We start from the raw sequence: 72,089 nt of genomic DNA on the forward strand, positions 1-72,089 counted from the left end.
TTTCATTAAAGTAAATAGATAAGGGTTACAATAGTCGCTGTGCCTAAAATGTGCAATTTAATTTTTGGGACTCTAGAGACTCCAACTTGTATAGGAAATCGCACGATCTCGAGTACAATTTGGAAATTAATAGACACGAATAATGTTTTGAAAGTTCTTGTAATTGCACGAGCCTCTGTACGAGAAGATCGTGCAATTTTTTGTTTATAGTTCACTCAAGAAAATTTCAGTAAAAAATGCGAAGCGACGCCGCTCATCTTTGTCTATTTGGCGGCCGATTTTCATTCTATCGCGCAACTGAAATGCATAAAAACGATTAGTTCTTATTAGTTTTTACGGCTTTTTTTTCTTTTTTTCTTTTTTTTCTTCTTTTTGCTGCTGTTGACATTGTTTTGGCCGTGTTTCCATAGCGACTTAATTCACTACTCCTACGGAGTACAATTAACGCTATAATTGTACTCCTCTCGACCAATCAGAGTCGAGTAATTTTGTTGAGTGTACTATAAGTACTCTTTATCAATCAGAATCGAGTAATCGTTTCGAGTGTATTATAAGCAAATGAAAAAACAGCAGTACTTTCCACAACAACATTTTTGCATAATAAATAAGTTAGTCTTGAAGACCACATTCAAAAATACTGCAACCATACTACTACACTGTTCACATGTAAGTGATTTTGAAAATATATAAAGAATTTTCCTTGACATACGCTTTAAGACTAAAATTCATGCGCTCAGGCGTATTCTTATGCTTTATTAGTAACATCAATAAACCCATAGTACAGCTTTTTCGGGAATGGCATTTAAAATGTTCTACTTAAATGAAAAATATTCTAGGTCCTAAAATAGAATGTGGGAAAACTATTTCGAGACTAAAGTGCTTGATATATAGCATTTACGTTGCTGCGAGCGATCCATTAAATACGTGTCAAGTAGTGGTCCCATAAGAAGTAGGCATAAAATGCCTCCCAAACCATTACGCATGCGCCGATAATTGAATTATATATGTATTCACTGTTTTAATTGCGTTGTACCTTTTATTACATTAAGCAAACGATTTGCTACGATATACAAATAACAAGAAAATAAGTCAATAAAGTTAAACTAAGCAAACAAGAAATAATACGGTACGGAAAAACTAAAGGAAAAAATGAAAACGATAAACTTACAAGATCTGTGTTCCACTGTGCTTACAACTTGACTGGAGGTGAAAAACTAAACTTGAATACTAATGTACAGGCTATATATACTGACGCTTATGCAAAGAAATAAATTTAATAAACAAAGGATGCTCACTTGAAAATGTAGAACGGAACAATAAACAAAGGCATGCGCACGCAAAGACGAACATAGCAGTTAAAAAACAATATAACTAAACAAAAACCAAAAACTTGCTTATTCGTGACTACAATATACCACGTGATTAAATGTGAAAACCGGTGGAAACTTTCATTTATACAAGGAAAAAGAGGAAAAAGAAGTAAGTTTCAAAATTTAATCTGATCTTTTCCTTTAAATGCCGGGAGTGTTCCCCAGTTTTTCAGGTTCAATCTTGTGGTACCCAAGACTTGCAACTAACTTGAGCATTGCGACTAACGACATTTACTCCTAAGAGGTACGGATTATTTGTTATCTAAGTGGCAGAAATCGAATGATGAACCAAAAAAAGATCCTGATTTAGAACTGCAATTATTGTTTTCATTAACATAATCTCAGATTAGAAGTGAGAAGCAATCGTTTTACTAGCGCTCCATGCTGCCTATATACGGCGCACAATATGAAAAGGGTGCAAGTATGGTTTTACTACATCTATTACATTCTATTGGGTTTCAGGGTAGGTAACCAGTGGCAGATGCTGGGACAAAATTATCACTAGGACAATAATGAAACAAGTCCATTTCATGGGACAATGGTGCGATGCGCTTATCATGAGTTACCTTGACAATGGTGGCACTGGGCAACTGCTTGGGACAATGGTACGATGGGCCAATGGTGTTACTAGGACAGTGGTAGCACGGGGCGACTGCATGGGACTATAGTGCGAAATGACTAATGGTATTACTTGAACAAACGTGGCACTGGGCCACTGCTTGGGACAATGATACGATGGGCTAATGGTGTTACCTTGACAATGGTGAACACGTGGCCACTGCTTGAGATAATGATACGATGGGCTAATGGTGTTACCTTGACAATGGTGAACACGTGGCCACTGCTTGAGATAATGATACGATGGGCTAATGGTGTTACCTTGACAATGGTGGCACTGGGCAACTGCTTGGGACAATGATACGATGGGCTAATGGTGTTACATTTTCAATGGTGAACACGTGGCCACTGCTTGAGATAATGATACGATGGGCTAATGGTGTTACCTTTTCAATGGTAAACACTTGACCACTGCTTGAGATAATGGTGCGATGTGCTATGGTGTTACTTTTTCAATGGTGGCACTTGACCACTGCTTGAGATAGTGGTGCGATGTGCTAATGGTGTTACTTTTTCAATGGTGGCACTTGACCACTGCTTGAGATAATGGTGCGATGGGCTAATGGTGTTACTTTTTCAATGGTGGCACTTGACCACTGCTTGGGACAATGATGCGATGGGCTTATAGTGTTACCTGAACAAGGGTGTCACTGTGGCAATGCTAACACTTTGCAGGATATGTAACAATTCATTTAAATTAGAGCTTCATGACTAAAGAGGATGTTCCTTTTTTGCTAAAATGTCTCTCCAATTTTCTTATCTGAACAGTTTCTAGCTGGCAAAAAAAGTTTGATTTAAATACTCAACAAGTAAGACGTTTATTTCGAATAAAGTCGAACACAATTTTCCTTAGTCATTTCGAGTTTCACAGCTTCCCATGATATCTCAAACAATATAGTAATCTTAAACTTTTGATTTTTTTTCCGGACAGCCCCAATTATGCATGTAGTTTCCAAACATTGATTATTCAACTAACTAAGCGTCTATTCTATGCTGTGGTCTCGAGCGTAGCACAAATAGGCGCTAACTTCGTCTTCTCGCCGTCTGTTTCTGGACTGCCTCCATTGCCGGCTTCAATGATCCCGCTGTCCTGGCTGATCATATCGACCTGTTTGATGGTGTCAGTCATGGCCTTGTCCTTGGTTTCTGGCAAAGTCATGCATAGTGTTCCATGGATGGATGGACTCTTTGCTGCGGAGGGCCCTACCTCAGGCCTCACCTCAGTCGTCACCAATGTGAAATATTTGAAATTGATTTTGTTGTTTTGGGAGTGAAACCCAGGAGGTGACGTAAGGTTTTCAAATACCTAATTTTATCGATCGATACGCGAAACTTTCTCTGCGTGGCTAAACAAAGTCATAACATAACATAACATAACTTAACTGGCTTATCAAAGTCATAACAAACCTATCTCACAGATACATCGACTTGGAATTTAGTATTTTAGGAGGAAATCCGGAGAAATTGGAGAAAAAAATTCTTGAATCAAGGAAGATTTCCTAACAAACTTTACTCACATGTAATGCTGGGTCTAAGAAACCAGCTCGAAACGTATCCTATTGGTTGAGAGGCAAAAGCACTACCGCTACACCGGTTTTGATTCCAGGTTTTGGCTATACTTACCGAGAAGACGATGTATGGAGCACAAGCTGATCCGATGCGAGCAGCTGATGATGAAGTACCCATCGCTGTATTCCTGAATAAAAAGACACTTCTGCGTTGTGAGGAAAGAGAAGGAAACAGAGGGGAGGGGAGGGAATTTTTGTTTTACAATTGTAGCTGGGTATGGTGTTATATCAAAGGACAGATACTTGCTAGCAAAAAATAGCTCAAAAATAATTTATAAAAACGATATAAAAATTTATACTTCTGAACGTACAGGAGTCAAAAAGAAAGAGGAACACTCGGGTACGCCCCGTGTTCCTAAGCAAACTATTCTCGTTGTTAATGTGTTTTAACTTTTCTTCGTTCAACGAGAGTTTAAAAGAATTTAATACCTGATACATTATAAGTAGATAAAAAACTGTCTTGTCTGTTTGAGTGTGTGTTATACCAAACACCTCGACTAGTCTTATTTATCACAGAAAAAGGCTGCAGCTCATTTTCCTGTGTCAACCAGATATGTTATCAAATATTACCTCACAACAGTAGGGAAAAGTTCTGCAGAGTACACGTACACGATGTTATAGGCGATGGTGATGAAAATCTTGCCCAAAACCATGGCCATAATGATCTTCCCAGCTTCATAACCTGAAAAAAATAAGACAATTACCTCTATGGGTGGAGTAGACTTTTCAATGGAAAAAATAAAGTGCTGGGACTTTAATTCTGCAGTATTCTTGAAGCATGCATGCAGTTAGGAGTCTAATAAAGTTAAGCCGGACGGCTCTTGGCTTTCATTAGGTCTCTCTAAATTAACAGACCGTAAACGCTTGGCGCTTTAAGTTGCATTCAAATAGCATGAACTCGTCCAATATTGCAGTGATCTGGGCAAAAAAACGTATTTTTTAAATATTAATTGTGCTTTTTAAAGCGTGAGGGGAAGGACACCACAACAGCTTTTGACAATTGCTGTGGACCCTGTAGTGTTAGCACGCTTCTTCAGTGGGCTTTTATATATTGACTTTTACAGGGTTACAAATTGAAGACAGATGGAGCCTACAGTCTTAAGTCATCCTTAAGACTTTAAGGTCTAACCATTTGCAGTGGTTATAACATTGAAAGGCAGCACCTTCTCGGTTTCTCCTCGGTTCATTTTTTATATAGTTTAACTGTTATTTGGTATTCTGCACTTTTACTGCCGTTTTCATAGTAGCTCAAGAGCGCTGAAACTATGCCAGCGAAACCTGCCATCCAGAGACTGAAAGCAATTGCCTTCTTTCTGCCTACCCTGAAAAATATTATGGAGATTGGTCATTAAGGAAGTGTAAGAGTCGCGCGAGGTGTAGACAAGTAAGACCATCTAGCTTCTTGAGTGCTTAAGCATCCGACCGTGCACCCAAAAACTCGATGGATGAACGCTAATCGATGACCAATGATTTTATAACATAGCAAAAGCGTAAAAACATCTACGATAATGCAGAAAAATTGAAAAAAATGTCAAACAAAATCTTCATTACACAGTGCGGGCTACTCAATCATGTAATTTTCAACACTTCTCTCGTGTTCTGCCAACCCCCGCGTGCTTTATAGCTGCACACAAAACGTGCGCTTTTTCTATTTCTTCAACAGATAAGTGTATAAAACAAAAAACAATATAGAGGTCTGGAACGTTGTCGTACGTAGGTACCATGAATACTATGTAGAATTTGTTTCTTCCACATCTTTTTATTTTTACTGAGCTTTCGCACTACTAGGGTATCATCAGGGCTAAAGTAATTCGTAAAAAATGATTCATATAAAAAAGAAAAATATAGATTGCATTACAGTCCAACTCTCGTCTTGCGGACACCGTGATATTAGGGACACGTTGCTTTTACGGACAGGAGAAAAATCTCCGACAAAAATATTGACAAAGAAATGACCGTAAATTATTTCCGCTTTTGCGGACGCTCGCAAGTGACGACACCACGTGATGGTCCCGACGGTGTCCGCTGTAACGAGAGTTGACTGTATATGCGGATCAATTGTACCTACCACATCAGAATTGGAATGCCTATAAACCCAAACAAGTCAACCAAACTGGTTATCAAAAAGTTCAGATACATATTACCACAAATGGAAACAGAATTGAGAGTAATGACATAAAGAAACATGGCGCAAACAATCCTGGAGAAAAAAACAACAACAAAGAAACAAAAACTAAATTGAAATTTTGATATAAGTGTCAAGATGACTGCCCACTACTGAAAAAAAGATCCCTTGAAATTTTTTTTGGATCATAATATTCCCCTTCACAGTTCCCTGCGCCATAAAAGGTAGCCGTGCATTTGCATCAAAGCGAGATAAAATGTGAGCTGGTAATGATGAAGACTTTTTTTAACACCTTAGACAATTACTCACATGTCTCTGTCATTGCAAGCTCAATAATTGACAATATGTTGTCAATTTTGAGAAATATAGTGACACTTTTTCTTAACTTGAGGTTGAACATTTTGGTGAAAATTCGAGTGTGCAAAACATTTTAAGAAAAAGCATGATAAATTTATAAATTTCAAGAATCCGGGAAGGATTTCAAGGACGACGAAACGCACAATAAATTATTTTAAAGGTTTAGAGCTTCATATCAAGAAAAGAAAAAAAAAAAGTAAATTTACGGCTTCTTGTACGAGCAAAACTAAGTCATTCTTTTTATCTTTGTCAAAGGTTTCTTTTTCATAAACATTTTCGAAAATGAATTCTAAATAAATATACAGTCTCGCGCAAAAATTGAAGGCTTTGCACTGTTGAAGTCCAACACGTGTATGGGTTTTCAATCAAATCAGTGTGTGTCACAGAATAATAAGCAAAAAGATCCCTGATCATGTCTACAAGTATACTTACCAACAGTACCAGGAGACCAATGCCTTGTGTGTCACAGAACGATTAGCAAAAAGATCCCTGATCCCGTCTACAAGTATACTTACCAACAGTACCAGGAGACCAATGTCCTGCGTGTCACAGAACGATTAGCAAAAAGATCCCTGATCCCGTCTACAAGTATACTTACCAACAGTACCAGGAGACCAATGTCATGTGTGTCACAGAACGATTAGCAAAAAGATCCCTGATCACGTCTACAAGTATACTTACCAACAGTACCAGGAGACCAATGTCATGTGTGTCACAGAACGATTAGCAAAAAGATCCCTGATCACGTCTACAAGTATACTTACCAACAGTACCAGGAGACCAATGTCATGTGTGTCACAGAACGATTAGCAAAAAGGTCCCTGACATCTCCAAATCTCTCCGTTGACACCTTGTTTTCGTCAATTAATAATCTCAGTTCTTCATCTGAAATTCGGCAGCGCTGTTGTACGACTAAGTTCAATGTCACTTTCTGATCACGCCGTATGTGTGTTTGAAGGCTGCTTGTCAATCATATATATAGAAAGGAAGTAATCGTGCTGGTCTGTCTAGATACCAGTCTCTGCTCGAAAAAAAGACAAGAAAGCAACTTATATTCTGTTATTGGGCCTGATAATTTGCTAGAACTCGAGGAAAACTACAAACAAGAGTAATATTTGCTCAATATTAAAAAACGTTGTTCATATGGAAAAAAAGTTTCCCGTAATTGAAAAAGTTTTTCCTGTTATGAGGGCCAATCAGCCCATATTATCATTGTATTAGTTGCTTAGTTGTTAATTAGAACTGAGTAGAACATTCGAGAACATTCTGTAACCTTCCACTTGAGTTATGTTAAAGAAAACGTCCAGAACCCTCTAGAAGCTTCAATGCTTAGTCATTGAGATTCAGTACATTTATAAGAACATTCTGGAATGATGTAATAATTATATTTAGAAATATTGTAATGTCTATATTTAGAAATAATTTAGGTATATAAGGAGAACAGCCAGAGCTGTGAGTTTAGCCTTAGTTAAGTACAAGCCTTCATTTAGTATATTTTCTACAGTCTTGATAGCTGGTCAAGAGAGAGCTCTACTATAGAACAAGAAGAAGAAGAAGTGGAAGAAGAACAAGGGACAAGAACTAAAAAGCTCTGGAGGAAAGCCATTGAACTGTTTGTAACAGTTAAGGTCAAGTTAGTTAGACTAGGTTAGATTTTGTCTAGTTAAGTCGTATTTTTGTATCTAACCTTAGTTTTGGTGTTATCAAAACACATTTGACGACAATTCACTGGGTCCTACGTGTTTCCTCGCAACTCGTGCGTAACATTCCAAATCGTTAAAGTTGCTCCAAAGTTGCCGAACAACTTGTGGACAGCCCTAATAATCTCGATTTGCTCGTTTCCTCATCACGGCCTCTCGAGGGAGGAGTAATCATAGACTTCCTTGTGATATTCTTTATTGAAGCCTCAAAAGACTTTGTAACAATAGTCCTAATATAAACTAGTGAATTCTTACTTTCTTAATATTATTGTCTTATACGCACAAGACAATAAAATAAAGAAAGTGAGAATTCATAGTGAGTTTTCAAAGCATTAGAAATAGGGTAATTCGATTTATATAGAGTGAAGGCATTTAACCCGTGAAATAAAAAGTATTCGCCAAAAGCGTGTAGTAGTCAAATAGACATAAAAGAAAACAATGGAATTAGGGTCTATTAAAGTGTGTAAGGCCTAGGGCAAACGTCGAACTTTCCATGCACCGAACTTAATTACATCAAAGAATGCCGCCTCATTATCACCTGATATCCATTGTTTTTAATGAGTTCGGTGCATGGAAAGTTCGACGTTTGTCCTAGGCCTTAGTCTAATATTTATTTTACGGGTTTAATGACTTCACTCTAACACGTTTTTATTTTAGTAGATGATTGTTAACTTTATTTCAATGATTATTACTATTAAAATATTGAAGTGGGTGCATTAGAAACCTGAATTTCAACTTTCGTGATTTGGCCGCCATCTTTGTGCCCCTCAAATAGGACACAAAGATGGCGGATCCATAAATTTCAACTAAATTATGGGTATAATCAATCACTTGTATCTCCGTGTCTAAAACTTCTTTTAGCTAGAATTTTGGCTGAGATATAAGGTTTCAGTTGCTCTTTCGGTCTGTGGAGGTTTTGTTGTATATAAGTCTTTGGAAAATTTTCGATGACGTAGATGAAAGCTAAGAATAGTACGTTTGTCTTCTTTAAGCCGAATCTACACGAGCAAGTTTTCCTTGACAAGTATGCTTGACCATTTTCATTGCTCGTGTAGACGATCAGCAAGTTTTCTTTGACAATTTTTAATTGACAAGGTTTCCTTGCTCGTGTAGATGATGAACAAGTTTTACTTGACAAGTTTTAATCAGCAGAGTATTTTTAAAAAAATGTTTCCAGTCTCTTGTGGATCAAAAATCAAAAACAGCTTTATCACTCCAACTTATTTTCGCTTTGGCTGCCATTTCCTATTTTGACAGGAGCGCGCGGAAAGACTGAGAACAAAAACTGATTAGTATTGCCACATTTTCCTTGTTGTCCATCTACACAAGCAAATTTCAGCCTTGACATTTTTCCTTGACAAGGAAAAGCTAGCATGCCAGCTTTTCCTTGTCAAGGAAAAATTGTTCATTTTACTCCATCTACACGAGCAAGTTTTCCTTGTTAAGGAAAACTTGTCAAGGAAAACTTGCTCGTGTAGATTCGGCTTTACATAGCCGGCCGGCATCAGCCAAGTTTTCAATTACCAACGACCGTAAAAAAGAATCGATGGGAGGGGGAGATTTTAATTTGTTTCAAACTCGTTAAAAATTATTTAAACTTATTTAAACTGACGTTGTTGCTTTAGACCCCTTGCATGTGACGTCATGAGCTGCACTCCAACGTGCAGCAAGGGGTCTATATTCGAAATTAGTTTATTTGCAAAGTTTCCTCTTTATAAATTAACAAATGCCTTAAATTTCTGAATCAGCAGACTTGCTGAAGATGAAGGTTATTTTCCGATAAGTAATATATACAGTATGAGTGGCCGTGTTGTATCAGATATACATAACTCATATACATAACTAGATTTACTCAGTAAAAACGTTTTAAATAAACTCTCGTTCGTTCACTGTACGCAAGCAATCACGATGAAAAAAAATTGTACCTACTAAATAACTAGCACAAATCTGCTATGAATAGCACTGATGAAGCAAAAAAATAAAAGAAAGAAAAAAAAGAAAGATAAACATAAAAAACACAAAAAAAAAACCACACACACAAAGGAAAAAACAACAACAAAAACAAACAAACAAAAACGAACAAAAAAAGCAAACAAAAAACAAAACAAAAAAAAAACAAAACAAAACAAAACAAAAACAAAAAACACAAAACAAAACAAAAAACAAACAAAAACACAAAACACACACAAAAAACAACAAAAACAACAACAACAACAACAACAACAACAAAAAACACATTATTTTGTATTATTTTGTGCCAAATAAACGTAGTACTTTTTAAAGGATTATAATCTTAAAAGAGATTGCACTCAGATTCATTGCCAGATGAGTATTGATTAATGATAACCATGCCATATACCGTTCTTATAATGGCTGACGAGCGCACGAGAACGGTGTATTGCAGTCCCGTTTCAAAACCACTAGGAAACCAGGGTGGTCATGCCCACAAGGGTTGCCCAGAAGCAATACCCACATTTGTGGGTTCTGGCACGGGCGCGCAAAGTTTTCCCATTTCAGACTACGTGTCATTCCCTTGAGGATAAGAATCTCTGTTTGAGTTATATCCATATTCATGTGTCCTTCATGTGCAACCGCAAAGAAATAATACTCTTTCAAATGGCACGTGGTCTGAAATGGGAAAACATTACGCCCGAACCGAGGAGGTTTATTATTTCGGCCCACCGTTTGGCATCCTGACGTAAGGTTTTCGACATCCAAGCGCGTTATGGGGAAACGGATTGTTCGACACATTCTTGGCTTGGATGACCACCGACGTTAATGGCGGTCCCGTCCCTAATTGACTAGAGATGTTAAAAGAGGACCACTGAGTTGACTTTCAAGTGTGATCCTCTGTAAACAAAGTTGATTTATATATTTTGAAATTTAAATTAGGTACGGTTCATATGAAGAGTCTACATTTGAACTTAGTCGTTTTTTGTCCATTTTATACACGGTGTCTCGATGTGTCTTCTTTATAGCTTCACTTTCCTCTTGAACTTGACAAATATTTCAAAACTTTGTTATTTAGTTGATTCTTCCATAAAACCCCAGCCAAGACTCAACAAGAGGATCGTGGACTGTCTTCAAGGCAGCGGAGCCTGCTTTTCCTTGCACATTTAGGTCCTCATTTCCCTGCTGTACCGCAAAGAACTCTGGAAATAGCTTTGAAGCTAAGTCACGTGAGCTCAAGGTGTCTTTGTCACGTGATACACGGGAAAGAGCACCCGAATCTTTTTTAGAGTTCCCAGAGTGAATAAATAACGTTTTGTCCTGGCTATAATCACATGAAATCGCATAGTGACTCTCAGTTTTATCCGATGACATTTCTTCATAAGGTTTTTCGTTTTCATTGGTAGAAATGCAATGTTTTTCCTTTCTTTGACCAGAGTCTTCGGGTTTAAGCGGGTTTTTCGTTGACCAAGGTTCGGCATCGGCTTCTCGCTCTTCTATAATCGTTCGCAGAGGTGAGCAGTAGCCAGATCCACTGCTGTCTGATGAATACGATCTCAAGCGAACTCTCATCACGCACAAAGAATTCTTAATTACCATGAACTTTACAAATGATATTGAAGAATCCCAGTAAAAGGGCAAGATGTCCGCCTTTTGCGCTATAATTTTTTTTGTTAGCAGCTCAGAGGCCGTCTGCATCTGCAGTGTTCTTCGTCTTCTGAAAGATCTTTCCAGGAAAAAAAGAGTTTGTTTTGAAACAGCCTGAGATCTTCCAAGGATAGCACTTCCTCGAGTCAATTATTTATCGCTGAGACGCCTACTGATTGGCTGAGCTAAAAGCCATTTGACTGCTTTTGATAAGATCCGTCAGGCTAAAAATAGAATAATCAAAATCTTTTTTTCCGATTTCGTCTGCAAGTGGCAATCGCACTCAAGCGGTTTCTTTTCCATCTAGAATTATCCTTCAAATGCCAGGTTAGAACAAAATACATAAATATTGTATCGAGATTAGTGATTATTTTCTCGCATTTTCTGTGAGATAAACTGTATATCAGCTAGAAGAAACAGTCGTATACAAAAGTAATATTAATATTAATAAAATGATTTAGATTTCCAAAGAATTTTAAAATTTTTTGAATGCGAGGTTTGAATAAATATATAAATATGATATTATGGTGATTCTCTTGGCTTTAGTGTGCGATAAACAGTCATGGGAAGAACAGTCGTTAAGAAAAAATAAATAAATAAAAAATAGAAAGATTTAGACTTCGAAGAAAATTCAAATTCTTATAAATGAGAGGTTAGAATAAATACATAAGTATCAATGGTATTACGATGATTCTCTTACATTTAGTATGCGTTAAAATAGTCTTTTCAAAAAAAATATGAATAAAATAATTTAGGCAATTCAAAATAATTTAAAATATACATCAGACTCTAAGATTGCATAACGATTCTTTGTTGTGATAAATCATGATGTGAACGAGCTAACCAAACTATAATGAAATGAGTTCGATTTTAAAGAAAATCCAAATGAGATTTTCTCGATTATTTTTTCTTTTAATTTTTTTTCTTATTTAACATTTTTTGATTAAAAAATTGTGACAAATCCTCTTCAGCAACGACAGCAATCCAAAGGAAAAGGCTTTTTTTTATATATTGAATTATTGGAATTTAAGAAAACGTAAATGCATCGTGTTTTATTAGGAAATCAAGCAACTATCAAAGACGAAGCTTAAATTTTGTGACCTCGAAAACCCAGTGACAAAGGAAAGAAATACGACAAATTCAATAGAGAAAACCTAAAAAGAATCCATCAAATTCGTTGGTACATGAATGATTTATTTGTACAACTGAGCAGATGGAAAACAGGTTAGATTTTAATATAGAAAAGTATAAAAATAGCAGAGATGTCGACCCGGGGGGGAGGGGGGGGGGTACTCCCCTATATTTGCTATACGGGTATGTGCCACCCTATAGGGTATGGTTTTTCGGCTTTTGGGTCTGGGGTAGGGTATCATTTTTTGACATTTTTTCTGGGATAGGGTATCATTTTAGTCTGGGATAGGGTTAACGATTTGGTCGTTTTTGTCTGGCTAATAGGCTCACTTTCTGCCGGCACAAAAACAATAAAAACGTAAGTAAATATTGATTGCAATCGATCGTAAGACCGTATTTTCCGTCTTTTAGTCTGGGATAGGGTGTATGATTCTTAGTTTTAGTCTGGGGTAGGGTATGTAAAATCAAAATTTTAGGTCTGGGATAGGGTCAGGGTTTTGAGGTCCTGGCGGCACACTCCTACCCAAGTTGGGGTGGTAGTATCCCCCCCCCCCCCCCCGGGGATGTCGATCTTATAATCTTCCCCAGCAGGTCACATGACTTGACCTAAAGTTTTAGTATTTGAACCAAAAGATGACTTTTCCAAATTTTTCTCGAGGAAATTGCAATTGCTTGTTTTTTTCATACTTTAAATAGATGTGTCGACGCCGCGTCCATATCCCTTCAGGGTTTATATGTTGCTAAAAATATATGTATTAATGTTATTTGTACAACATATGTTCAACGAAATAGCATGAATGGTTTAGGCACGGCTGGAGAGCTAAAAATAGCATGGTGATATATAAAATGACAAAGTTCGCAATGAAAATGAATTAATCTGTTGGATTTTTGTTTGGTATCGATGACAGCGGATTTCAGACATGATTATAGTTATTTATCTTTTGAATTAGATTGAATGTGTGATTATCGGGGAAGACGCTGGATATCATTAATCTTTAAATTTGGAATTCGGAATTTTTGGGATTTTACAGAGTATTATCAGAGGAATACAAAAAGATAAGAGGGGATAAAAAGAATATGACGTAAATATAGAAATATATAAATAATGGATAAATACTGAATAAAAACAGAGACACACTCTCTTCCTCTCGAGGAAGCGTTGATGCCATTTAACAAAAGATATCTTATTAGCATCCATTGTTAACGGCACCAAAGTGGACCATGCTTTTGTCTTTTAACTCTCTTGGGAATGCTTGCAACCGATCAATCAATAAGAGATTACAATTTATTGTAGCGATAGAACAGAAAACGATACGAGTGGAGTGGAGTGGAGTGGAGTGGAGTGGAGTGGAGTGGAGTGGAGCGGAACGCAACGGAGTGGAGCGGAACGCAACGGAGTGGAGCGGAACGCAACGGAGTGGAGCGGAACGCAACGGAGTGGAGCGGAACGCAACGGAGTGGAGCGGAACGCAACGGAGTGGAGCGGAACGCAACGGAGTGGAGCGGAACGCAACGGAGTGGAGCGGAACGCAACGGAGTGGAGCGGAACGCAACGGAGTGGAGCGGAACGCAACGGAGTGGAGCGGAACGCAACGGAGTGGAGCGGAACGCAACGGAGTGGAGCGGAACGCAACGGAGTGGAGCGGAACGCAACGGAGTGGAGCGGAACGCAACGGAGTGGAGCGGAACGCAACGGAGTGGAGCGGAACGCAACGCAACGGAGTGGAGCGGAACGCAACGGAGTGGAGCGGAACGCAACGCAACGGAGTGGAGCGGAACGCAACGGAGTGGAGCGGAACGCAACGGAGTGGAGCGGAACGCAACGGAGTGGAGCGGAACGCAACGGAGTGGAGCGGAACGCAACGCAACGGAGTGGAGCGGAACGCAACGGAGTGGAGCGGAACGCAACGGAGTGGAGCGGAACGCAACGGAGTGGAGTGGAGTGGAGCGGAACGGAGTGGAGTGGAGTGGAATGGAGTGGAGTGGAAGTGGAGTGGACAGCTAGTTATCCTAATATGGATTTTTACACATCGATCAAAAAATAGTCCCGTTTTTCATTCGCCTGCAGTGTTCCTTGACTACAGACTCTGTCGTGAAATTACGGCCATAGCTTTATTTTTCTTGGATTTATTTAGTTCCGTGCCTTCCCATTCTTTTAGTCATTGGAACAAAATGAAGATAACTCCATAAAAGCGTTCCTTAATAGCTTCAAGTTCGGACAGTCGACCTCAAAGGATACTACAAGTTATCAAGGTAAATCATTTTATTTTATAAAAGTACTCATTTTATTCGAAAGAGGAATATTGACACATGCAATAAAGAAATGTTCATCTCGAATTAGTTTTATTAGGCTAAGGTCAAACGTCGAACTTCACATGCCAAACCTAATTAAATTGATGGATAACAAGGCGGTCTTCTTGGATGTCATTGGGTTCGGCTCATGTGAAGTACGACGTTTGACCTGAGCCTTAGTAGTGTTCCTGAGTGAAGTCAAGCAGGAAAGGTACGTTCTTTTATTAGGTGGAGGAGTGGGGGATTCACAGTAAACTTTATGAAAATGAAGTTGGTAACGAGGCAGGGCCGTATCCAGATCGAATAGTCTACCGAGGCAAAGGAATAGCGAAGGAAGGGGAAACTAATGAAGTTCAACGGCATACGCCTCCAGAAAATTTTGAAATGGAGACCCTCGAAAATGCGATTTTTAGAGTTTTGAGAGGAATTTGAGACATTTTACAGAGGAAACTGCCTCACTTGCATTGCCTTGTTTATTAGTGGCTACGGTCCTGCAAGAAAACGACTTTCGTCAAAATTAAAGGGCTGCACGGTGACCCTTCAAATTAATACTGATGGCCCTCCCCTCTGAAGCCCAAGCTACCCCCTCCCTCCCCCACCATAAAATAAGTACCTTCCCTTAGTGACCCTTTGTGATACAGGAATTTGCTCTCAGTTTGGTTTCAAATCTCGGAAAAGAAAATGTCCAGCAATTGACATAGGAATCAAGGGTGACGTAATGGTACCACTTTCTTCTCTCACATCTGTGGCATCTGTGGTCTCCTGTTGGCCTGGACTCAGTTCCACATGAGAGTTGAGTTCGTTCGTTTTTCTCTGCGTTACCCGGCTTTCCTCTCGCCGCAAAGCCCAACACGCTAAATTCTCATTCAACCTGTAACTTAGCCATGCTTTGACTTGGATCAGGCTAAAGACTAAAGAGTGTTTGTGAGACCGATAAAATTTGGGCGTTAGCTGGAAAATCAATAGAAATCATGAAAAAGCTATCTATTAATTCCTTCATTTATAAAATTGAGTCACTTTTGTTTAATTTGTATTTTTTGTTTGACTTTTTTTCAAGCAATTCTTAGAATGGAGCATATTTTACAAAAGGCCCAGCTGGAAGTCCCTCAGCTTTGCTGTACACCGCACATCCCTTAAATGGACAAGGATCTTGACGCCATGCGTAGCGAATTCCCGCCACGTCCCCAGTCCCTGCCGGACACATGCCAAACAAGCTGACCTTGTAGAATGAACTGCTGATGATCTGCGCATCGACCCACGTAGCCGCACTGGGAGATTCACAGTAATACTAAAGAAACGAAAACACAAACATTCAAATTCATAAGTCATTAAACTCATTTTCATACTAAACCAACCATCTTTAGGTCTTGAGTTTTAGGCTTCCTTCCATCGAATTTGTGGTCTGAGTACGTTGTAAAAATGTCTATCAGTTTTCTCCGTAATCACAGAGTGGAACAATCACGAACGAAACCCTCAGAACCACGCTAGGCGAAAGCCCAAGATCGAATTGGAATTTAGGAGTTGATTTGCGTGGAGAGAGGAAAACCGGAGAACCCGGAGAAAAACCCTCGAAGCACAGGAGAGAACCAACAAACAACTCTAATCACATACGACACCGAGCTCGTAGGGACTCGAACCCGGTCGCATTGGTGAGAGGCGAGCACTCTCGCCGCTACGCCACCCATGTTTTCCCACATACGTTTACCTCCAAAACGCAGGGGGTTGTTGCCCAAGTCTCTCCAGCCTGCGCAGCGGTCCTCTGTTGTTAGAGGGTGGGGGGATTCACAATGCAATCACAATCTAAGCAATCAAAGCTAGCCTGTGTACAGCCGCTCCCACGTTTGGGGGTGTGAAGCGCATGTACACAGGCTAAATAACAGCGCGTCAATCTTAATTATTTGATTGATTGACTGAAGAGTTTATTTAATGAGGGTGACACGTGGTAACTGATTAACTTGTGGCCCTCTTGTGTTTTACGTCCGCCTTATACAAGATTATATAGTGAAGACACACGGGGCCTACGGTTTTAAGTCCTTATCCGAGAAGACTTGAAGGTCTAACCATTTGCAGATATAATTACAAAGGCAGCACCTTCTCCTCAGTTATTTTAAGACCCTGAGTGTTGTTCCAGCCGAGGCTTGAACCTTCCGCACAACAGACCGACGCTCAACCGGGTGGCGGTTAATTACTACATTATAACAGTATTATTATTTATAATAGTACTTTAATGAATGTCTTACCTCGAAGCCATTTCTCGATCTAATATCAATACCATCCTGTCCAACTTCGGTGTACAAAACATCGACCATCCAGCCTTCCATGGGGCTATAATTGGCAGACACTCTGACCGGTAGGGGACCCGTATGGTATACGGGATCCGAGTACGCAATGGCACGACCAGATAAAGCCAAACGATATCCGACATCTTGTTTGTCGTTGGGGTGAATGCTACCCCAGGGGGATGACGCGTTACCCAAATCCATTGATACTGCCATGAACACATTGCCCATGCGCGAGTTAGGCACATAGCCGTAATTGGCTGTCTGAGCCCAGCGTATGACGGGAAATCCACCGATGAATTTAGGGTCGGTGCCGTAACTCGACAGCTAGATAGAAAAGAAAAGTGAACTCAACTTATTACAACTGATGATGAATCGTTCCTTTTTCAAAGTAGCCGGTAACCCTCGTTCAAAGAACAAAGTTACAATAGACCTTTTCCAAGATACGGCCCGATGCATATGTGCCGGCAAGCAAAAGCCTGCTTACATATTATCGGGGATATAACAACAACAACAACAACAACAACAACAACAACAACAACAACAACAACAACAATAATAATAGGAGGTTCTTGAAAAGCGCATTTATACAACGTCTCAATGCGCTTTACATTTTATGACCAGATGAGGACTTTACGGGCTACGTATTAAGGCGCTTGCAGCAGCCGTGCAGCTTACAATCATGAATGATTTGTTAGTACATTAGTGTTATGCCAGACAGGAATAGGCTGTTGAAGCGGGAGACAATCCCCTACTCTTACACGAATAATTCAACAGGTTCTTTTATGTCTCCCATTTACTGTAGGTTAGGAAGGGTTGGGAGACGGGGCCTACGTTTTAAGTCCTTATCCGAGAAGATAAGCTGGTATGGTGACACATTCCATGACGTAGATTTTATTGCATGATTAAACAATAAACTCAATAACACAAGGTTAGAATGCAAATTAAACAAAAAATCCTTTGATTTATTGGCACGTCGGTTCACGTCTTTGGTTGTTTTATCGTCCAGTAAGAACTTCGAAAAAGCTGTTGGCAAGCAAATCAGTTTCCTGAACGCTAGACTGTATCTTAGGAAAGTTCTATTTAGAAGTTGATTTTTTACGAAGGGAGAAAAACCAGAGAAGCACAGGAGAGAACTAACTAGTAACTCTACTATTACCTGTGAACTAATAAATATATAAATGCATCATCTTTGATAGGAGCCACCATATCCTCATGCGCAAGCGTAATTTTTATTTACGACCTCCCCCAAATGCTGAAAAAATATACAGTCGACCACCGGCTATAAATTAAAAATCAATATTTATTGGCTGCAAAGTGGAGTTTGGCCACTTAGTAGAGGTACACATTTGTGCAAACATCCTTTGGTGGGATTTTGACAAATTGGTCGATTAATAGAGGTTTGTCGTTTAATAAATGGTCGGTTGTGTTCTTAATAGAGGTTCTATGGTTACTCACCTGGACAAATCCGAAGGGAAACTGTGGATCAGTGTAGCCATCAGTGCCGTCATACCACTTCTGCCGCCAGTCATCAATCATGGCGGGAAAGGTACAGTTATAGGTGTCAGGGGCATAAGCATTAGCCTCGCCCTGGTACCATATGGCTCCATATATGGTCATGTTTAATAAGGGATGAATCATTGCGTTGTACAGTACAGATGGCTTGGATGGTGTTGGGGCAAAAATCTCTTCTTCGGGGGCAAGGAACCTAGGGAAAAAGCCATATTTGACGTCAGTATTTTGATCTCCTTCTAAGCTTTCCCACATTTTACAGGGTTCTCCCTGTAATCCAATTCACGATTCCACGCTCCTTAGGAGCCCCTTACAGTCAAACCAGCTAATTTTCTCCTATCAACATTCAAAGATTCTGTTTATTGTTCGATGTGTGATTTCCATCTTTGAAACTTGCAATCCCGGCTGGCAGAGTGAAGTCATTAAACCCATGAAATAGATGTTAGACTAATACACTATAAGTAGACCCTAATTCCATTGTTTTCTTTTGTGTCTATTTGACTATTACACGTTGACTAGTATTTTTTATTTCACGGGTTAAATGCCTTCACTCTACACCCAAACATCAAAATATTCATTTGTTAAAGGACGTTTGAACAAAACAATGTACAGCTGTAAACAACACACATATAACTTTAAAATGGTAGCTACAATTGTAGAAATAATTTTAGCTTTGCACGAATCTGTGAAGAACTAAATAAACTTTTAAACCAAGCTCATAATTCAAATTTACAACGTTAGTTTCATCAATGCAAACTTCAAAGCAAAATGGAAATCAAACTTCCAATAATAAACTGAATCCCTGAACCTAGATAAGGACGCATGGATTGAGCTGATTTGACTGTAAGACCCATTAAGGACTATTATCCTGTATAAAGTACAGTATTAGGTTCCCCTCTATTAACTATGGTTGTAGAGGGGATGGGCTGTGTGTGTGTGCAAACATGAACGAATAGAAAGTCCACAGACCTTAATTATACAAATAGAACAGCAAAAGCACAGCACATATAAAAAAACTACATTTACTAATTTACCTTTCTTGGTGCTGCAGTGCTTCTTCTGTTATATTACATGTTGCAAGGGCATCTGAGGATGACCATACTTCTATAGCTGTGCCACCCCAGTCAGTTGCAATCATGCCGAGGGGATATTTATAACGGTCATACAGGTTCTTTGCAAAGAACCAGCAAACAGCTGAGAAGTATTTCCAAGCTCCTCCGTTGACAGAGGCTAACAATAAAAAAAAAGTACCTCTCATTGACTGCCGAGCATAGTTTTGAATGGAGGGGGGGGGGGGGGGGAGTGGGGGAGGTACTAGGGACATGCCCCCATCTCCCTGAAAATTTTAAAAATGAGGCTAGTAATAAAATAAGGGTTCCTCTCAGGGTCTGCTGAGCATAGTTTTGAATAGGTGGGATGGGGGCTAACAAAGGGTATTGTATTGTTGTTGTTACATCTTCATTACCTGATGATGCAACTGACCATGGTTGTTGAACAACACTCAATTCATAGAGTGGGGTATCTGACTGAACTTGGTAGGCAGTGAAGAGTCTTATCTCAGGATAGTTGTCTGCTTCTTTTGCAGCTTCTGTAAGATTGACAGCCTAAAACCAACATATAAAAAAGTGTTTATATTAACATTAACATTCAAATCTTTATTGATTCCCACACACATAAATATATACAAGTATTCACAGGAGTAATATTAATGAATAATGAAAAGAAATTTGAAACTATATTAATAATTATAAGCGGAAAGAGCAAATTTATGGTGTGTGTGTGGTTGTCCAAGTACTTAAAACTTCCAAGTCAACAACCACCCATTGTAATGGTTAACTTTTTATGACCAAGAATATAGCTAACTATTTACACAAGATGGAGATCTTAAGCTTCAAACTAAATTGTTTTGAACAATAAATATAGATATAAGTATAATGGGATATATATCACAGCAGTGAATGTAAGTTTATTTATTATCATTCGCATTGCCATGGTACCCTTGACACCCAGGGGGGTGGGGTGGGGTACTCCCATATATGGACTATACGGGATGATCCGCTGAACAGGGTATGGTTTTTCGAGCTTCTTATCATAAACAGGGTGTGCTATTTCACTAAGTTCCAAGTTCTTCCTGAGTTTCCTGTCATATTCAGGGATTCTACTTTCTTGTTGACCGAAACTGGTTATTATGGTCATAAAAAAATGATACGCGAGACGACATAATAATTGAAACAGGAACTCAGTGCAATAAATTATATCTTTTATCATAAACAGGGTCCACAAATTTGAGTTTTTTCATCCTAAACAGGGTACCCCTTTCAGAATCCCTGCGGAACACTCCTACCCAAATTCTGTCAGAGTACCCCCCCTCCCCCGGACACTGACATTAAATAAAGTTTTATTTACACCAGATTTCAAAACATTTCAGATGAGGATTTCTGCAAGAAAGAAGACAATGATTTATGCACATAAAATCATATATATATTTAATCAACAAAAGTATGTTTACCTGAGATACAGAGAATTGCATGTTACTCTGACCACTACACACCCAAATATCCCCAAAATAGACATCTTTCAAATTTGCATTTTGAACTGTGCTATTGACTATAGATGAAGCAGTAATTGTGAATGGACCTCCGGCCTTCTGAACGTCTAAAGTTACTCTCCATACACCAGCTCCCTGGGGACCTGTGATGTTAATTATGCATTTCATTATAATTGAAGAAAATGTAAATAAACAGAACTAAATAAACCTCTTTGCCTTGAGTGTATTTTTTCCATCTCACACCATGTGCCATTCCCTACAGTATCATTCCTTTGTTTAATGGTTGTGCATAATTTTTTTTGACCTCTACTACCAGACTACCTTGCACACTTTCTTTTGTTCAGTTAATTAGATGGGGCTAAATGTAATTTAGGCAAAGTTAAAACCACAACTAAGCCTTCTAGCTTAAGCACCATTGGCCACCAGACCATCCACGCTATGCATGCACCCTTGCTCCGGGTGGCATGTTCACTACCTGGCTTGTAGCTTGTATGCCATCTTTGCATGCTTGCCATCGTACAAGTTGCACCTCCCTCCCTCCTCTATATGGTTAAGTTCAGTCATCATAGGTAAGTATTATCTCCACTGTTTTAACAGTGTGACAGGCACCAGTGCTGGGTTGTGGCCCGGTTGCCATGGTTACCTCCTTGCTGGGGAATATACTTGCGTAACCAGACCCCGCACTGGTACCTAGCCCAAACTTATTGGTTGATGAGTTTTAACACCAATTGTCTCACTATTCTTAATACACATTTAACTAAGAAATAAAATTCGCGAAGCGAATTGGTAGTGGGAGTCAAATGACGCCATCATGCAAACGCCCCTATTTCCGACTTCTGCAAGATTCTTCACCTTACTACTTCATGTAAGACTATACATGAAATGGCACTATTCCTTAATAAAGTTTAAGTTAAAATCTAAACACTGTTTTTACCTCCATGCAGCCTCTAAAAGAGCATTCATTTAAGGGCTGGTGGGGAGCTATGTTAATTTAAAGGAGAGCAATTTTTGCAGGCAATCACTTTACACATAAACTATACCTGGAGTAATTTGTGTCTCGTACACCTTGCCAGATAGTTCAACTTTAACTTGCTGACCAACTTCCCCAAAGCCCCAAACGACTGCATGGTTTGGAGCTTTCTGCAGAACCATGTGATCTCCGTAAATGTTGGCAAAACGAAACGCCTGGGCATCTTCCTCTACAACTGGCTTTGACTTGACGCCATGGAAAACAGCAACAACTACAACGAAAAATACAAAAACACCGTTCATCTTGCTTACTTCGGGGACTATATTTCCCGTGAATTTTTGCGGCGTATAGAGGTAAGCCCGAGTCAGGATGAGAATTTTGAAGATGAATGGAAAAGTTCTTTTAAAAGTTTCAGGTGAAGTCCTCGTGACTTCTGTAAAGAACCAAGGAGCCTTGACTGTGTGTATGTTAGACTTTCAGTGGGAGGGGTGGTAAAAACTCGCACTCAAAAAAAGCTAAAATACCAACAAAAACTATTTCAAACGTCTCTGTTATTCAGCTTAATCGTCTAAGCTACACTTCAGCATTACGAAAACGTCAAGGATAATATATATATATTTTTAATCAATGCTCTTCTTTAAGATCAAAATTTTACTTTCTCCCTCCCCTCCCTTACAAATTCAAAACAGCCGTAAAGGAACTGCGCCCAAGGTTACAGCTTTGGATGATCAGCGGTACTAACATCCGGGACTTCATTTCCTTGATGTTCTTGTTACCATGACAACAAGTATACTGATCGCCATATTTACTTCGACAGAGTAAAGAAAAACTCGATACTCGTCAAGAAAAACGAATTTTTATCATTATTTTAAGCTTGGAATTTTTAACTGAATAGCTCGACAAGATGGTAAGTAAATTAAAGGTGCTCTAGCTAAGTCTTTCGTAAAAAAGGTCGTCTTTTATTAGTGAATTTCTCACGTTTATCTCAGCTTCTGTTTGGAAGTCTGTCGTCTTTCTCCATCAAAAGGGACGTTGAAAAGTTACAACACAATTTTTCTATCCCGTATTTGAAACTTTCCTTCTCAAAATAAATGAAATAGATATAATTATCCTTTTTGGATGACATTTTGAACGGTTTTAAGTAAAGCCGTGAAGAAAGATTGTTGTTTAAGACATTTGGTTTCAGCTAATGGAGGCATGTGTTGATATTTTCAGCCTCCCAAGAAGAAGAGCGGGAAAAAGAAGGGAAAAAAGAAGTCAGCGAAGTCAAAGACACCCACCATCGTAGATGGTATAAGCACCGAAGAAATGTCCAAGGAACAGGTATACATGTTAACATCGAGTTATGGCAGCTTATAAATGTACATGTAGCTAGAAGACCCCCAATTTCATTGCCACTTGTTCTTGCCAGACACAAGTCTAGATCACTAAGTCTTCTAAACTGTCAATAGTATCCCATCGATCATAAAATAATATTAAAAACCCCGAAGGTGCTTTGATGTCTAAGCAACCAAGTGCATAGTGCAAAATGTGGGACAGATGCTGGTGATATAATTGATGGTCAGTCACTGGTCATGATCACAAGACAAATGATTTTTAGCTCGACATATATTACTGGCCAAGATGACTGACAAGTCAACAGTTGACTGGACAAGTTTTTCAATTCTGGCAGGACATTGGCTGCATGATGACAAGCCATTATTTTAAGCCCTGTCTTATTTCTTCTTTTGCATTTGCTACACTGAGTAGGCATATATTATACCAGATACCTAAAATACTTCTTTTTACAGTTCCATTCTTTGAACATGATTAATATTTCCTAGCTGGGGCTGGAGTTTCCACATATACAGTAGCAAAACTACAGTTTATCATGCACGGTAACTCCAGCCTCGGCTAGGAACTATTATTCGTGGTCACTGAATGGAAATGTTAAAATGGAGTATTCTCTCAGTTAATATTCATTACGCGCATGTGAGCATATGCATATGAGATATGTGCTTTATAAATATTAAAAAGTTATTATTATTAGCCATACCTTTCAATCACAAAATTACTTAAATATCATTTCCACATTCCCAATGTTTATTTTAGCTTGAGGAACACATTGTTAGGTTAAGAGAAGAATTAGACCGAGAGAGAGAAGAAAGAAACTATTTCCAACTAGAGCGGGACAAAGTGAACACATTTTGGGAAATCACTAAGAGGCAACATGAAGAAACAAAAGCAGAGCTTAGGAACAAGGACAGGGAGATGGAGGAGGCTGAGGAAAGACATCAAGTAGAGATCAAAGTCTATAAACAAAAAGTGAAACATCTTCTCTATGAACACCAAAATAATATTGCAGAACTCAAAGCAGAAGGTGAGACTTTATTCACTAGGAGACAAGTCATTATCCGGTCATTAGTATGATTTTAGAGACTTGAATATAGAGTTTTATGTGCTGTGATTGGTCAAGCGACCACTGATTCTGAGATGATAATCACTGCTCGAGAGGTGATTATGATCTTTTCCAAAATTTGCCCGAGCGGAAAGTATACCATCATTTTTTTTATCCTGGATTTTTTAGCCCCCCTCTGATATTCAAGAATAAAATCATACAAAAACAATTATTCATCTAAAGTTCAGTGGTTATTGTGAAGATTTGCCTTAGCTGCCCAAAGACTACTGGCTCTGTAAATATTCATCAACAATAACTTCACCTTCCAATGAAATAATTGTTCATTGCTGTAGGTGGAGGGATGGACCCATTGGTGCTTTTGACGTTTTTTTGGATCTCAAAAATAATGGTCATGACGCCCCCTTGTCATGGCGCATAACTATATAATATGTAAATGGCCACTCATCATGCATATTGAGTCTTTTCTCTAGCTCAGTCAGATTAGACCAATTCCTACATGTAACCGGCGGCAAGGCGCTCAGCTATGCATCAGATTGCAAGTGGTTTTGACAAAAGAATTTATTGAAAAATTTACACAACTTTACAATACATGAAAAAAAACGGGAACGAGATTACAGGATATCTCTAATGAAAACAAGAAAAATATTTACAATGAGATAAAATAAATTTGTAGCTTATCTAAATAGCTAAAAAGTTATGAATAGAATACAGTCTTGCTAGATATAACTAGAAACGGAAATACGTAAATTACGTCACAGGTAATTTGAATATTGCATACTGATTAGCAGTGTTTACAATACGCGAGTGAAAATTACTAGGTTGCAAAGTTTAATGTACAAGTCGGTAAACCGTTTAAAATGAACTAAACCAATGGAAAAAGCAATAGGAAAAATTGACTAGAGGTTAACTATGGCTTTAAGTATTTTAACCTTTGTTTATGACAAACTAAGAATTACACGGTTTACTGAACACGCGGTCGCGACAATGACCTTGAGTGTAGAGTTTAAGTAGCGAACAAATTAAAGGTTGGAAAGAAAAGGTCTTTTATCCCGCAGTTAAGGCTATTTATCGTAGTAAAGAGGTTAAACAAGCGAGTAAGGCGGTAGCGATCCTATAGTAAACGTTTTAAAGAGTTTAAAAGACAAGATACACTCAGCGTGATTACTAAATTACTACTGCGTGAATAACTTTGTACTAAATTACGCGCTAATGCGACTAGCATTACAAAAACATGAAACGAATGCTTAACAAATATATAGATAATCTAAGCTATAAAATATAACGACTAGTTAACGATATTAACATAGATTTGTCCTAAATCTATCCTAGGTAAAAGTGTAAAAGGCTTCAAAGATTCATACCTTTACATCGTAGAGAATTCCTTGTCTTGATATGTGAAAATATCCGTAGACAACGCAACGTCTTCAAGAACTTTTACTACACTGATTTAAGCTTAGTTTGGGCCTATTTTTATGGAAAAACCTGCATTCTTAAGACCTTACACATCCTATGCAATGTTGCACGCCCTAGGCGCAAACAGGATGTCCCAAACACGAACTTACGTAAACAAGCGCCAAACCTAGGCATGACTCACTGTAATGTAATTACGTACGGAAATTATTTCTTGCTTACGCATTTTCCACGCAAACAGTTAACTAAAGAATTACATTCCTATGTGTACACGAGGCATTCCTAATTAAAAATATAGATTTATGACTAAATAATTACTGTCCAAAATAGTGTCTTTTGACTCTGTCACATACAGTTATTTGGAAAGTCATGGGTATGGTTCCTACATGTATCAGGGACTCCTTTTTTTTCTGAGATGCTTTCAGCTACAGTAAAAAAGTTAAAGAATTATTTCTACCATTACAATATAAATGTACATAACTCCTGCCCATCTGTGCTTTGATATATATTGTTTAATTAATTGATTCCTTGATTAATTAGGACAATTTAATTAATATGATGAATTTCATTGAACTATCAGCTTCTGTTGCAATTAAACTGGCGCAGGATGATCATAGGACCTCAGAACAAGACTTGAGGAAAGATAAGAGATCATTGAAGGTAACAATTATACAAATCCTTCTCAATAGCACTTATGTACTTGACCCACACTCAGGGTCTTAAAATATCTGAGTAGAACCGGTTACTGCCCTAGTTGCTTTAACAAATATCTGCACATTAGTTAGACCTTCACTGTGGCTTAGATGTCCATGCAAGTAAAATGGCGGTCCAATTTCTTTCAGAGATGTTAACCATAGAGGGCCACAAGTTTATTAGTTTCAACTGTCAAGGGCTGTAGCCACAAATTTCTGATTGGTCCGATTTTTGAGGGTTTTTAGTTTTTCTTATATTTTTTTAATTATTTTTCTAATATTTTTTTCCCGAAAGTTGGTCCGGTTTCAACCGGACCAACAGTACCGGTGGCTATGGTCCTGAGTGCACTCTCTCTAAATAAAGTTGATTTATATTAAATTTAAGTATTAACGTATTGCGCAAAAACAAAAAGCTTTGGCAAGTGCTTATGGAATATCAACGATGAATTTTTGTTGCATGGTCCATTCAACACAGTCAATTGAAATGGTTTATTTCCCTTTCAATGGTTGGATACCACACATGTCTGTTATAATCTCAATTTAAAAACTTTGCGAAGACAGTGATTTAATGACATTTCTTCTCTATTTAATGTTCTTTTTAGGTTGAATTGAAAGAACAAGAACTGTCACATGAAGATGTTGTGAAGAACCTTAAGAGAGTAAGATAGTAGTACCTTTTAACTAATGCCTTACAGACTACGTAACATACACAAATCATTCAAATCTATGGACGGTTTTTTTATTCGTAGTTCCAGAAGTGATCAATCCCCCCCCCTCCTCCCACTCTGAAATTCCAAATGCCTCTGTGGAGGGGGTTAGGATAATTTATGGAACTGCTCAATTTCTTTTCAAGTTAGACATTTTTTATCAAATAAAAGATCCAGGGCTACTCTAATTATTTAAGAATTTAAAGTCTTAAAAATTTATGACATAGCCAAGATATAACGAGCACTCTGATTGGCTGGATTTGTATGAATAAGAAATGGATTGTGCACGCTCGTGTGAAGACAAAAATCATTTTCAGCCATTAATTTCATGCATCTTTTTCAGGACATCAAAACTGTCTTTCAGAACACAAAGTATTTCTTAAATCATTTTGAATTTTGGGAGGTTGCTTCTTGGCTATGCCTCATGCAACTCTTATGCTTCTCTCCTGCTTTTAAAGCAGCTTCCTGTGTGCATTCAGAACTGGAGATATCCAAGCTTCACGCATTGACCATTACTTAAGTTAATCCCCATCACCCTAAACTGTTTATTTCATAAGATTATTTATATTCATGTTTGTATGTATACGTACCTTTGATCAACAGAAACATGACGAACATGTTACAAAACTGAGACAAGATTTTGAACGTCAAGTCAAAGGTTAGAATCAGTTGCTCAATATTGTTAAATAACACCAATAAAAATGTACAACTGATGTATAGGCAGGTATTTTACTGCGAAAGAAATAACAGGAGATATGTTGGGATATAATGTGATATTGTGTTGCAGAAATCGAAGCCAAATATGATAAGAAGATGAAAGCACTACGAGAAGAACTTGAATTGAGAAGAAAGACAGAAATCCACGAGATTGAAGAGGTACAGTAGGCTGTCATCATGACAGTCGTTTTATGTTCTTAATCAATTCAAAATCAGCGTCTCTACAAAGAGCCATATCAGCATACATTCATCAATGTATGCTGATACGTGAAAATGAATTAAGAAAATTACCTAATACATAGTATATATATATACCTATAATATATTTGGAATCAAACACTCATGTACTATTAGTATAAGGTGCCAAATAAAATTGTATTGTATTGTAATACTTTATTCAATCAATCAATATTCATTAAACAGGATCATATTTGCTCATTAGTTACAATCAGCTGGATAAATTTCATTTAACAACCCCTCACTAAAGAGCAAATAAAGATCAGGGCCTGGTTGTACAAAGCCTGGATAGTGCTATCCAATGGATAAATCTTATTCGGTGCATGAATTTATTGGATAACAGCATCGACTTATCCACTGGATAAGGATTTATCCGCCGGATAGTGCTATCCAGGCTTCGTACAACCGGGCCCAGTTGAATAAATATTATTCCACCACCCCTGACTAAAGAGCAAAGTGTCTGCCATTCATGTTCATTTGTATTGAAAACTGGTGCTGTTCATGATTGATACTAATAGATTGTTGATCCATTTATTTTATTTTATTGCAGCGTAAGAATGGTCAGATTAACACACTCATGAAGAACCATGAAAAAGCCTTCAGTGATATTAAGAACTATTATAATGATATTACACTGAATAACCTAGCCCTGATCAACTCATTGAAGGTATGATTAAACGCTACACTTCACGTATACACCTATTTCAGAAATCGTTGTCGCACCAAAAGCCTCAAGCAACAAGCCAAGACCGCAGAGAACGCCGGTACTTTTAGCTGTAATTAGTTTATTCATGGTGCATTTTTCATTTATTGACTTCACAAATTGCTCCAAGCAAGGCTGCTTGAGACGATAATTAGTGGAGAGCTACAGCCACTTGCATGAACCATGAATAAATCAATTATATATAATTGAAAGTACCGACGTTCTCTGGAGCCTTGGCTTGTTACTTGAGGCTCTTGGTGCGACAACGATTTTCGAAATATACATGTACACTGCATACTGATATACTTTACCAAGGTCCCTTTCAATGGGAACGACAGTCGTTCACTACAAGTTTGCACGTTAATGCTGTCTTCTCACTTCAACAACTACTTGCGATGACTTAGTGGTATCGTTTGTCTTTCCTGGTTTAGTCAGAGTATATAGACTGCGAGCAGCCTGTCTCACTTTCCCCTCCAGACTCCGTAAACTACGAGTGTTTCAGGATTGCTGTGGACGCGTGCAGGAGTTCTGGAGTCTGGAGGAAGAAGTGAGACTGCTCGCAATCTAGTCAAAGGACGGTAGAGAACGAGCTTGTAGCGCATCTACACGTTATGTGATGTCAAGTCCATTGATTCCCTTTAATCTCAGCTGCCCGCGCACCAAGCTTAAAGTGGATTTTTATCAAGATGTCAAGACCCTTGAAAAGTCAATGTTACACGAAACGATTTTTAGCGCAACGTTGTTGCGTTAAAAGTTGACTTGTGCAACATGGGGCGGGACAATACAAATCGAAGATAGAAATCAATGTTGTGAGTTTTGAAGGTCGTTCAAAATTCTGCAACATTTTGCTGCAGCCAAAACTCGTTAAAAAACTAACCGCGCTCCATGTCACACGAGAATAATTTTTCGCAACTCTGGTTTTACGCCATGAAGTAAATTTTTTTTGAGCTATATTGTTGCGCGAAAAATCGTTGTTGCCCATCACCCTAACGTTTGTAAACTACAGGAACAAGTTGAAGAAATGAAAAAGAAGGAAGAAAGAATGGAAAAACAAATGAATGAAATCATGGCGGAGAATAAACGTCTGACCGAACCTTTACAAAAAGCGAGAGAGGAAGTAGAAGAACTACGAAAACAGGTTAGTGGGCTATCAACAACAGCTTGTCACCACCACTACCCGCATTATTAAAAAAAATATCATCATCATCATTCATCGTCTGAAGAAGTAGATTATCTTTACTAGCAGTATCACTAGATCATCATTATCATCCTTTATTATTATCATCATCATTCATCATCTGAAGAAGTAGATTATCTTTACTAGCAGTATCACTAGATAGAATAACTCGCACAGCTAATAATAGTTAATAGTTTTTGGTATAGCTGTACGATAGTGCCACGTTTTTCTCTTGACTTACGATGATTTTTTCTCCTTAGCTTTCAAACTATGAAAAAGACAAAGCTTCTCTAGCTGTAAGTATATACCTCTGTCTCGAATTATGCATTGAACACTTAATTTATCGAAGATATTGAAGAAATAGAAAACGCGCGCGCGTGCTGTGTACGTGCTGTCATAAAAGCACGCGGGGGCTGGCACAACACGAGAAAAGTGTTGGACACTTCTGTCAATCCCCCAGTGCTTTATATGATTCTTCTGTTTCTTCGTAGAGCGCAAAGGCAAGACTAAAAGTACAAGAGGAGGAGTTAAAAAGCTTGCACTGGGAACACGAGGTCTTACAACAGAGATTCGCACAGGTTAGGGCTGATATTAGAGCCGCTAGATTTTATATGAATCAAAAAAAAAAAAACATTTACCTTTTACCCGGAAAAACCAGAAATTCCGGTTGGAAAACGAATGTTATGTGTCATTTCGATCGGATAGTTCCGTAAAACTCGGTCTTTCGATTGAGGGAATACAATTTTCCCGCTCTTTTTGGTTCTTCGGGTAGACGCGTGACGCGTGTACCATAGGCATTTCTCGGAAGTCAAAGATTCTCGCTCTTTTCTCTCCATTAGCGAAGGAATTTCCAACCGGATGGAATGGATTATTTAGTGTAGTATGATTTGGCCGTAACATGTTGAATACCGACCGAGAAATGCAACGTCGTGTTGTATCGCGCGCATTCATGCCATCCGTAACGTGTGTTTACCATTAATACACGATAAAACCGTTCTACTAAACCGCTAAACAGTGGAGCAGCCCTTAATAATAGACCTCCTCGGCTCTGACGTAATGTTGCTCCATTTCAGACCACGTGTCATTCCCTAGAGTATCATTTCTTTGTTTAACGGTTGTGCTCGGTTGCACATGAGAAGACACATGAATATGGATACAACTCAAACAAAGAATATCATTCTGAAGGGAATGACACGTGGTCTGAAATGTGACAACATTACGCTCGAGCGCTCCAGAGCTGAGGAGGTCTATTGGAGTGAATTCACTAAACCCTAATTCTATTGTTTTCTTTTGTGTCTGTTTGACTGTTATACGTTGACTAGTTTTTTGTTTTTTGTTTTTTTTGGGGGGGGGGGGGGGGGGGGGGGAGGGTATTTTTTCCCCACGGGTTCTAACATTCGTCTTGGTTTGGCTGTTATCATTTGGGGTAGGGGAGTAGCCTATTTTTCCCCCACGGGTTAAGTGCCTTCAATCTATTAGCCATTGATATCCCTTCTAACATTCGTCTTGGTTTCTGTTATCATTCAGACTCAGAGCGAGAGGGATGAATTGTATTGGAAATTCGTCAAAGCCATCCATGAGGTTCAACAGAAGAGTAACTTTAAAAACTTACTTCTTGAGAAAAAATTGTCTGCCTTGGCAGATACGCTGGAAAAGAAGGTTTGTAGAGATTGCTTGAGTTTCCTTTTTGAATGAAATTGCACCATTTGCCGTGCCTCCTTTATAAGTTCCCACTCGACCTTTTTTACACATTTGCTCCCACACTACTCCATTTAACTCCACTCCACTCCACTCCCCTCCCCTCTTCTCCCCTTTCGTCTTCTCCCCTTCTCTCTTCTTCCCTTCCCTCTTCTTCCCTCCCCTCTTCTCCCCTCCCCTCTTCTCCCCTCCACTCCACTTCCTTCTTCTCCCCTTCCCTCTTCTCCGTTCCACTCCCCTCCCCTCTTTTCCCCTTCCACCCCTCCCTTTGATTTACTCCTAGAATAAATAACATTTTAAAACGGTATTATACGCAGGACTACTATCTTTTACGTTCACAGGAAGCACAACTCAATGAAGTCTTGTCGGCATCCAACTTGGATCCTACAGCTCTTACTGTTGTTACAAGAAAACTAGAGGTATATGGATTGTCATGTTGCTTTTCATTTACACTAAGTTATACTGTCCTCCAGATAGTATTTTCTTGATTCACACATATTATTCATAGGATTTTGTCGACAGTGCCAGAATGAAAAACGCATGCACCTGATAACATTTTAGTGCCTTCGTCTTGAGGTCGAGCGCGCCTTTTTTTACCGCCACCCGGTTAGCGCAGTTGGTAAGAGCGTCGGGGGTCGTGGTTCAAGCCTCGGCCGGACCAAGGGCTCAGGGTCTTAAAATAACTGAGGAGAAGGTCCGGCCTTTGCAATTATATCTGCAAATGGTTAGACCTTCAAGTCTTCTCGGACAAGGAGTTAAAACCGTAGGCCCCTTCTGTCTTCACTATGTAACCCTGTATAAGGCGGACGTTAAAGATCCACTGAAGACGATGGTGACGACCATCTTCAGTGACCGTGCTAACTGACTGCCTTATCAATTTGGTGGCAGGCCTGTTAGGCATCCAGCCGTCCACCTAGGGTGGTAAACCCACTGAAATGAAAAAAAATTTTTTTTTTTTACTGCTCAAAGACAGCACTTGATTGATGGAACGGGGGAAATCGCTAACTATGGTTTCTATTCCTTGTAAATTGAACACCACTAAATATTTTCTAGGACGTGTTGGATTCAAAGAACAGTGCAATAAAGGACCTTCAGTACGAGCTTGCACGTGTCTGTAAGGTGAGTAAAAGACCCAGGGTTAAAGCAAAGGACCAGTTTATTATCATTGGATAATAATAGTTTTTTATGTCAAATCTTCTTGTCCATCCTCATTATGAGTTGAAAATGCATTGAGAGAGTTGGCTTCTAATGTTGGCCTTTCATCCTGGCTTATTAGTTTTACCTCCCCGACAATATGAAGAAATAGAAAACGTGAAGAAAAAGATAATGCGAGCGCGTGCTGTGTGCAGTTATAAAGCACGCGGGGGTTGGCACAACGCGAGAGAAGTGTTAGGAGAAGCACGACACTTAGCGGACTGCTTCTCAACACTTCTCGAGTGCTCTGCTAACTCCAAAGTGCTTTATAACTGGAGACAGGTAGTTTTTTTCCTTTTATTTCCTTCATAAAATGCACTTTGCAATCATCATTATTTTAGATCAATAAATGACGCATGAGCGTAAAGAGTGTGTGCTGTCGGTCATAAAGCACGCAACCAATCAACCAACCAATCAGAATATGAGATTCATGATAGTTATTTTAGAACTCTCTCTTTCTCGACAGGCACACAACGACTTAATCCGAACTTACGAAGCCAAACTGAGCTCATTTGGTGTTCCTACTGAAGAACTGGGCTTCAGGCCACTCGAAAGTAATGTTGGGGGACAGCAACTCGGCAAAGGTCCCGCGGGACTTGTAGCGGCTCCAACTTAGAAATACCTGACTCATGACAGCTTATCCATCAAAATTGTAATAACGCTTGTAAATAGTATCTTATTTCGACAATAAAACTCAATCTACGATCGAAGTACAAAATATATATATATTTTTTTGAATATCGGCTCATATGACTTAAAAATAGAAATCTGCGCATGCGTACTGAGAAGTTTTTCTAGTTCAAGTATAATGGCAATAATAAAAGTGGTGGTGGAAGTGGTGGTGGTGGTGGTGGTGGTGGTGGTGGTGGGTGATGATGATGGTGGTGGTGATAATGGTCGTGATGATGACGATGGTGATGATGACGATGGTGATGATGATGATGGCGATGATAATGCTGACGACGATGATGACGATGATGATGATGATGACGATGATGATAAGCGATATATGCAGGCTGTGTGGTGATCATAGTTACTCGTAACAGTCAACATGGCTGCTGTGGATAAAGGTTCATAAATGAAATCGAACTTTCCATATATGTTTTAGACATAATCTTTATTAAATATAACTCAATACTATTACATATAACCTTGGAATCTTGTTACACTTCAAAAGCAAAATATGGTTATTAAATAATCACGCCGGGTCCAAATAAACCTCGTCGTTTTAATTGAGTAAAAATACATTAAAAAGATTTTTTTAAATATCATCTGGCAAAAAATAAATTATTCAATCTACGTACAAAAATTTATGTGAATACGAGTGGACATTTTTACTCAGATCAGTATCATTTTTAGTTCGGATGCCTCAATCATTCGGCACATTCTCATCGTAACCAAAGCCTTCTCAGCTTTCTAATGAAAAATCGAAGGCTCTTGTAACAAACAAATCGACCGTTCATTTGATTGGTTTAAATTTTTTGCATAATCATCTGTTTCGCGGATTTTTTATCGTACAACGGTTGACATTTGAATGCTTTACCGTACGCATCACAATGTTAATCACAGACAAATAAACTGTTCCATTTGCAATGGATAAAATAAGCTTGATTGTTTTTCATTTAAAAAAACACGGTTTGAAGTTATACCGGAAGTCAGAATATGTGGAGCATGCGCATATCTGACGACATCTGGGTCTTCCGGTTTGCGTGTTACCAAAACCTTCAATTTTTTGTAGAGAAGGGTCTGGGTACGAGAATGTCCTTCGGCACTAAAAACATCAAGCCGTAACGACCTCCAAATGTATTCTTGTACGTAGGATGCATTTGAGTCAAGATTTCGTATTCACTACGTTTATAACTTCGGCCATATTGGCGATTCAAGGCTACATGAAATAACACGTTGCCCTGAAGAATGCCAATATGGCCGAAAGCTTGGCAATACTAATAAAATAATAGACGTAGTGGATATGAAATATTGACTCAGTATCGACCTTATTTACCCTAAACTACTACTACTGATATTGAGCTTACATGTGCACGTGCAACTTTTAACTTCTAGCCTGCGTAGCGGCCCAAACGGTTGGGGTGGGGCAGAATTTCGGAGAAGGGAAGGGGGGGGGCCATTATCCCCTAAACCTTTGGACCGATATGCAGGCTACATTAAAGCAAACTAAATGGCTTGAGTGGCCTTAGCCACATCTTATACCTGCAATTTGTTGGCAGTAGTTGAAACTAGGATACTGTAAGTAAGCTTGGCAAGTAGAATTACTCAGCATGAAGTTTGTAATTAAAGATTCTCGGTTGACCAGTGTAACTTTTTTCGTCCAATAAAGGTCACCCGAGAGGAATTTGTTAGGAGAAGACATTGGTTTTAGATATGTTTTATCTCTGCGTGACAGTATGGTAAGTCCAGTCTTGAAATACACTTTGTTTGGATTCATGCTCGACGCAAAAGTAGTATTCTGGGTGGGTTAAAAAAAATAAAAAGAATAAAAAAACACTGTACTATAGACCAGAAACATTTGTAATAGAACTATCTAGTTCATTACTTGTTATTAGGGCATTTGACATACAATGAAAGTACTGTTTTTATATTGTAGATTTGCTATGGCTATTCTTCGTTACCACGTTACGTCATCATCGCGGCCATGTTGGTACATTTAACAAAAGATTTCTCATTAGCATCCGTTGTTAATGGCACCACAATGGCCGCCATGTTTTTGTTTTTGGACTCCCTTGGGAATACTTGCAACCATCAACACTGTGACTAGTAAAAAAACTTCACAAAGTACCAAAAATGCAGCCAATGCTTGGACTTTGATATTTTCTTTCAGTGATTCATTTTATATTTTGATCTAACAAAAGTATTCTCGCAAAAAAATTTGTAAACTCTTCTAAATCCTTAGAAAACGTGCTAAAAAGGCACGCGTGCGCAAACGTTTTCAGGTGTCGCCATAAGCACAATGTCATATCATTAGAAATGTCACACTTCACAGAAATGGTCACGCTAATGCATGAAAGTGCGAGCTTTACTGAGCGTTACCGAAAGTGAGTACTGTGCTATTTATAGTGTATACGGCAACTTTTGAACTCTATATTTTACATATTTGAAGTTTTTGTTTAAGCTTTACTTCGCTATCATATTCAGTGTCACGCAACATGTGGATAAGCTAAAGATACATCAGATGATATGACTGACAGACAGAACGCTAGTTTACGCAAGTATACTTACCACGAATTCCAGTTTGTCTGTAAGAACATAATTCAAATCGTTGCTCATTATCTTCAATTTGGTAACTCCACCGGCCCGTCCTCGTACAATTCGAAGGTCTGGAACAGACGAAATACATTTATTAGGGAAACGGTGAGGTCGCTTGCATTAATTTCACCAAGACGACCCTAGACTTTCGCATAGCCCGTCGCCCTCTGTGCATTTTTACTGGCGAGATTGAGTCCCGCCTGGCTGGCGTTGTGGTACGCGAGAAGATTTTCTATAGTTGATTCTCTCCTTTGCTTCGAGGGTTTTTTCTCCGGGTTCTCCATTTTTTCTCCCTCCAAAAAAATCTTAATTCTTATTCGCATCTCCTTATTCGAACTATCGGCAGCCTTATCAAGTGGGTTGCAAAAGCCGTTAGGCTTTCTGTCAACCATTTAGTGGTTAACTTAAGTTCTGCTGCTCTCCGCTCGCTCCAGCTCCAGTTCTCGGTCCTACACCTTATTCGTCGCGTGACAATGTTTTCCCAATTGAACGTGACAAACCTCTAGGAGAGTGAACAGCTATTGTTTTGAAACTCATCGGGATATCTTCGTTATTCCTTTCGTATTATTTGGGATACTCATGAATTTTTCGAAAAGTAAAAGCGAAAGAAAATATATCCGTAATACAAACCTGTCCACTGGTCCTGATCGCAACAGGTTCCAAGTCCCAGAGTACGTTTACCGTTTAGGCCGACTTTCATCATCAGTATATGGCAGGGACGTGTGACGAAGTCGTGATGCTTGGGATACACCGAGATCTTGTACGGGCCATCAGGAACTTGTGTGGTGTATGCGGTAACAACGAAGAAAACAAGCAAAGCCTAAAATAAGCAAACAATTAGAAAAGATAAGACTTAAATTTTATAGAAAAAATTGAGGCTGTGCAAAACAAGACCACAAATGAATCTCTGAAATGAAAAAAAAATTGCTCAAGGTGAAAATGTCTATAGATTAACGAAGTTAGAAAAGCTCCGCCAGAGTGTTTATGAAATATTATTATTATCATTGTTATTATTATTATTATTATTATTATTATTATTATCATTATCATTATATTATTATCCTTATATTATAATCAATTATTCCCTGTCAAAACTAAATGGCTTATGGTCATCGGCACAATCCAACCTTCCTAAGAACATCTACGACTTCACCGTACGCTACATAAATAACACTCTCCCAACCAGGAAAATCCTCGTAAAATGGGGTATCTCGCAATCACCAGATTGTTCATTTTGTCTTTCATCCGAATCTCTTTTACATATAGTAAGTGGATGTCAACACTATCTCGATCGCTTCACCTGGAGCAATAATTCTGTCCTCAACTTTATTGCCTCATCACTCAAAACCGTTGACAATTCTACTCTCTATGCTGACCTTGATAATTATCACAGTCCTTCCATTATAACTGGCGATAGTTATCGCTCTGACTTGATTTTAAAAACATCTAGTACACTCTATATATTGGAACTTACTGTTGGCTTTGAATCAAACCTTAAGAATAATGCTGATCGTAAGAAGAAAAAATATAAAAAATGTATTAGTGATTTAAATAGTGATTATAGCCATGTAAAGTTTGTTAATCTTTCAATAAGTTTCCTCGGAGTATTTTCTAATGATTGTGCAACATTTATTGAAATGTTAGAAAATGTAGGTTTCGACAAAAACCAACGTAAATATGTAATAAGGAAAATTATGAACATTGCTATTCGAACAACCTATTATATATTTTGCTGTAGAAACAAAATCTGGGATAACCCTGACTTGATGAAGTTTTAACTTTGGCGTTACAACTAAATGTGAAAAAAAATTATTATTATTGGACATTATTATATGACCGTGAATCTTAGAGCCTGGACACTAGCAAATCGAGCAATCTGATTGGATAGATCGCATCGCGGACTGGTCTAGATTCTCCGGTATTAACCGGTCCGATCGCATATTAATCTTACGGCGAAAACATTTTGTCCTTTTCAATGAAAAGTGGTCATATAATAAAACTCTTATCAACCGAGCTTGGTCGGTCTGTACGGGATAATCTTGACCTCGGTCTGTACATTCCGACCTCGGTCAAGATTAGCCCGTACAGACCTCTCGCTCGGTTAATAAGATCTAATAATTTTCCACTAAAAAACTTACTAATATAAAGAAGAGAGCATAAATAAGAGAGGGAAACTTCTTATCAACGCCCGCGCCACGTAAATTTACGGTTGGGCTATTTTTAGTAACCATAGCCCAACCGGAAATTTACATGGCGCTCGCTTTGTTAAGAAGAAAAACCTTAGAAGTTAAACAAGTTTTTGCACCCTAAAATAAACATATATATAAGATGGAGGAAATATAAACAAATAGATGTTATAGAATAATAATAAAATATTGGTTGATTGTTGAATAAGTAAGCCTTTACTTATTTTCCTATTGGTGGTATAGGTCAAGCGGCACAAAATCTTAACTCAATATTACCGGCATAACTTCTGGTTAGTTTAACCATACGAGCACTACGTGTGGTTTATTGATTTAAATCATTTCCGTCGATCAATTTGAAACTCTAACAAGATCGTTCATACCGGTCGGAAACTAGGGCGGCACCCAGCTCAAAAAACAAAACAAAAACAAAAAAAAAAGCAAATTTTTCTTCGTGAGCGTGAATTTCAAAATTCGAAAAGGAAATGGCTAAATAAATGTATAGTAAATATTATATTCACGAATATTTCTACTGCTTCTTATTATTCAGCAATCGTTTCCGCTCCATTTCAGCGTTGTTGATACCACAAATATATAACAGACTTGTGGACTGGTTACTCGAAGATTGGATTGGAAATAGGTAGTGTTAACAACCGAATGTACGAAGAAGGAATGTCCAGTTTTCTCCCGTAGCTTCAATACAGAAGGAAACTTATCAAAGAAAGAAAAATTGCAAGTCATCTTTAAAACCATTACTACTTGTTAAACACTGACGATTTCTTGTTTTGGGATAGAAAAAGCCAAAAATTCTACTCAGTACGGCTGTCTTTATGATTTCAATATGCAGATAATATTCTAAACTGCAAAAAGAAACGGCAGAGCAAAGTTGTACCTCTGCAGGCAAACTGGTTGTATAGTTCCTACGCGTATTGTAAGATAACTAACGAAAAAGATCACGAAAAACCACTCAGTGACAAATAGTTGAAAATGGAAACAATGAAACCAATTCTGGGTACTAACTACTCCTGTTAGTTCAAATTACAGGTTTAAACAGCAAAAAGAATATGTACGTGTATCACGTGTATCTAGTTCTTATGTGAATTAGCAAGATATTTAAAAAACAAAATGACAACAAAACAAAAACAAAAACAACACTGAAAAAGCAACAAAAAAGAAAAAGAAAAGAAAAAAGAAAAAATCTACAGTCTACGTATCATAGAATAAGTTAGAAAATAGCTTGAAAAATGAACGCACTACTTGAAGGTAGTGAGGATAATCGAGCCTTGGACCCTTCGAGTTAGTTTTTTGTCAATTTAAAAAAAATGCATACTTGTAAATCATCCCTTGAGCCAATCGATTGAAAATAAGATTCATTTTGATAACTCGGTGTATTTGAACCCAATGCATTATTTTAGAAGGTTTGAAATATTAGAAAGTTAAGGAGATTATAAATTGAAAAAATAAAAATAAATTAAAAAACAAATTAAAAGATTTGTTCACGGCTAGCTTGAGCTGTAAACGTTTACCAATCAATTCTAGCTACATGCACTTACGATAATAATTTTGTCCATGTTTCTTGTTTAGCAAACTGCGGGTCGTCTTCTTCTTCAGATAGTTTGATTTTTGGTCTTCTTAGGTCTTGGTTGATCTTTTCAATGAGGACCTAGAGTATGCTGCTTGGCTATATATGCACCCGCTTCTAGGGAGAGTCCATACTTTTGCGATTCTGCCTCCCACACGAACTTATCCGGAAGGAAACCGCATTTCCTTTGTATGGGAATGGTGGGATGTTACGATTTGACGGTGCGAAAGAAACTGTAGCGTGTTTTGGAATTTTTCTCGAGTATCATCATCTTTCTATCGCTTCATTCAGTTATGCATAGCAAAGTTGTAGACGACATTGTTGACATTTTTTAGTTTATTCATCCTAAATACGTTTTCTTTTTTCTTTTTTTTTTTTTTTTCTTTTTTCTTTTTTTCTTTGAATTCCAAAATACCAAAATACATGCTTACAAAAGGTAGGATTAGCAAACTATCAGTATCTGATGAAAATGCAATGTAGGGGATAACTCTATGTTATTAGAGAGTTTTAGATTTACGTTCACGGCAAACGTGAAACGTCAGTTGACCAGTAAAAAATTCTTTTAAATTACTGAAAAAGAATCGCAAAAAAGTCCAAGTAATAGAAAAACAAAAGAGTATTTGCGCTTGGTGAGAAGGTTTGTAAAAGGTAAAGTAAAATAAAGGAAAACTATGAAAACGTGGTCACGTTTGCCGTTTGCGGGGAGAAAAAAAAATCAATCTAAAACTCTCTATTCACTGGAAAATACTCCCAGGAAGCGGGAAGCAATCTCTCCTCATAGATTAGAGTTTTGAGTCGAGTTCGAATGGAGCTATCGATATTAAAGATAAACTACATTTTCTTATAATTTTTAAGAAGTAACGGAACTTTTATAATATTCTGTGGAGGTTTTTCACCGTGTTCCTATACTCCTAATTACATCATGACTAAAAATGATGTAACTTTTTTCATCTCCTTTTTTTTTTTTTTTTTTTTGTTTGTCTTGAACTGTGTTCAACTTTGACTTGATAAAATGTTATAGTCTTACGTTTGCGTCACTTTGTGTCACGTTTCGGAACTGAAGGTTCCAGTCTAGACGATGCTGTGCATGTATTTTGATGTCGCTCTCGTACGCTCCTTTTTTTACTATGCTTAATAACGGTTAAACGTAAATGGTATAATAGTAAAACACTTGAACATGTTCGTCTGATAACTCCCAGTTTTGAGACTCGGAAAATTTTCAAGTGTTTTTGCGTTAGGTCGATTACACAGTCCTTCTTGTGCAATTTTATTCTGTTCTTTTATGCATCGTGTTGTCATGGCTAGTGATTGTGTGATACTAACTCTAGCTAGCTCTAGCACGGCGAAAGGAAAAGGAAACCCGTTAATCTTAGAGTCCCGTTTGAACGGTACGTAATGTGATAATAGTTCACCGATGTTGTCATCTACAACTTCAACAATCTGTTAAGTAACTAATAGCAGAGTTCACTATACATTTAAAAGAGCATTTACCACCCAACTTAACCTCACTCGCTCAAAAAATGCCTTTCTTTTTCTGTTCATTACGTGGATTAAGACGTAAGAGCGTTGGACAAGAGGAAAAGGATAGGCTAATTTGTTGGGCAGCTAGGCCTCTACCGTAATGTTTTTGCATTTCAGACCACGTATTATTCCCTATTGTATTCCGTTTTGCACAAGAAAAGACACAAGACTATATGGATACAACTCAAAAAAATAAGAATATTTTGTAAAGAAAATGGCAAGGGATGAAATGGGAACAATACGCCAATACAGTACGAAGTAAAATAGTCTATACCAAAAGCTTCCAAAATGATAGTTTCCACTTTCTTTCTATATTGTTTATTTACTCAAAGCCCAGATTGTGGAGATCTTACGTGGCAATTTTCATATATTTTCGCACTCATGCACCCTGGCTTTCGCATTACCGGTTACCAGTGAGCTCAATTGGTAAACGTGACGGTCTGTTGTGCGGGAGATCGTGGTTCGATTCTCTTCCGGGTCCTCGGGGTCTTAAAATTACTGAGAAGAAGGTACTGACCCTTTAATTGCATCTGCAACTGGATATTCCTTCAAGTCTTTTCGGATAAGAACTTAAAACCATAGGCCCTTTGAATTAGTGATTCGCGTAAGTGTAGGGGATTGTCTCCCGGTTCAACAGCCTATCCCAATTTGGAGGCATAATAATAATGTACATTATTCACTCAAGATTGTAAGTGATTTTGCTGACGAGGCCCAATACAGGCCGAAACAGCTATCCACGGTTTCTAATTGAGCTGGCTCATTTTTTACGCGACTTGAAGTTGTGAAAGGCCCATTGGCCCTCTTCTTCAGTCGTTTCGTACAAGGCTCGTAATTTACCTATTACGCATGTTCTTGTACATGATTGTAAGCTGTATGCCTGTTTATGTAGAGCCTCGATAGGCAGCCCGAATGCCCTCCACTGGTCATAAAAATGTAATTGAGACGATGTATAAATGCGCTAAAGAAGGAATTTCCTTGTTAATAGTAGTAGAAGAGTCTTTTCGCGATTTTCTCTATAATATTAGCCTCATACAGGTTAAGAACATGATGTCACTAGAGGGGGAAAAGTCTCGTATTTCATCTCAGTATGGAACGCTCTCGCTGATGAACTAAACCTGAACATGGACAAACTCAACTCATTTTTAAACACGCCATGTTAAGTTACTACGTAACGTCACTGGACAGTTACAACTGTTACGACCCACATACTTTCAAAACAGTTTGTTTAAAATGTAACTCTTGCAGAAACCTCACTCTTGCTACCTCCTGTTGTTAGTTATTTGATTCAAATGTGTCAATATATCTACTTAAATTACAGTATTTTTCAGTTATTATATTTCCAGTTTAATATGGCGGAACCAATAAATGAATGTCCGATTCTTCAAGATCGTGGCGATTAGTAAGAAAACCCTGCCAAAAAAGGTTCTAGTTTGAATCGAAAACTTGGACGATCCCTGATCCCTAGAAATAGAAATGTTGTGTCAAAACATTGACCAGTTTAAGTTATTTGCCAAAGTCCTTAAAGCCCCTTGCACTAGCGATTTGCGGCGATTTTTGCTGCGATCTTGTCCATAATAAATAATGGAAAAGAATTCACTAGTTTTTTCAGGATACCAAGATTTTCCTAGACGACTGTCTCTTTTGAAGGATGAGACAAAATATTTCATATTTCCGAAAATTGCCACAAAAATCGCAGCAAAAATCGCAGCAAAAGTCGCCAGTCAAAACGGGGCTTAACATGAAATTTTAATTTGGTTGAGTGATCTAAACTCGTCTTCAAAAAGTGAATACAATCTTACGAATTCAGTATTTGTTTGTGGGTGTCACAGTGTTACAGGATACTTAAACTACAATCAATTATATTAACATGCACAACAGTGAGCTAATATCAAAATCTTCTGATGCGTTGAATATTTTCTTCACGCAACGTTCTAGCCTTCTTGTACGGTATATGCCGGCTACGAAGAACTCGTAGTTTGCAGTCATACTTTCACTGAATGTTTTTTTTTTCCCTTCAAGTGCAACCCTTATTGAGTCACTTTAACACAACCTTTCGTTTTGTCAGACTGTTTAATTCTTTGCTGATCAGTTTTGTTATATTCCTACTATTCTCTCAAACAAAAGTATGGTCAAGTCTACTGACCTAGCCATGCACAGCAAGGGAGCGAGGAACTGAATTTATCATCAATTAAAAATGAACAGCGTATGGTCACATCAAATGGTGGAATACATTCTAAGTCGTTAGAGTGTTTGTTACTTCACTCGAATTTTTCGAACAGCGCTGCTGGAAATCAGAAAGGTTAATTTTTTTTTATTAAAAATGATGTGAAATACTCAAATGCGTCGTCGATACGGTTCCTGAATCTTCATTCCGTTTCTCTCGCATTTCGTTGCTCCTAGAATATGAAGAACGACAAAGGTATGAAAGGAATGAACTGGGAGGGAAAGATATCTTGTCATTTTTAAAAAAAAACAATATTCGAATTCAGTTCTTGGTATTACAAACTTTTCAAATATTTAGTTATCATGGAAAGCAAACGTGTTTATCCTGTACCAATGATTTCGAAGGTTTGCACATTGTTCGTTCATTACAAGGGAAGTACACCTTTAATTTTGCCGCAAACTATATTATCTCAGGTATTACAAGAACTTTTCAAACATTTAGTAGAGTGCATACTTTATGTCTGTGAAAACCAACAACATTTTACAAATTAGGGCAAAGTTTTGTAGGACTAGAAACTGAAATGAAAAGGAAAAAAGAAGCAAAGAGTACGTACAAAGATTCATAGTAAGGAAGACAACTGCCCAACACTTGTACTGAAGAATATTATCAAATTTACGTTAACCACTTCAAAGTTCGATAAATTCATTTACAATAAATTGCAAAAACCAAAACTTACATTTCCGACTGTGTTACGCCTAAGAAGATTTATTAAAGATTGCATAAACTTTATCCAAATACTTGTCAACAGCTCTGCCGGTAGAGCGAGAGGACGATTCTGCTCTCTTCTCTTCGTTCAGGAAGTATATTGATTAAGGAAGTATCGCACTACTTCCATTAACTTCCGATGGTTTTTACGTTACTACCTGACTTGATGAGCATATTATTGAAAGTGATACATACTTTCATGTGTGTTTTATTATCGGAGCTTCCCCGGAGTGCTTTAGACATAAGTGATATTTCTTTGTATGTTTACTGCAACAATCGATCAATGAACTTCTAATTTCCATACGATATTTATTCTCCATAAGTCTAACCTTTTATATCTACTTTCGTACTGAATGCGAATAAATTGGTTTGACACAGAAAGATACACCTTTTTCAGAAAACATTGTCATTGCCAAAGGCTATAGGCGATCCGTTTCAACATGGAAATAGTTGTTTCGCGAATCTAAAGAACTTTGAATCGGTCTCAACACCAAGGTCGACCATGACCTTGACGAGAGTTGAAGAGAAGCAGCTAGAAACACAAGTCATTCCAGCTATTCTTGGGGATCTCGGAATGGCCTATCTGCTATAGCTTTTCGCCTATTACCTATCGCCTAGTTTCTCTAGTAAGAATATTACGACACATTATAACCTGAGGGGCTCCTCTACCTCTCCTATAGTGGAGCAAAACTGTGGAATTCGCTTCCTGAAGCACTTCTATGGACTTTTACGGAACAGAATTAATCCGGCTCACTCTTTTTCTTGATATTTGTTGTATATTGCGATTAGTTGGAAAGCTTTTATTTATGATTTGTAATTAACTAAAGTAGTTTAAGTAATTTATTATTTAGTACGTTTTACTGATATTATATCCACTCGACTCTTGTGGAAATCAGCGTTATTTGACGGTGCAAGTGTGTATAAATAAGGCAATAAATAAGGGAATGACCATTTTTATATGTTACATAAGTTTTGTCTCTGACTTCCTTACTTAGCAGACGTTTTCGTGCAAACAAAATTCCTAATACAATTATTCACACGTCCGGTTTAGGTTGCCGTTGTCGTAGTAGTTGTTCCGGGTGATGTTAGCTCGGTCTGCGTTCAGCTAGCCTCCCACGCAGCCGCATTCAGTGTCGTCACGCGGGGAGAAAGCGTTGCGTGACGACACTTAGAGCGGCTGTGTGGGAGACTAGCGTTCAGCTAGCCTGTTGAATTTCCTAGAAACAACCGGTTATTTCGAGGAAATGAAACCGCTTGAACGCAGGCTAATGTTATCATGCGTAGCAGACGGTTTTGGGTTACTATTTGGCTATGTTATCTTTCGTGTTATCGTATGTCATGGTCACGTAAGAACTGTGGATAGAACAAAAAATCACAGTATGGGGAGGGGTAAGTGGAAGGGAGGGGAAAGGAATGAAGTTTCTCCCCGCCCCCGTCCCCCATCCCCCGCGCTTTTTTAGTTCCTCGCGGCTATTTTCGATCGGCAATGCTCAGGAAAAAACTAAATGAAAGTAGCGAAAATCCACCCCCAAACGGGCCTGCTATCCCCATGAGGCTAGGATACTGTCGCCAAACGCTACAGTAGAACTGTTGACAAATAGTTGAATACATTTTACTGATTTAAACCATTTAATGATACAATGTATGGAAATTCCAGTAGTCACACTCGCCCCCCTTCGGAATAAATAGTCTAACATTCTTTTTATCTCTATTTACTCAGTTTTTCGCCGCTTTTCCGGCCGGAGTGTGTACTGTCATGGAATGTTTGAAACCAGGGAGACTAATGAAGCCATGGATGTTTGAAAAGTTAGTAATACCTGCCTAGAGCTGTTGTTTATCGAAGGATAAAAGTGTTGCCCCAAAACCATCGATTGAACCTACACTGTGAAAAGGGGAAAAAAAGTTTTTATTTGATAAATACTGAATGTTTGAAAAGTTTGTAATACCTAAAGCTGATGTTGTTCGAAAATGAAAAGTTTCTTCCCCTCTGAATGTACACATAAGTGTCAAAACCACCGAATCCATAGCAAAAGGAAAGAAAAAATTGTTATTTGTTAACTACTGAACGTTTGAAATATTTGTAATGCCACCTAGAGCCATGTAGAGCTGATGTTGTATGTCCAAACAAAGTTTCTTTCCTCGGAAAGGGCCCACGCAGTGTCAAAACCCGCAACCAAACCATTGGTAGAGGGGAAATGTTTGCTTTCGATGACAACGAAATGTTTGAAAAGTTTGTAATACCTAAATGATATTGTTTGCGTAAAAAGTTTATTTCCCTTGGAATGAGCACACATCGTGTCAAGCCAACGAAACCATAGAGATTAATAGATTAAGACTGAATGTTTTTTTTCGACAAAAACTGAATGTTTGAAAAGTTTGTAATCCCCAGAAATGAATAACTATTTTTTTTAAATTGAAAGAATATCTTTCCCTCTCAGTTCATTCCTTTCATACCTTTGTCGTTCTTCATATTCTAGGAGCAACGAAATGCACGAAAAATTAACGGAAGGAAGATTCAGGAACCGTATCGACGATGCATTGTGAGTATTTCACATCATTGGCTTCTCATTTATGTAAACATCGTTGAATAAATGACTTTAACCTTTCTCCAGCAGCGCTGTTTGAACAATCAGAAGTGAAATAACAAACACTTTAACAACTTAGAATGTATTCCATCATTTGATTTGATACTAAGTTGTTAAAATTAAATTGATAAAGAGTTCAGTTCCTCCCTTGCACGCCTAGGAGAGTAGGTGGTTGTCCATATAACTTGACCATACTCGTTCTTTGATAGAATAGGCAGGGGAAAACCCATATAAAGAATTTAGACATTCTGATAAAACTGCGCAAAAAGGAATGTGTTAAGTAGGACAAAAAGGCTGCACTTGAAGAAAAAAAAAGCCATTCAGTGAAAGTTCAGTCATCTGCAAACTACTCTTTGTAGTCGGCATAGACAAAAAGGCTAGAATTTTGCATGAAGAACATATTTAACGCATCAGAAGAACATGTTTTGCATGTTTTTATAGCTAACTATAATTTCAAAATCCTGTAACACGGTGACACCCAAAAAATATCTAAATATGTCGAGAGGATTATACTAGAAGACTTAGTTGTGTAAATGATCTAACAGAAAAACACTTGATAAAATGTATTAGTCACAAAGGTCTGGCATCCGGAATTATTCGAAAAACACTTTCAAGTGCTTCACTAGTAAAGCACTAATGCGTAGCCGTATAAAGCGTGGTGGATGTTTTGAAAGCGAGACATAAAGAAAACATTGCGATATAGGTTGCTATCAATAGACGTCACTTCCGGTGATAGCTCTTTTTTGATGGCTTGTAGAATCCTGGAGGTTGTTTTGATCTCTTGTTTTCTGGTTTGATGTCGTGAAAATAGTCAAATACAATAGTTTGAGGACTTATTTTGATGTTTTGACTTAAGATCCGCTAGTTGCCCCTCTGCAGTCAACAGCTTGTTTGCCCCCCAGTCAACTCCAAAAAGTCACGTGATTGATAGTAAGCAATAGTTTCACCCTCTAAACTGTAACCTTCAGACGTGACGAAGTGACGAAAAAACTCCTTCGTCGGAAACGAAAACTAGACTAACATTTCATCCCAAATCAAAGTTGAGCAAAGTAGACTATCGAAGCCAAAATAAACACGACTTACTATGCCGGTTAAATTTGAATCCGCAACTTTCACACCGAAACCGAAAAAAGTTTTCCGTCCACACATGAAAACGGATAAAACGTTTCGCGTCCACACTAGTCCGATCAGAGGCGGCAAAAACGCTTCATTGCACATCTGAGCATGTGCATCGAAGCTGAGATTGAGCCCGCAGTGAATTTTTAGCATTCCCGCCACGTTCCCATGACAATCATGACGTCATCGTATTCCTTCGAAAAGTTTCGGATACGAAATGTTCTCCGTCCACACTTATACCGCTAGCCGGCGTTTTCAAATTGTTCCACTCTGGAGACCGTATTCGAAAAAAATCGTTTTCGGTGAAGAATTGTTCCGGATTCGCCGGGACTAGTGTGGACGGTAGGCCTAACTGAATAAATAAAAATACGGATTCGAAAATTTATCCGGCATAGTGTGAACGGGGCCTAAAGCAATTATGATAATTATATTCTATCACTCATACTTTTGTTTAAGAATGAAGTGAAGTTGGTCACTAAGCTGAATTTCAGTTTCTGTGAAACGACGACGCACTAGTGGCCTCCAAGGCTTGAAGTGCACGGTTTCCCGGCATCCATGGGCGAGTCAGGACTGAAAAATATATATAATACTGAGTATCATCAGCGTAACCATGAACTGATGGAAGGTGCCACAAATCGGTAAGAAAATGTTTCTGTTTTAAACAAAGACTTATCTAATCTTCAAAAATGGTTTCGAGCTAACAAACTAACAGTAAAACTTAACAAAACAAAATATATATTCATTTAGGTTCAAAACAACGAGTAAAAAATGTGATGGTTGACTCGAGTCGCAGCTAACTCATTAACACTAGGATGATCAAAGCTACAAATATAAAATTCATTGGTCTTGTTTTCGATGAATGTTTAACATGGAGCACCTTGTAGTTTTTTCTTTTTCTTCTTTGATCCTAAATACGACAGCCAACTAGAAAGCTTTTGCTCCTTTGGCTGTCGTACACTTATACCTATTATATTGTTACTTATAGTGAAAATTCTAAAAATTATTAAACTATATATATGCTTGTAATTCTTTTATATAAAATTGAAAAACAAAAAAAACAAAAAACAAAAAAACAAAAAAACAACAACAACAACAAAAAAAAACAAACAGTGTAAATAAACTGAAATTGAATTGAATTGTTGACTTCTTGTGCCGTACAATTGCAAAGTCAATAGGAGTTCTCTACAGAGCTTTGTCTACTCGTACATTAGCTATGGCACTCTGATTGGAATTCTAACTATAAATCAAGGGTGTTGCCCATCCACATTCTGTAAAAACGCGCCCTGTCAATCATTGCTTTTTCTGATGCTAAGGCACCGCAAGCAGACCTTTATTTCAAAAGCTTGAAATATTAAATATATTTGAAATAGTAAAACTACAGCTCGCTGAATTGACCTACAAATATTTAAATAAGCAATTACCTAGTATATCGTCTAGTTCTTTTAATAATTATACAGCTTCTCATTATAATCCCATATAGGTAACTGTCCAATTATTTTCTTAATTGGACAGGTCTTGTTGATATGGGATTAATTAGGCAGCTATATAATTAATAGGTAATGGGATTCCATGCTCCCCAATCAAGAAATAATTAGACTCGAAAAATTCCTCTCGGCCTACGGCCTCATCAAATTTTGTCAGTCCTCGGAATTTTCCTCGTCCAATTATTTCTTAATTGGACAGCATGGAGTCCTATTACATATACTAATGCCAATTTTCACATCAGCATAATACAAGATTCCAACCTGACCAACCAAAATTCCAACCAAAATTATCTTTTTCCCTCGTGAAAATCTAAGCTATGATCAGTTTGGCGTGCATCACGCAGCAGCCAGAAACTGGAATGAAATTCCTCTAGAAATAAAAAATTCATCATCAATGCTCACTTATATTTCTTTGCAATTCATATCAGTTAATTGCCCTACTTCACAAACAATCTATTGTTTAAACGCAAAGGATGATGGTCTTCGGATGGGGTCAAATCAACGCAAACTAACCAAAAATTGTTCTAAAACCCGTATCAATCCACGAAGAGAAGTAGAATAGCCAGCAAACGCTCGGAATATTTTTTAGTACATATTAACACATATCATATCTGAAAACCAGACCATTTTAGATTAAACTGTTTCGCTAGGGTCAAATTTTGTTGAATTTTCTATTGGATTTGGCGATTCTATCCCCGACATAAACAAGCAGTGACGTCATAGTGAATTAGGTCAATTATCCAAATATATTTGGTTAGAGTTGCAATTAAACTTGTAAATATATAGAAGTATACACCTACTTGCAAGAAAGTTGTCATACAAGAGTACAACATTAGTAATTTAGTGAGAAAGGAATACATTAAAAGACAAAAGAAAAAGTTTAGCTTCAGTGATCTTCTTTCGTTTTTTAATATAATTCCTATCCCACTAAATCACTAGTGTTCTATTTTCGTATGACAACGTTCTTGCAAGTAGGTGTATACATGTATCACTCGAATTCACAACAGTATAACGTCATGCTAGCTAATATCATGCATTTTTCACCGTCTTCAAACTTTATACAAGATATTAATCAGTTGAATTTATAACCCTTTTGGGCGCAAGAGTAACTTTTTAACCCAGTTTTGGGTTGTCTATCTTGCACCCTCCACTTAATTTTAATCTCATTTTTTGTTTTTTGTTGTTGTTTGTTGTTATTGTTGTTATTGTTGTTTTTGTTTTGTATTTTTTGTATTTTTTGTTTGTTTGTTTGTTTGTTTTTTTTGTGGAAAAAAAAAACCTTCGAAACCCTTTGAAACTTTTGGCTGTGCACAACGGTCTGTTGGAAAATACGACGAAGACCCTTGGGTGCTATTGCGCTTTGTTCTTCATTTTCTAAAACAGAAGAAAAACAAGACCCTGGGAGTAGGGTGGACTTGGATAACTGGGTAGGAACACGCCTGAAAAAGTCTCTTGGGTAAGGTCCTGAAAACCACTTGGTACTATTGCGCAATTTTTCCTCTTTGGAAAAAAAAGAAAGAAAACCACAGTTGTGACTTATCAATTGAATAATTAAATTGATTGATAAAAATAATAATAATCATTTTAAAAAAAAGAATAAAAAAGTGAAAACAAAAACAAAAACAAAAAAAACAAAAAACAAAAAAAACTAGTAGTCCAAATTCCTTTTTGCACAACTTGGAATTAATAACATCAGAAAAAATCTGTTAACATTTAGTCAGCTACGATTTCAAGCTCACGCCCCCTCATGTGAGCCCATACAAATTATGTCTCAAAAACACGGTTTTTGGATCTTTTTTCAAAATAATCTCTAGGTAAAAAACAGAAGTGGATTCAGTTAATTCAACTATTCACGGACTGTATTATATGGTTTAGATTGAATTCTATTGAAAAAAACCACCGTACTTTTTGAGTTGAATGTACGCTATTGGATGTATTTTACAAGAGAAAATGCATGACATAACCGGGGTCAAGCTAGAAAATCGTCTCTCCTTGAAATAAAACGGAACCTGTCAAAAAAAAAAAAAAAAAAAAAAAAAAAAAAAAAACCAGAAGTGGATTTGAAAAGCCCGGGCTTTCCTGAACATTTTGGTATATATGATAGGAATTTGTTAAAATTTAGAACCGTATTTTTGTTGATTTTATAAGCTCATACTATCTGTTGCCCTATACATTTGCCTCTTATGGTTTCTTAGGTTTCGTAGCCTCGAAAACCTCGCGAGTACAGTAGTTCGCGAAGAACAGAAGATTTGCGCGTCATTTAGGATGTTGCTATATAACTTTACTTTTAAGAACAACCTTTTGATGTGGAAAGAGAGGAAAAAGACCGAAAAGAGCAAATATTCCAAATGTATGGGCAATTTTTTCCAATGTATAAAGTCTCTACACATTCATCATTAATTTATAAATTATAACAATCTTAGAAAGTGGACATCTTTTTCCATGAAAGGTTTTTTAGCACAACCAACTGTAACCCAGTAAATTAAATCAAACTTTCTAGATTTTTTTCCATGAAATATTTATTTGATATAGATACTATAAATATAACAATGGAACCTCGTTACTATAGTACTTGCTTTAAAATTAAGATATTGAGCTTACATGTGCAGGTGCAACTTTAAACTTCTAGCCGGCGTAGTTGCCCAAACGGTCGGGATAGGAAAGGGGGGGGGGGGGGGGGGGGTCAGATTTGGAAGGGGATCCGCCATTCGAGCCCATTAACCTTTGGACCGCTACGCAGGCTAAATTAAAGCAAACCACAGGGAGCCCAATTTAGATTAAAGTGAATGGTGAAAATAAAATCGGAAAAATTATATAATTAATTTTTTTTTTTTAATTCGAGGTCAAGATAATGTCAGAGTATGTATGCATAAGAGCGACATTAGATACAATAGGGGAATTATATAGGAAAACAAAGACGCGCGAATAAAAAAGGTTCTAGTGCATTTTTTATCGATTTTAAAAAATAAAAATAAAAAAATGAAAAAAGAATTTTTCCTTTTCATTTTCACAATTCATTTTAATCTAAATTGGGCCCACTGCGAGCAAACTAAATGGATTGAGTAGCCTTAACCACAGCTTATACCTGCAATTTTTTTGCAGTAGTTGAAACTAGGATACTGTAAGTAAGCTTGGCAAGTAGAATTACTCAGCATGAAGTTTGTAATTAAAGATTCTCGGTTGACCAGTGTAACTTTTTTCGTCCAATAAAGGTCACCCGAGAGGAATTTGGTAGGAGAAGACATTGGTTTTAGATATGTTTTATCTCTGCGTGACAGTATGGTAAGTCCAGTCTTGAAATACACTCTGCTTTGATTCATGCTCGACGCAAAAGTAGTATTCTGGGGGAAAAAACAACACAAACCAGAATTAAAACACGGTACTATTGACCGGAAACGTCACAGCCGCCATCTTGGTTGAGTTTAACAAAAGACTTGTCAATGAATTATTTTGTTGTATCAACCAACATGGCCGCCGTGTCTTTCGTTATTTCACACCCTCGAGATTGATTGAAAACCAGCAATTGTCGGTACTTAAAATATAATTTTATGGTTTGGCTGGTACATGCGCATTCGACCGTTTATTGATTAAGGGCTATTGGTTGAGTTGACTACCCATTACCCCCCTGTTTGCTACGCAGGCTAGAAAGAGGTATATAGAGGATATTACATGGGCGCGCGGAGATACGAATTCGAGTGTTCAATTGATATTTCACGAGTGAGCGCAGCGAACGAGTGACATTTCTACATTGAACACGAGAAGATAAAATACGTATCTCCAAGCGGCCATGTAATGTTCTGTTTATTATATATATATCGATGAAACTTAAATAAAACAAAAGCTCAAAAATTCTTTATTAAAATACGTTACTATGTCAACAGCGATATCTTCACGTGTGAAAGATATGGTATCTTCCACTGGTAAAAGATATCAAGTTTTCGACACTAGAGAAAACCTGGTATTTCATCGATATCTATATAATAATAGGATTTCTCTATTCCGAAAAAGCCATTGTGATGGCTATTCAAAAATACACGGAAAGAATTGCCTGAAAAAGCCAAAACATACTTCATTGATAATTATTACGGCGTGAGGTGCCGTGACCGTAATGCTTTCTAGAATTTTAATTGGCTGATTCTTTCACGCGCAATGTGATTGGTCTGGCATTGCCGTGACCTTGGCGTGACGGTGTCCGCGCCGTGTTTATGCCGTGTTTCGGGTATTTGATTGGATGGAGAGTAAATTCTCGTGCAATGGGATTGGTCTGGCGTATCCCTTGCCGTGTCATGGCCGTGTTCGTGCCGTGAATTTTTCACAGTCATACGAATACTACACTTTATTATCCCTAACATATCACTTTAGTTGTTTTCTTTACCTGGTCAAAGAATGATAGAAGAGACATTTGCATAATGCAAACGCTGTTAAGTCTCCAATGGTTCTTTTTTCACCCAATCTCGTACCCAGAGCCTTTATTTCTTACTGCGCATGCTCGACGAAATAAATATTATAAATATTATTTATTTATTTCGTCGAGCATGCGTAGTAAGAAATAAAGGCTCTGGGTACGAGATTGTTTTTCACCCATTTCATTTCAGACTGTTAATAATCTGTTACGGCACAGTAAATAATACAGGTTACCAGATCGCTACCAGCACAATGTCACTTCATTAAAAAGATATCACGCTTCACAGAAATGGTCACGCTAACGCACAAAACTGCGCGCGTGGTTTACTGAGCTTGACTGAAAGTGAGGGCTGTGCTAATATCCGGTACTGGCTTTTGACCTCTGTATTTATTTCCCCTTCATTTCTGGCGTTTTTGTTGGGAATGGTGCACAAAAAAAAAAAAAAAAAAACAACTTTCGAACACTTTTTAAGTGTCAATGTATTTAGCTTATGCAACTATTTGGAGGCACTGAAATGAAACTAAAATGAAGGAATAATGATGAAAAGGGAGTGTCTTGAGGGTTCCAACTGGCAAGGAGGCAAGCCAGTTGGCTGTTTACGACCATGGTCGAGGAACTGAGTTTGAACTAATCAGGGACCAGGACAAATGTGGTCTCAGCTAGTGGCCACAGCGGGACTTGAACTCAGCACCGCCGACGCCATGGCCACTTGACCATGCCGCCTCCCCCTCAAGAAATATGACTAACATTTGTACACATACCAGAAAAACAGAATGTAAAAGGACATGGGCTATAAATACTTTTACCATACCTTGGAAGGGTTGTGAATTCTATACATTCCATTCATTCATTATGACAGAGCAAGTATTGCAAAAAAATTGCAGATCAAAAAGCTACAGGAATATTGATAGTCCTAAAATGGCCAACACAATCCTTGTGGCTTTGCTTAATCAGTATATTTATTGCTGCACCTCTGTTGATTCTTTCCAGGTTGAACACACCACATGCACTTACCGGCAATACCCAGAGAAAAAAACATCTATTGTCCAACAGAATGATACTACTGACTATCATTAGCCACATGACGTATTCAATGTCACGCAACATGTGGATAAGACGTACGCAGATGATATGACTGACAGACAGAACGCTAGTTTACACAAGTATACTTGCCACGAATTCCAGTTTGTCTGTAAGAACATAATTCAAATCGCTGCTCATTATCTTCAATTTGGTAACTCCACCGGCCCGTCCTCGTACAGTTCGAAGGTCTGGAACAAACGAAATACATTTATTAGGGAAAACGGGTGGCGTAGCGGTGAGGGCGCTTGCCTTTCACCAAGACAACCCTAGACTTTCGCAAAGTCATCTCTACGTAAAAGTTAGTTACCGAGAACGGAGGCATTAAGCTATATACAGTCCGAGGTCCGTAGGTCCGATGGCTGTATATACTTATTTTAATAAAGTTAGTTACCTGAAAAGCTAAAATGAAGCTGAAACCTATAAGGATAGATTTTGCGCGTTTCAGCCGCTTGATAACTGTTGATCAGTGGACTTGCACATCTTTTAACAGTTACAGTCTCACCTCTTCTGAGCATCCTCAATACTTGCATGTTTTTATATGAAACTTTTCCCATGATATTCAGTATTCTCAGCTTTTTTGGTTTTTGGTGACTTATTGAAATAATTAACAGTCAATTCAAAAAACATGTCATGTCTGCCATCATGTGATGGTGTAAAGCATCTATTAGTATGCTAGGGATATATAAACTAATATAGCCCTGAATTCGTAATGGCCAGAGGGATATATATATGGGATATAAAGCCCTACAAATAACAAAGAAAACCGTGCGGTCAAGTATGAAATATTAGAGAGTTTTAGATTGACTTTTTTTTCTCCCCGCAAACGGCAAACGTGACCACATTTTCATAGTTTTCGTGTATTTTACTTTACCTTTTACAAACCTTCTCACCAAGCGCAAATACGTTCTTGTTTTTCTACTACTTGGACTTTTTTGCGATTCTTTTTCAGTAATTTAAAAGAATTTTTTACTGGTCAACTGACGTTTCACGTTTGCCGTGAACGTAAATCTAAAACTCTCTAATGGCGGATTTGAGTCCCGCCTGGTTGGTGATGCCGTATGAGTTAGTAGAGTTACTATAGTTGTGATTTTCTCATGTGCTTCGAGGGTTTTTCTGCCGGTTCTCCGGTTTTTCCTCCCTCCACTAAAGTCAAAATTATCATTCGATCTATCGAGTCAAAAAAGTAAGAGTAACTAAGTAATTAAGTATTTAATTATACATCTTCTTTTATTAATCCCATATAGGTAACTGCTGATGAATCGAACTGAATTGCTCATTATAAATGCAAGTTCAATATATAGTTATTAGAGAGTTTTTAAACCGCAAACCTCAAAATATCACGTGACCTAGGTCTCGTGGTCTGGTTAGACGTCTGCAGTTCACGTTTTTACGCCAAAGACACCTTATAGCAGTAGGTGAAATACGGCAAGATTTTTATATAACTTTAATTCAAGAAAACCCCATTTAAGGCTTGAATTAATAATGTTATATGTCTGTTCTTCTCAAATGACAGTGTTTAGATAGAATCCAACGACGAAGTAGAGAGAATAAGAGAAAAATATCAAATGCCCTTGGCAGGATTCGAACCCACGTCTTCGGTATTCTAGTCCGATGTGTTAACCCCTACACTACAAGGACCAACCATGCTGATAACGACGAAGTAATTATCAATTTTCGCCATTTTTAAGTGAAGACATAGCAATCTAATTATTTACATTTAGTGCATGAGAAGAGCGACGTTTGAATCAATTGAGATCGACAGATTTAAATAATGTCGGCAAAAAATTAAAGTCGACTGCTCGAGTCGCGCGAAACGGCAAAAGACCGGCGTCTTTTTCAAACGTTTATCTTTTTTCGAGTTGCAACTATATTTTGACCTTGCATTTATAACGAGGGTTATATCAAAAATGAAGCTTTGTGAACAACAAAGAAAACCGTGTCAATAGACCTTTCCCGAATTCGCTTGGATGACCACGAAACAATGGTTTGAAGTCGAGACTGAACTTGATTCTTTTATTCATCAAGTTCAACCTCGACTTCAAACCACTGTTTCGTGGTCAGTCATGCGAATTCGGGAAAGGTCTGTTGAGAAATAATCTGTAATACAAACCTGTCCACTGGTTCTGATCACAACAGGTTCCAAGTCCCAGAGTACGTTTGCCGTTTAGGCCGACTTTCATCTTCAGTAAATGGCAGGGACGTGTGACGAAGTCGTGATGCTTGGGATACACGATGATCTTGTACGGGCCATCAGGAACTTGTGTGGTGTATGCGGTAACAGCGAAGAAAAAAAGCAAAGCCTAAAATAAACAAACAATTTGAAAAGATAAGATTAAAATTATCTAGAAAAATATGGTTGTGTATAACATGACAACACATGAAAATATATGCAACTCGATGTTAATGTTAATGTTAATGAAATGGGGAAAAAATATGCTGAAGTGAAAAGTTCTATCTATTTACGAATTGAGGCTGGGTATGAAGTAAAAGTAACGCCTGTTGCTGTTTGTTCGTTGCGTTTTCTAATGGTAAAATAGGTGGCCCAAAAAATGAAGCAGGTGCTGGGGACGAGAAACATCTGTTTTCTTGGCCTATAGATAACCCTGATAGAATCGTCGCAGGCCAGAAGAAACGCAGGCTCTAGGTAGGAGATTCACTAGAGAAAATATTTGCGCATGCGTGCATTTCAGCATTTTTTATAGGAATTTAGAAAAGTTTGAAGGAGAAAATAAATGTTTGTTTTCTCCTTGCATACTAAAAAATTCGCTATTGTTCTATATTGTGAGACCAAGATACTGTATTAACAAAGACAATACGATAGAATTAACCTTAAGTTTCAAGCATGGACACTAAGCTTTGGCATTTTGTGAAGTCCATTTATCAGGCATGTTTGAAAGTCAAATTCACATATTTTTTACGATAGCCATAAGGCGTTTTGACTAAAATTAGTATGTTGTTTGCATACGTATTTAGAGCATGCGCAGACGCGAACCAGCCTTTCTTACTTCCTGTGGTAAATTGATTGTTCCATAGTTTTGCACTACTATAGCTAAAGGACCGTTTCACATAATTAGTACGTGGCTTATGCATTATTAGTTTTGCCTCCTTCGGGTTGCAGATTGTAAATCATGTCTTGAGCCAATGGATTGGAAATAAGATTGATTTTGACCACTCGTTAAAGCCGGGCGGGTTCGAAACAGTAGAAGGGAAATGATGACTTGAAAACTGGAAGCGTTCACGGCTCGAGCGACCGTGGCCCTCACTGTAAAAACTAGACTAAGCTATAACTGTAAAAAGATCAAGCAATTCTACTTACAATGGTAATTTTGTCCATGATTGTTGTTCAGCAAACTGCGGGTCGTCTTCTTCTTCAGATAGTTTGATTTTTGGTCTTCTTTACTCTTGGTTCTTCTTATCAATGAGGATCTAGAGCATTTTGCTTGCCTATATATGCACCCGCTTCCTTGTCAGAATAGATTACTCCGCTACCTCCCACGAACTGATCCTATGACAGCTTTCCATCGAAACCAGCAATTCCTTGGCATGTAAACTGGTGGGCCTTTGTTACAATTTGATGGTCCGATCGGAAACTATCCCACTTTTGAATTTTTCTCAAGTATCATCATCTCTCATGCATTCAGTTATGCATAACAAAGTTGTTAACATTTTCGACATTTGTTTCGTTTATAGATATTCATACTAAATACTAATTACTTAGCAGACCGTCCCAAGATCTTATGATCAGTTTAAAAGCTAATATGATAGCTTTACAGGGCACTGTGGCGCATTTAAAATGGAAAAAGCAGCTGGCTAAGTATATCAGCATTAGCTATGTATATCTGATGAAACTCATTGTAAATATTATTAACTGGAAAATACGCCCAGAAAATAGAAAGCAATTTCTCCTTATTATCATCTAAAGGGGAAGCACTGGGAAGCACTGGTTCGCCTCTCACCAGTGCGACCCGGGTTCGAGTACCGCTGAGCTCGGTGTTGTATGTGAGTAGAGTTGCTTGTTGGTTCTCTCCTGTGCTTCAAGGGTTTTCCGGGTTCTCCGGCTTTCCTCCCTCCTCAAAAATCAACTTCTAAATTCCAATTGGAATAAAGTGGAAGAAGAACCACTCTGTGGAATCCACTGTTAATCCCATTATTTATTTTGAAGGCATTATGAGTACTAAGTTTAAACAAGACTCAGGTTTTACAGGTCCCTGGCAAGATTAACTAAGTTTTCTAAGAATTTTTAAGACGTGAAATATATTTTTGGCTTTTCATGGTCCAACGTTCTTTAGTACAAAATGTAAGGAACGTTTATTTGGGTTTTGATTCTGTGCTCAACTTTGACTTGTGATGAAATGTTTATATTTGTGTTGTTTTACGTTTCCGACGAAATGAATTTGTTAAACTTTCAAATTCAGGAGGCCTTCAAAAAAAGCTTAGGACAAACCCCCCCCCCACAAACACACGGAAAAGGCCTGGTGTCCACCTGGCGGTATTTTTATTAATAATGTCAAATTGCTTATTTGTAAACGAAAAAATAAATGGGTGTTTCACTGGTCAAATTCTCACTTCAATTTAATATAATATATTGCATAGTATGTGTTGAGTTTTCTGTGGAGCAGCAAGATATTTTGGCGGGAAAATATATTTTAGCGGGAAAATAAATGACGTCCCCAAAATGAAAACAACCCAAAGTTTTTCTTCATTTTGAGTCTTGTTTACTTTCTTGGAAGCCCTTGCAATGTAGTGGGGATTGTCACTGAAGAGAAGCGACGGTCTCAAGATCTACTATTCTTGGTTTGCAATCAATCCCAAGAGAGCACAATAATAAGAGGGATGTCCGCCATGTTGGTAAATATAACAAAAGAATTCATTGAAAAATATTTTGTCATATTCTTCCAACATGGCGGCTATGACGTCTAGATCTATTGCAAACAAAGAATTAAAGGTCGGAATAATTTCTTTAGAAAAACAGTGGAACACCCAAAAATAGTTTGCGCTTTAAAAATTATTAGCAAACTTAGTTAATCTTACATATCTTATTGTTTAAACCGAGGCATAATGCTTTTCGAAGAAGGAAGATTGCTTTCCATTTTCTGGGCGTATTTTCCAGTAAATAATATGGAATACTCCAGTTTCGAGTTCCCTGTTGCTCAGAGTTAGCCTCGATCGATTTTGTACAGAATAATCATGTGTTTCTGTGAAGGTCCGTGGAATTTCAAAGTATTTACCGGTATCGTTGAAAATGTGTATTCCTTACTTTACCGTTGGTATTTTGTGAATATTTAGTCACTGATACGAGGCTAGCGCTGAGTAAATGAGTCTAGCTGCAATCCAGGAACACAATGGTAATTTAGAACTCGAAATTTTAATACGATGACAAAGAATTTTCGTCAAATATATATAGTTTGCTAGCTTTTGGATTGATATTAAGGAGGCTCGAAACGGTATTTCTTGAGCGCGCGCGCTCTATAAATTTTTAATATTCAAACTGAGAAAAATCAAAAACTCTATGGTGAAATTTCTTCAAATTTTGCATATGGCTTAAGTTTATGATTTCGAAAACTTTAAAAAAAGTTTAAAAAATTCTGTAAGAGAGAACTATTCCAAATAAATTCTATTGATTTTTACGAAATTCCTATTACAGATTTTTTTCTTTTTTATGACACAAAGAAGATTACGATACAAACTTTAAATATTCCGGTTTTAAAAAAATTTCACCATTTGGTTCCTGAGTTACGATTTTTTAGATGAACATTTTTGATGACATACCAAGGATTCTGATGTTGTCATAGCAACGTCTTACGTCATTTTTTCATGTTCATTGTGATCTTTGATTTATAGTCTTTTGCATTCCTGGTTTATTTGCTGTCATATTATAGCCATATTTACTTTTTTTTAGTTCATAATTGTAAGTGTACGTGAAGGCACAAGACACTTTCCAACCTCCTTAAGATCTTGGGTCTGCCGTAAGTAATCCGTATTTAGTATGAATAGACGAAAAATGTCGAAAGCGTCAATACATTTGTTATGCATAACTGAATGAATAAAAGATTATGATACTCGAGCAAAATTCCAAAACGTTTTTGATCGGTCCGCCAAATCCGTCGCAACAAAGTCCCACCAGTTTACATGCCAAGGAATTGCTGGTTTCGATGAAAAGCTGTCATAGGATCAGTTCGTGGGAGATAGCGTAGTACTCTATTCTGACAAGAAGCGGGTGCATATAGGCAAGGAAAAAGCTCTAAGTCCTCATTGATAAGAAGAACCAAGACTAAGGAAGACCAAAAATCAAACTATCTGAAGAAGTAAAATGACCTTCAGTTTGCATGCCAAACAAGAACCACGGAAAAGGATGTAATTAGAATTGCGTGTTTTTGTAGTTACAACTAAGTTATTCTTAGTTTTTACAGTGAATTTTAAACTCTTTATTGATTTTAAGGTTATTATTTCCTGAACTTTGTACCATTTCACCGAGTGATTTAAATAAATCATATTTTTCTTCTTCTTCTTCTTCTTCTTCTTCTTCTTCTTCTTCTTCTTCTTCTTCTTCTTCTTCTTCTTCTTCTTCTTCTTCTTGTGACGACAGAGAATTTTAGCCGAGTTAATGATTAGCTCAACCGTTCAATATTTAATTCAATTTAGTCAATAAGTCAAATTCAAGCCCAGTTGGTCATAATAGCAGGATAAAAGTTATAGTAACTTTAGGAAGTCTTTTCTTACTACAAAGAACATGTCTTTTATGGCCATAACAGAACATCGGTCCTTAATTACAATAAAGAAATCCTGGATTCCACAGCTGGAATTTCAAATCTTAACCGTCAACTGCCGTTAATAACATACTCAAGAGCAAATCTTTTCGAACTTCGCCGTAATACAAAAGCTCCTTCATCTTGCTGCTCCTCTGCTCTTAAGGAATTAAAGCTTTTTCGATTTCGTGGCAAGCGAGGTGGTCATCGTACAGATCGTTCTACAATTTCATCATCACCTGCTTCAACAACAAACATTAAAATTCCTGCATCACTTGAACCTGCTTCAATTTCTACCTCAACTGCAAACTACATGAAATTTTGTCTCTTAAATGCTCGTTCAATAAACAATAAATCTCTTTTAATTAAGGATTATGTTGTTGAAAGAGACATCGATATTCTCGCTATAACTGAAACCTGGCTAAAAAATACTAATTCTGATTTTATTGTGCGTGATATTTGTCCTACTGGTTATTCGTTTTGTCATGTTCCTCGTCAAAATCGTACTGGTGGAGGTGTTGGCATAATGTATAAAAATAGCCTGAAAATCAATCATCATGTAACAATGTCTCACACGTCTTTTGAATTTATGGAAATGCTACTTCATCATCAATCGTCTACTTATCGTATTGTTATTGTTTATCGTCCACCCTCTTCAAATAGCTTGCTATTTAATGATGATTTCACTACTCTCTTGGAACGACTGGTTACATCTTCTGGCAAACTGGTAATTTCTGGAGATTTTAACTTTCACATCAATGACACTAAAGATAATAATGCTAATCGCTTTATGGATTTACTCGATTGTTTTAATCTGACTGTCCTTGATCCTGTTTCACCTACACATAAAAGTAATCACGTTTTGGATCTAATCATTACAAGATCTGATGAAAAATCTGTGACCAACCTTACTGTACACGATCCTGTTTTATCTGATCATTATGCTGTTCATTGTATGTTATCTGTAAACAAGCCTCTACTTCAATCAAAAAGCATTTCTTATCGCAAGCTTCGTGCAATAGATGCTGATTGTCTCCAACAAGATATTATGAACTCTGCACTATATCAATGTCCTGCTACTCAACTATCTGATTTGTGTACTCAATATGACTCTGTTTTATCGTCTATTTTAAATAAACATGCTCCTTTACGTTCTCGATCCATCTCCCTTCGCCCAAGAGCTCCATGGTATACTGACGAAATTCAAATTAATAAAACAAAGCGTCGTAATCTAGAAAGACGTTGGCGACGTTCCAAATTAGAGGTTGACCGTGAATTATATGTTGATCAATGTAATGTTGTTAAAAAACTGATTTTTGATGCAAAAATGAATTTTTATTCTAATTTGATTACTGATGCTGGTTCTAACAGTAATGATCTATTCCGTTCTATTGATCGATTGCTACACCGTATACCTGAGAAAAAACTACCAACCTCAACTTCATCCACAGATCTAGCTAACAATTTTGTTTACTTCTTTAAAAACAAAATCGTTAACATCAGAAATGGCTTCGTTCCTACGTCACATCTTTCAAATGATTTCTCTTATCTGGATTCACCTAAACTGGATTGTAAAATTGATTCATTTTCGCCTATCTCTATTGATGAATTATCAGCCATTGCGAAAAAGATGTCATCTAAATCCTGTAGTCTTGATCCTTTTCCTGCAAGTCTCCTACTTGGACATTTTGGTGCATTACTGCCTACTATATGTGAAATCGTTAACCTGTCACTTCAAACTGGTGTTGTTCCATCTTCTCTTAAAGTTGCTGTTTTAAAACCGTTACTGAAAAAACCATCTCTTGATCATGAAATTTTTGGAAATTATCGCCCTATCTCTAATTTAAAGAATATCTCCAAGATTATTGGAAAAGTCGTTTCCCTTCAGCTAAATGATTATCTGTCTCTGAACAATCTCCATGAACCATTGCAGTCTGCATACAAAACATTTCATAGCTGTGAAACTGCTCTTCTTCGAGTACAAAATGATATCCTCCACTCCATTGACAATCGTTCTTGTGTTGCCATGCTACTCTTGGACCTATCTGCTGCATTTGACACAGTTGATCATCAAATTCTTCTAGATCGTCTCCATACAAAATTTGGCATTTCTGGCATAGCTCTTCAATGGTTTAAGTCCTACCTCACTGATCGCTTTCAATTTGTTTCCATTGATGATTTTTCTTCTGAAGCCCTTCAACTTGATTGTGGCGTACCTCAAGGTTCTGTACTTGGTCCTTTGTTGTATCTCCTTTATACTTCTCCAGTAGCTGATATCCTCCGAATACACAGAATGTCTTTCCACCTTTATGCTGATGACACTCAATTATATATTCCTTTCTCCTGTAATGATGATTTGTCCCTTAATGATTCCATGAATCTGATTGAAAACTGTCTATCTGATATTGATGCTTGGATGACTACAAATAAATTGAAACTAAATAAAGGCAAAACTGAATTCCTGTTATTTTCTTCAAAGCACAGCCCACAGTTAACTCTTCCTTCTCTTCAATTTGGTTCTGATGTGATAATGCCCTCAATGCATGCTCGGAACATTGGTGTCATATTTGATACGCATCTTACTTTGGTTCGTCATGTGAATAATATTTGCAAGTCTTCTTTTTATCATCTCAGAAACATTGCTAAAATAAGAAAATACATCTCTTTGAAAACAACTGAAACTCTCGTCCACGCGTTCATATCCTCCAAACTCGACAACTGTAACTCTCTGCTCTTTGGCTTACCAAACAAACTCTTAGATAAACTACAATCTGTACAGAATGCTGCTGCCAGAATAATCACTCTTTCCCATAAACATGACCACATTACACCTATCCTCGTTAATCTGCATTGGCTACCAATTGAATCTAGAATCAAATATAAAATCCTATTACTTACTTTTAAAGCTCTTCATGGCCAATCTCCTATCTATATCCGGGAACTCATTTCAGTGTATAAACCGAACCGTAATCTTCGTTCTGCATCACAAGTTCTTCTATCAGCACATTCTTATAATCTTAAATCTTATGGTCATCGCTCCTTCTCTGTGGCTGCTCCTGAACTCTGGAACTCACTTCCAATATCTCTCCGAAATGCATCAAGTCTTGCCTCATTCAAAACTGAACTTAAAACTTATCTCTTCAAATTAGCATATTCTTTGTAAATAATTTTATTTTGTCGTTGTCTTTGTCGTTTGTTTACTAGCGCTTAGAACAGATTTGTATTTGCGCTTTATAAATAAATATTATTATTATTATTATTATTATTAATCCGCAGCAATAGATTGTGCATGGCTGAAACAATGCGCTAACAAATCGGTTCCGATTGTAACGATCTCACGGGAATATTCGGGTTAGTTCGCGTATTGTTTAGCCATGTGCTCATTAGCGCTAAATCTTCATTAACCTACGATCTCTTTAGAAATTAGTTTAGTTTTGTTGGATACGCGGTTGCCACAGACGCTTAAATCTGGGTTGTCCTTAAATATCATTTTAATATTTTAGCTTAGTTTATGACTTGTTTACGATGTTTTCTGTTTACCATTTCGGAAATTCTAACCAAGCTATTCCCGTACCAAATTGAGTTAAAGTTTGATTTCTTTTCATAAGATGGTAAACAAAGAGTTAGTCTTTTTAGGAGTATGTACGTTTTTATGTACTTCATTACGAAGTGGTAAGAAAACTAAGATTTCTCACTGCATAGTTACCAACTAGGCTAAGTAAGGGGGGTGCACGACATACTGGTTGTTAAGATAAAACTGAGCTAGACTGGCAGCTGTCCTTCAAGATCCTTGGACTATAAAAGGAGAGTTACTACGCTAGTTTGGTGTGTTAGTCGGGAACCCGAATGCTACAACAACTGAGTACGCTTCCAACAACTTTATAAGGTATGAGTGCACCTCTTCTCTTGTTACCGAGTGTAGAGTGTAACCAAAGTAGTGAGTTAATTTAGAAGTGTGATATCCTATATTTAATCGCTTAGTATGTGTGATTGGTATTGGTTACTTAGTGATATTTATTTTCCTAGCGTGTGATATTTACGATTTCAAGTTGTATTAGTTAAAATTATTCAGTCGTGCGATTCAATAAATTGTTTTGTAAAGTTACTCTCCGTTCTCATTCCTTTGCGTTAACTCAACGAACTCGCGCTGTCGCGGCATTTGAAATATAGTGCCGTCACATTCTTCTTCTTCTTCTTCTTCTTCTTCATTCTTCTTCTTTCAGTTTATTCCTTTAATAACTTTGTAGTTGTTCATATTCTAGAAGTAACGAAATGCACGAGAAATGGAATGAAGCAGGTTCAAGAACTTCGTACTGAAACCTTAAGCGAAGCATATCTCGGAAGTGGGCTGTTAGCCTGCGTATCAAGAAGATGGGGGATGTGTAGTCCAAATCAACCAATTATTTAATAACGTACAGTAAATAGCGTGACAGAGCTACAAAGCAACTATCAGGCATTGCCATTCATCTTAGAGCTCTTACACAGCAATAAAGATAGGCGGGTGCCTACTAATTTTGGCCGTATTGTGTGTTGTTTATCTTATTTCCAGAGTGCTGCTTCTGCGCCGAGCTATATGTTCACAAGTAATTTCAAGACTGGATTTTTCGACAAGCAACGATATAACATCGTTATGAAAAAAAGCTTCTCCGTTCAAATTCCTCGCAGGCGACATCACTATTTCGACGAAAGAACACAGGTAGACCAGCTATCGGCAAAGACATCCTTCAATCTGAAACTTAAGAGTGATCCATGAGCTATGTTACATCATTGTGTTTTAAGGTTTAAAGTAGATCCAAGTTGTGTTCAAAAGTCTAATTAAAAAAAAAAAAAAAAAAAAAAGAAACAATAAAAGTTTACCGTCTGTTTTATTGCCTCTTTCATTGTACTTCTCTTGCCCAATGAAATACGTTGATTCGGCTCATTCAAAATCACAACGGCCTGGCTACCAAGTTCTTCTTAGCTCCAGACTCGGCACCTAAGCCATTACGTATCCTGCCGTAATCCCCAAAAACATTTGGGGTTTGGGGGCTACAGGGCGAAATAGCTTTATTTTTAGGGACTCTTGAACACAAGTACGGTCTACTTCAGACCTTAGAGCACAAGTATAATTGTCGCGGCCAAAAGCCACAGAGGAGGACTAGGGCGGAGATCCACATGTAGCGTGGTGGTTGTGTCCTCGATGACAGAGATGTCTTCTGATCTATTGGCCAATAAGATGCGTTCTAGTATCTACCAATGATATTGCATGGTGATCGTGTCTTCGTATCGTCATCTCCCCTGGGGACCCGGGCTGGCAAGACTACGAACACGTTAACCACGCTACACTTACCAGAGAAAGTAGGCGGCTAGTCACAACTCTTGAAAATAATGTAAACCTCGAAGCACTCTCAAGAATAATTACCAGGTAATGTATTGTGTCTTTATCTGTGATTATTATAGACATAATCTTGAGCGTAACCTAAGTTAATGTTCCTTTTCGTTACGCCTTTCACTCTGATCAAGATGGAGGTGTGATATCCTCGCTAGGTTAAGCTTTAGATTATGGAAAAAAACAACTAAAACTCCAAGTGGTTTACTTAGTTGAAGCATTATCTGAAATTCAGATTGTATTTAGATTTTATATTTAATATGGTAGGCCTCCTAAACAAGGGGAAGGATCGTCCCGGGTTGCGATTGTCTTGCTATTGTGTTTATGCTTTATAATCTCGATCTTTTGTCTACAGCATCATTTTTTTTTTCAATTGAAGCTTATCAGAAACGATTTTCTAGTTCTTATATTTACAATCGAAAGTGGGTCTAATTCATATTGGAATCAAAGTGCTGAGTACTCAACGTGGACCAATACAATAGTTTGATAGCTTTCATTCAACATTTTATGAATTTTGTGTCAATACTATATGATAAGAACTCCCATGACTGATGTAGACATTATAAACTTAAATCTGCTATTCATACTATTTTTACGTTATCATTCCGGCATATATTGTCTTTGGAGGGAATTTATGGATGAAGTCCTGGTATAACACTGAGCCCATGAGCCAGAATCACATGCAAATGAACTACCTGTGTAAAACCAAACCTTTCTGGTTAGGAGGGTAACACAGGTAAAGCACGAATTGGAGTTTAGAAGTTGATTTTTATGGAGGGACAAAAACTGGAGGACCCAGAGATAAGCCCTCAAAGCACAGGAGAGTTCTTACAAATATCTTTGCTCTCTACGAAAACCAAGCAAGGCAAGGCTCAAACTCAGGTTGCATTGGTGAAAGGCAAGGCTCAAACTCAGGTTGCGTTGGTGAAAGGCAAGGCTCAAACTCAGGTTGCGTTGGTGAAAGGCAAGGAATTAAATACTGGCTGCTATAACACCCCTACTTCCCGCATATTTGATCTCACTAGCAGCTATATGTGGAATGAGAATAAATCAAGGCACAGCTTAAGTATGAGCTTACCAACATGCTTATACCACTTTTGCCTTGTTTAAATTTATTAACCTATTACCATGGAAGGGCAGTTCAGCATTCCTTCATGTGTTTGTATCATGGCTGGAAGATTTCATTTATTATTTGAAATTTAAATTTGAGTTTGTTTTGAAACTACTAAAATGAAGGTCATAATCTTTAAATCTTAGCATTGGCTAGGAATTGGTCATTCAAATATTTGTGAATGGGGTTTTTGAAATAATAGCTGAAAACACTTCTTTGCACATCGATGTTTAAAATTCGCTGTCTGCATAGATATGAAAACCACAGCAATAGGCAACTAGAAATGAAGTAAGTTTACAATTATAACTTTTTCTCCATATCTAGAGGCTGAGAGCAGGATAACATGGCAGGACAACAAATTAATGAAACTACAAACAGTAGTGGTAAGTAGGAACTTTTTTCATTTAAGGGATTTCACATTTTTTTAAGGCTGCTGCCAAAGAAAATTTACTTGTTCACCTAGCTTCAAAAAATGAATAGACATTTTTGAGAGCTTAAGTGTGCTAAGGTCTGGCTTAGTCCCATATTTCCTGAAGCACATGTATTTCTGTTTGTCACAAAACGTATCAGATTTTACTGAAAATTTGCTCATTGGGTAGTTCCAGAAAATATCCATACCTATACCATGGGCGACACCGATTTTCTTACCCCCTAGCTTTTGGAAATTCCAAAACGGCTAAAGGCCCCTGGCCAAGGAACTCCTTATTTGTTTATCCCCCCCTGTTCCCATTGGAATTCCATGTCACTATATATACCCTTAGAATTATTAAATAGCTTACTATGAAAGAGATTGTTGCCAATTCTTTGCAAGAAGAACTGAGATGAATCAGGGAATGGAAGTCGAAAAGCGAAGTGCATATATTACAAAACTTTGTTTAGAGGTCTTAAAACTTCAAAATCATAAAAACAACAACAAATACTCTTGTTCTTTTCATAACTTATCATCAATATTTAAAGTGCACCTAAACCCTGATACGATACTTTCAGTATTGATTGTACATGGTCATGGTGTTGTCACCTTAGACAGAAAGCGGGCAAAAGCTTTCATTGGGAACTAGTTATCCCATGCCAGAAAGCCAAGTGCTTACAAAGGCAAAGTAAGAAAATGTTTTGTATATTAGATACTTTAGAGTGGTTGGGGTATCATTACTATGTATACTTTGATTGGTCCAGAGTTTTATGTTGTCAGAGTACAGATGTACACATTATAATATAACAATCATGGTTATTTCAAACAATGAGCTTCCTTTCAGTTGCCATGCTGCACAGAAAAAAGTAACTAATAATTTTTTTGATTTTATTTTTATATAAAATAATTGCTTTATTTAACTTTTCTGCGCATTAAAGAAAAACGATAAAAAGTCATATACTCAAATCAAATTGTCTTTTTTCGCACCACATTTTTAAGCCATCTGTGCATCTGGACGAGTGCAGACTTAATACAAGATGTACATGCAATCTGCTTATCTTTTTTTTTTTATAGAACAATTACCACAGCAAAACTAGGGGTACGTCTAGTGGAAAAACCAAGGTGTGCAACATTGTAGTCTGTCATAGATATAACATTTTAAAATGATATATAGATCAATATATGTTTTCTAAAAAATGACCCGTCTGTTGATTTTTGAATTATGTACAATTATTGCAAAACAGCCTGTGAATGTACATTATAACCTTAAACATTCAGTGACTATTAGGTATATTTTTCCATTGTCTATATAAAGAAAATTTCTTTTCAATTTATTTATTCAAAGCCACATTACATACGTGTATTACAAGCCCTTGTTATCGAGCATTTTCATAAATGATATCAATAAACAAATTAATATTTATTTGTTTATTTACATAACTTTATCCATGACAATTATCTAATTTCCAAAGCTATATTGGAAGGGGTAAGCACAACAGAGATTGGCTCCAAATTAAATGCACCCTAACGAAAAATTAAATTACATATAGCAAAAAAATACGAATAATGATAAACTCTAGTGAAAAAATCAGGTGAAGATTTACCAATTATACTTAGATGTAATTTAAAGGCTAAGATTATGGCAAAAATTAGTCTGATCTATTTTTCATTAATTACATCTTAAGTAATTCTAAAGTAAGGGGCAGTTAAGATGAGGATATCAGTAGTACTAGATCTAGGATTTTGTAATCATAATATTCAACTATAAACATTACATTTTGTCTTTAAAGGTGGTGTCAGCTCAGGATACCCTGAAGAAAAGAAATCTTAACGTAAGTTTATTGGTTCAGTATCCTTGAAAATATTGTCTTCCCTATGTAATCAACAAACATATGCACAGCCCCCTGCCTTTGTTTTGTGTTAACCTACATAATTTATTATTATCATTATTATTATTATTGTTATTTTAATAATATGTTTTTAAATATTATTATAATATTCATAATAATTAGTATAAAAATAAAAATAATTATTTTTATTTTTATTATTTTTATTATTATAATAATTGTATCATCACTTTATAATCCCATAGCAACTATTGTATTATTTTCAATTTTCAAATTTCTTTCCTGTCCAAATTAAAGATTAATCTGGATGGCTTCCATTCGCATTTTTTGTATCTGCCAATCAAATCTCAGGGGAAACAATAGAAATTGACTTTGAGCCAATCAACGCGACATCTGCTTACGACCGGCCGGCCTTTGTTTACTTTTTTTTGATTTTTTTTCCAAATGGTGGAAGTTGTTAAATTGGGATCTTCTTTTTGAAGACCTTTTTAGCGTTAAAAAACGATGATATAATTAATCTGCAATAGTATTACATGTCTGTCCAATTTGGAAATAATTGAATTAAAAAAATCCTTGAACTGCCAAATGTTGGACTCGGCCTATCGGCCTCTTCCAATCTTGTCAGTCCTCTGAATTTTTTTCATCCAATTATTTTCAAACAGGACAGCATGTATGTAATCCTATTACCTATACTTATTAGTATTATTATTGATAATATAATTAATAATTATTATTTTATAATAATAATAATAATAATAATAATATTAACAATAACAACATACATTTATGCTCCCAATATATCTCATATACATGTAGGGCTTAAAGCAAACAACTGATCATGAAGAAGAGGGACCAAGCAACAAAAAAGCTGCTCTTGAAATTGTAAGTACCTGTATCTTTTATAAAATTTAACAACTTTCTTTGTTGTATTACTGCTATGGGTGCCCAACTTTAGCCACCTCTACAGAGTCTTTTTACGAAATTAATACAAGCACTAAATTTTTCCTCAAAAATTCAGATAAAATGCAATCTTAAATATTATTATTTAGAACTCTTAGAAAAGCTATCATAGAATTCGAAGGCTCTATAACTAGATTTACATATTGTAGTAATGTAATTAGGCACCATCCACTGTTTTCTCTAAAAAAAAAACATCAAGCAGGCTTTGAACAAAAACATCTCAAATGCCCTTAGTAAATACCAAAAGATTTAAATTCAAAATAGTTTCGTAAATAGACTACTTTTAAAATATAATTTAGCAGTACATGCAGTCTTAGATTTAGTACCTATTTTAGTTTTTTGTTAACTTAACTTTTATCGTATATATTTGCTGTAATTATTACTATAGGTTTTTAGATCTTCATAGATTTTATAGATTTTATATGATTTTCTTACCATTGTTGTAACCTTCAATATTATGTTTATATTACAGTTTCTAATTTGTCTCCCCAAATTAGCT

At 37.3% G+C, this 72,089-nt stretch overlaps 5 protein-coding genes and 1 long non-coding RNA gene across 7 annotated transcripts in view; 3 read left to right on the top strand and 3 right to left on the bottom strand.

Annotated features, from left to right (window-relative positions):
• The first annotated feature begins 11,599 nt into the window (after positions 1-11,599).
• LOC116287828 (uncharacterized) lies at positions 11,600-16,108 on the top strand. Its single transcript, XR_004196114.2, has 4 exons — positions 11,600-11,662; positions 12,395-12,559; positions 14,626-14,719; positions 15,816-16,108. It is a non-coding gene; the product is annotated as an uncharacterized LOC116287828 (long non-coding RNA).
• On the bottom strand, positions 14,712-22,519 carry LOC116287818 (sialate O-acetylesterase). The gene is made up of 7 exons (XM_031694519.2): positions 22,138-22,519; positions 21,059-21,240; positions 20,015-20,153; positions 19,584-19,779; positions 18,496-18,745; positions 16,999-17,364; positions 14,712-16,046 (listed from the first exon to the last, which is right to left on the bottom strand). Exons 1-7 carry the CDS (start codon positions 22,367-22,369, stop codon positions 15,822-15,824), a joined length of 1,590 nt encoding a protein of 529 aa, XP_031550379.2. The 5' UTR covers positions 22,370-22,519; the 3' UTR covers positions 14,712-15,821.
• Positions 22,520-22,859: 340 nt separating this feature from the next.
• On the top strand, positions 22,860-33,710 carry LOC116287836 (dynein regulatory complex subunit 4). The gene is made up of 15 exons (XM_031694534.2): positions 22,860-22,974; positions 23,283-23,390; positions 24,159-24,426; positions 26,456-26,535; positions 27,170-27,226; positions 27,878-27,932; positions 28,062-28,150; positions 28,779-28,895; positions 29,938-30,069; positions 30,369-30,404; positions 30,600-30,686; positions 31,636-31,767; positions 32,148-32,225; positions 32,860-32,925; positions 33,467-33,710. Exons 1-15 carry the CDS (start codon positions 22,972-22,974, stop codon positions 33,614-33,616), a joined length of 1,458 nt encoding a protein of 485 aa, XP_031550394.2. The 5' UTR covers positions 22,860-22,971; the 3' UTR covers positions 33,617-33,710.
• A 388-nt stretch (positions 33,711-34,098) lies between these two features.
• On the bottom strand, positions 34,099-40,093 carry LOC116287859 (uncharacterized). The gene is made up of 4 exons (XM_031694556.2): positions 39,998-40,093; positions 36,892-37,081; positions 36,235-36,332; positions 34,099-35,464 (listed from the first exon to the last, which is right to left on the bottom strand). The coding sequence occupies exons 1-4, from the start codon at positions 40,013-40,015 to the stop codon at positions 35,192-35,194; spliced, it is 579 nt and encodes a 192-aa protein (XP_031550416.2). The 5' UTR covers positions 40,016-40,093; the 3' UTR covers positions 34,099-35,191.
• A 12,241-nt stretch (positions 40,094-52,334) lies between these two features.
• On the bottom strand, positions 52,335-58,591 carry LOC116287847 (uncharacterized). The gene is made up of 4 exons (XM_031694545.2): positions 58,466-58,591; positions 57,260-57,449; positions 55,240-55,337; positions 52,335-53,002 (listed from the first exon to the last, which is right to left on the bottom strand). Exons 1-4 carry the CDS (start codon positions 58,481-58,483, stop codon positions 52,730-52,732), a joined length of 579 nt encoding a protein of 192 aa, XP_031550405.1. The 5' UTR covers positions 58,484-58,591; the 3' UTR covers positions 52,335-52,729.
• Positions 58,592-67,305: 8,714 nt separating this feature from the next.
• LOC148909525 (uncharacterized) overlaps positions 67,306-72,089 on the top strand; it is a 5,844-nt gene continuing 1,060 nt past the window's right edge. The window contains exons 1-5 of one of the 2 annotated variants that reach the window (XM_089034415.1): positions 67,306-68,227; positions 68,699-68,757; positions 69,858-69,905; positions 70,574-70,615; positions 71,447-71,512. In XM_089034415.1, the coding sequence (XP_088890541.1) occupies positions 68,035-68,227; positions 68,699-68,757; positions 69,858-69,905; positions 70,574-70,615; positions 71,447-71,512 (408 nt within the window). In that variant the 5' untranslated portion in view covers positions 67,306-68,034. The remainder of the gene's footprint in view (positions 68,228-68,698; positions 68,758-69,857; positions 69,906-70,573; positions 70,616-71,446; positions 71,513-72,089) is intronic. The other variant, XM_089034416.1, reaches the window with a different exon arrangement.

The sequence above is a fragment of the Actinia tenebrosa genome, unplaced genomic scaffold (genome assembly GCF_029948245.1).
Source record: "Actinia tenebrosa isolate PJP-AT-01 unplaced genomic scaffold, QUT_ActTen_1.0 PGA_scaffold2__45_contigs__length_23673736, whole genome shotgun sequence".
Taxonomy (NCBI): Eukaryota; Metazoa; Cnidaria; class Anthozoa; order Actiniaria; family Actiniidae; genus Actinia; species Actinia tenebrosa.

Bases quoted from the DNA above. Each gene is read 5' to 3' on its own strand.
- LOC116287818 (XM_031694519.2), bottom strand. From the start codon at position 22,369: ATGAACGGTGTTTTTGTATTTTTCGTTGTAGTTGTTGCTGTTTTCCAT. The intron at 21,241-22,137 runs GTATAGTTTATG...TTAACATCACAG, and splicing joins CGAGACACAAATTACTCCAG to GTCCCCAGGGAGCTGGTGTA. The intron at 19,780-20,014 runs GTAATGAAGATG...TTTTATTGTTAG, and splicing joins ATGGTCAGTTGCATCATCAG to CCTCTGTCAACGGAGGAGCT.
- LOC116287836 (XM_031694534.2), top strand. The intron at 26,536-27,169 runs GTAACAATTATA...TGTTCTTTTTAG, and splicing joins AAGATAAGAGATCATTGAAG to GTTGAATTGAAAGAACAAGA. The intron at 28,151-28,778 runs GTACAGTAGGCT...ATTTTATTGCAG, and splicing joins AAATCCACGAGATTGAAGAG to CGTAAGAATGGTCAGATTAA.
- LOC116287859 (XM_031694556.2), bottom strand. The intron at 36,333-36,891 runs GTTTGTATTACG...CGTCTGTTCCAG, and splicing joins CGATCAGGACCAGTGGACAG to ACCTTCGAATTGTACGAGGA. The intron at 35,465-36,234 runs GTAAGTATACTT...TAACCCACCCAG, and splicing joins CAGACAAACTGGAATTCGTG to AATACTACTTTTGCGTCGAG.
- LOC116287847 (XM_031694545.2), bottom strand. The intron at 55,338-57,259 runs GTTTGTATTACA...CGTTTGTTCCAG, and splicing joins TGATCAGAACCAGTGGACAG to ACCTTCGAACTGTACGAGGA. The intron at 53,003-55,239 runs GCAAGTATACTT...TTTTTCCCCCAG, and splicing joins CAGACAAACTGGAATTCGTG to AATACTACTTTTGCGTCGAG.